General features: G+C 42.1%; 1 protein-coding gene across 1 annotated transcript; it reads left to right on the top strand.

Moving 5' to 3' along the window:
• Positions 1-13,179: 13,179 nt before the first annotated feature.
• Positions 13,180-68,799, top strand: LOC145353680 (protein-glutamine gamma-glutamyltransferase 2-like). The gene is made up of 13 exons (XM_080204452.1): positions 13,180-13,234; positions 13,561-13,740; positions 31,566-31,808; positions 33,432-33,550; positions 37,223-37,351; positions 42,766-42,943; positions 51,951-52,086; positions 56,939-57,042; positions 59,216-59,458; positions 61,015-61,287; positions 62,031-62,191; positions 64,252-64,388; positions 67,964-68,799. Exons 1-13 carry the CDS (start codon positions 13,225-13,227, stop codon positions 68,118-68,120), a joined length of 2,070 nt encoding a protein of 689 aa, XP_080060578.1. The 5' UTR covers positions 13,180-13,224; the 3' UTR covers positions 68,121-68,799.
• Positions 68,800-72,089: the final 3,290 nt, after the last annotated feature.

Below are 72,089 nucleotides of genomic sequence, written 5' to 3'. Positions count from 1 at the left end.
AATGTGGGTATTTGTGGTCAGATAAAAGTAGCGATACAGGAAATGACCATTTGTTTTATAACATATTACATTATTTACTTACTGAACACTTAGTGACATGCTTGATTTCACACAGTAAGTACTATTTTCCTGAAATCCTTCCAAATAGATTGCAAAACATGTCTCAGTACAATGTGTGATAACATTCATCAGGAGATTAGGGCATGGTTGAAAGGAAAATGTTTCTATGAAATGGCCATTAAGAAGATTAACACCAAATTTGGCTTTTAATTTCTTTGCCTGGAATCTCACCCATTGAAAAATTGCACTATAGACAATCCAACGAACATTGCTCAGACTGTTGAAAACAGGTTGCAAAACTATTGGTTGGACAGGCTTGAACTTCCATTTTGGGAGATACAACCATTGAAATGTCCACGTTGTAACATTTAAAAATTGATCCTATTTCTTCTTAAGGCTTGACTGAGTTTTAAAAGTAGAAGCAGATTTGTTTTAATTGGCTTAGGGTATCTGAAAGGGTAATAGAAGCAGTTCCTGCCACAACATTCGAAGAGGAGTTCCGTTTATACTTGCTAAAGGAAAAGAAAAGGTGAAGAACAAAGGGGAAAGGGCAGGGCAAAGGAATCATTTGGTTTGGATTTGGGTCAGGCAGGAAGCTTTCAAACTTGAACCTAAATCTTTTTGAGCACATCCACTGCTATTTTTAACATTAAGGAGTTGGGAAGCAGGTGATCAAACAGCTCTTTAGAAGCCTTTTAGAAGGTTGCGTATTTCAATTTTCACAAGACTTTTACTTCTAACTAATGTTGACCAGGTTTCCCAGACCTTGGGAAACCCAGCAGGTGAAAGGAAGTGACAAGGCCTGTACCAATCAGGTAAGAACCTTTACAGCACTTCTTGCAGATCAGATTGAGCAGCCGTGATTCCTCTAACTCCAACAAGCTACCCTGTAAGCTAATTCACCTCTCATCTCCCTGGTCCTTCCATCACCTGCCAGCACCAAGCTGCTCCAATATTCCTGTGATCACTGATCACTAGCCACCGTTACTCCCCCATGCTGTGTCCTAATCTACCTGTTGCAGCCTGGTGTCACAGGTTCTGCCAGACAGGGAGCCACCTTGTCAATTTGTTAAGAACCTTCCTGGTGTTACTTGTGAGAGTGTCTCAAAACCCTGGAGGATAACTTGAAACATTGGTTCTTGGTGGTGTATATTTGTTTGGAATAATGAGAAGAGCAATTTACAACCCAGTGAGGAACCAGCCCAGTCAAGTTAAAAAAACACACAAGGAAGACCAATACGCACTATGATTCTTAAGTATATGAATAACTGAACACACCTTGTTATTTAAAATTACTGCTTGTTCCCAAAATGTACCCACATTCTCTGAACCCACAAAGACACCCCTTTTTCACCAAAAACATCAATTTTCGTAACTCTATCAGCCAAATCCAGCCAACAGTTACCACACAATACAGTTTAGACTGACCAAGTTGGGGAAAATGTCTTTTTGTGGTTCAGCGAAGGCACAAAGCTACGGCGATGGATTTCCCAGCCTGTTGTGGGCCGGGAGACATAAGAGGAGGTTATGTAGCCGACTCCACGTGTCTCCAGCCGTCACATTTCCAGCATTGTCAGCTCGGCACTGGAAATCAGCGTGGAACTGATAAAAATATTAAAATCAGCATTTATATCTTATTAGTGGGCCCGGAACGGAAGCCTCTGCCCTCCCCCCTTCCCCCTGCCAACAGTGTTTCAGTTCAGCGGGGTTTAAAACAACTCCCCACGAACAGGGAGCTGGTGGCCCAACCCCGCTGGAGTAAAGAAAGGCCATGGAGGCTCCCCCCCCCACCCCAGGAGGTAAGGTTAAGCTGGGGTGCCCCTTGGGTATTACCAGCCTGGCAGTGCCAGCCTGGTTCCCTGGCACTGCTCAAGGGGAAAAGTGGCAATGCCCAGGAGGCACCTTGTCTCTGTTCAACAGGCACCGAGCATTGCCAAGGGGAAGTGGCCAGGGTGGGGGGCACGTGGGGGGAGGTGTGCAGGACCTTTTGGGGGCCGGTCCTCCAGGGGCAAATGGCGGGGATGGGTTTGCAGTTAACACTCTGCTCTCAGATCAGTGACAGAAAGAAAGCGGTCAGGATTGGCCATTGGGGTGGTGTGGTTCAGCCTGCTGGGAGGGCTCTGGTCTGTGGTGGGGGGGGCGGGGGGGTGACGGACTCCAGGAGCTGGGTTCAGCATTGTGGAATTGTTGAGGAAATCGGGACTGCTAGGGTGGGGGTGTGTGGGAGATCAAGGCAGGCTAGGTGGGGGGATTGAGGGGGGACAGGGATCGGAGCTGGCCTGGACACATCTGGGATGCCAGAGATCGGGGGATGGGGGTGTTGCATACCCAGTGATGCGGGGTCATGGAGCTGGCCAGCAATCAAACTGGCCAGCAACCGGGAGGCTGGCAGTACAGACTACTGACAGATCAGCGCGTGCGCAGTGGCCTACTCTACACTATGCTGCCAAGCTCTTCAGTGGAAATAAACCCCATCCCCAGTGTTTCAGTGTGATTTATGCTATGGCACACTGTGATGCACAAAGTGTGGGAGATTCATTTTGAAAATCCTGCTGAAAAAGCAGCGGGATTAACTCCAGTTTTTACTTGAATTCCGCACTTAGAATTTTTTTGGGAGATTTCTACCTGTGTCTTTTACAGGAGATTATCTACAATCTGTTGTGGCTCTAAAAGTTCAATGGAACAAGCCTCTGTGATTCTGATCATATATGGAACTGGCCTCCCTGCAGATTAGCTGGAGATGGCTTACCTGACTGTTGGATGGAAAACTATTCTGCTTCTCCAGTGAAGGTGCTACCAGTTATAACATTCCGTTTCTTTGATAATCCACCCTATGGATTAAGCTGTCTACAAATCTCAAATCCCTTGCCTTTAAAGTTATCATTTGCATAGCTCCACTGGTTTCCGGTAAGCAATCTTTCTGATATAGCAATTCACACCTCAATTTATCTGGACACCGGCTAATCTTGTTGCTTGTCTGTTATTTTGTTTTCCTCTTCATTAATTTACTTAACTTCCCAAACTTCCAACACAACTAAGTTGGTTGGTGGGTAGGAAACTGTATTTCTGGACCTACTGTTCTGAACTTCCATTTCCTGCTCCGAATGCACGGCTCAATATTCTTCGAGTTATTGTATAGTTCTTTGAAAGAACTGGAGCAGGAATGATGGGCTGAATGATCTCCTTCTGTGCTGCCGGATTCTATGACAACCCAAAATTGCATTGTTCTTTTTGTCCTGCAGATGATCTAATGCCCAAGAAATGCCCAGAACTGCCCAAGGAACGAAGTGCCCATGCACAGGGGGCGCATTTGCACTGCCCACCGGGTTTCGGGGAGACCCAAGGGGGTGGGGCCAAGGCACAGGGCTCGTGGAGCAAGGGGGTGGAGCTTAGGGGCCAAAAGGTGATTGGTCGGGATGGGGGCTTCAACTGTCACTCTGCATTGGAATCGTTGAGGGCTGGAGGGAGGCCGGCGATCGGAGCAGGCTGGGAGGAGGTACTCTGCTGGGGGGTGGGGGGGGCGGTCTGCCGCCCGGGGATGGTGGGGGGGGGGGGTGGGGGGCTGCCTCCTGTGGGTGGTTATCTGCCTCCCATGCAGAAGGGTCTCCCGGGGGTGACGGGTAGGGGGGGGCGGCGGGGGATTGCCACTGTGGGGATGGGGTGGGTGAGGTCGGAGATCGGAATGCTCCAAGATGGGGAAGGGGGGGGCGGGGGTTGGGTGGGGGGGGGGAGGTTGGGGTGGTCGGGGCTGGCCCGAGAATGCTTTTGCGGGCCGCTATGGAGCCAGAATGGTGCCATCGGGGTGGGGGGAGGTGGAGCGGCCGCAGTGCATATGTCCCAGTGATCAAGCTAGTCAGCAAACTGCGATCTGACAGATCGGGGCCCCTGTAAAATTCCAGCTGTAGTATCAGTTCAGACAGTAAATCCGATAGTTAACGTGTCCACAGGAAGAGATGAGAACTACTGAAAGAACATCCCACAACAAGAGGGAAAGATGAGGCAGTGGTCCTACAGAATGAGATATCAGGTGGGACGGGGAGTTGACAGATTCTCGAAATAGCGGTAAGACTGTGAAAGCTCCTAGGAAAAGATGATCATGAGATTTTGGAGGCTTCCAATAAATTAGATGAAGAAGTTATAAAATACATCAAACAGCAAGAACTGCATAGTTGGAATGAATTTGGGGTATACATGGAGGTACCAGATAGGAGACAAAGAACTCTTTCTCACAGATGGATTTGCACAGAAAAGGCCCTTCCTGAAAGAACTTATCAGGCAAAGGCCAGGCTTGTGACATAGAATTTGAAGACAATTTCGAAGACCAGGATTTCAGGGTGGATTCACCTAAAGCAGGAAAGGTTATTTTAAAGATCTCTTGTCTCTGTTAGCCTCAAGTGCAGGGGAATGCAAATCTATAGATATAAAAACTGCCTTTTGCAGGGGCATCACCTTCACTGAGACATTTTATTTTTGTGCTCCCGAAGAGATAGCTAACACAGAAGGGGTATTCTGGAGGTTAAATGTGTATGTGGACTAAATGATGCATCTAGAATTTGGTATTTTTCGCTAAGGTCGGTTTTGTTAAAGATAGGCTGTTGCCAGTTGAAAGCAAATTCTGCAATGTTTTAAGGAAGTCTTTCTGGTATCTTTATGGTGCACATCGGTGTTCTTTTTGTAGGGTGGTAGTAGTGATTTTGAAGCTATTGTAATCTCTGTGCTGAGGAAGGGATTCAGGGTTGGAAGTCAGGTTTCAGGCACTTTCAAATATGTTGGACTGGAAATTGGATAGACTGATTCAGGTATCATTTTACATCAGCAAACCTTATTTGGAGAGTATCAGCCCAACCTTAATTAGCCGTGGTAGGATTTCACAAAAGGGTGCGGTGGTTCCTAAGAAAGAAAAAGAGGAACTCCAAAGTTTGATTAGGCAACGGAAGTGGTTACTTTAGATGTACCAGACCAGACGCTAGTTTTGATGTCCTGGAGTTGAGTACAAAAGTGAATGATCCTATAGTGAGAGAATAATGAGAGCAAACAAAATGTTATCCAAACTAAATGCAGAAGTGCATTTTGAGGTTCCTGTTTTTGGGTGATCTGAGGCACCTGAAACTCTGAGTTTGTAGTGATGCATCCTATGCCAATTTGTGATGGGTTTTCAAGTACAGGAGGTTTTATAATATTTCTTTTGGGGGAAAATGGAAAAGTTGCCCCCTTGTGTTGGAAACAAAGGCCACGATTCTCCCAAAAGCATTGAATTGGCAGGAAAACTGTTTGAGATCCCGACTGTTTCCTCAGTTCAGTTTCTCACCCGAATCTCCCACTCTGTGCACTGCAGAGGTCACAATCATGAATATCGTTAAAAACCCGGGGGGAGCGGGACCTATTTGCACCAGAGTCTGACAGTTCTGGAACTCTGCGCATACGCAGTGGCTCTGATCTGTCAATCTCGATTGTTGGCCAGGCTGGGACTCCGCACAGCACTTCCCCTCCAGTACCCCCCACCCACGGCCTATCGCAGCCCCCACAACAATTCCTGGGCCAGCCCTGAAACCCCCTGTCCCGGAGCACCCTGATGTACAGCCCACCATCCACCCCCCCCCACATCAGTGGCAACCCCTCCACCCCGTCACCCTAGTAGAGCCCCCCCACCCCCACTGACCCCACGCAGGGTCAGACCCCCAGCAGGCAGACCAACCCCACCCCTCAGCCTGACTCAGTCGCTGCCCTCCCTCCAACCTAGGCCAATCCTGTCTGCAGAATGGCAGCGGGACCTCGCCAACCCCACTGATTGCCCCTAGGCCCCACCTACAGCAAGCCCTGCCCCCTTGGCACTGCCCAATGCCCAGTGGGTGGTGCCAGGTTACACACTGGGCATGGGCACTTTGCCCCTTGGGCAGTGCTGGAGGCACAGGCTGGCACTGCCAGAGTGCCCATGCCCACAGGGCACTAGCCCCCTGCCACCCTATCCCCTAGCGGGACCAGGTTGTCCTCTTTTCATTCAGGCAGGATCTCCTGCTAGTTCCCCGAACATGGAGATCTAGTCCAAACCCCACCAGAATTAAGTACTCCTGGCGGTGTGGGAGATTCAATTGGGACCGATAAGTTCCCAATAATTGGATTTAAATGACATATACCTATTTTAAAAAGATTCAAATGAGTTACCCGCCTTCCCACTAGTTTCCAGTGTGGCTCTGGGAGATGTGCATGTATTGCCGGCATATGCGCAAATCCTGGAACAAGGCCGGCAACGTGTATCTGTCACTGTGACCTGCCAGAAAAGTTGCATGTCATGATGGGAGAATCACAGCCAAAGAAAATAAGGAGAGTGGTAAAAAGCACATTGGTCACCGAGACGCTAAGCCTTGTAGATGCAGTGGATATGGCCTTTTCCCATATCCCAGATATTAACAGAGATTTTGGGGTTAGGGGATTTAGGTAAAATACACATTGACTATCACATTGACAATAAATTCCTTTGGGAAAATGTGCACTCCATAAAAACTATAAACGGGAAAAGGTTGAGGATTAACATAATCAGTTTAAAGCAAATGTTGAACAAAGAGGAAATATCAAAAATTAAATGGATCGATAGTAGCTATCAGTTATTGAATTGTTTAACTAAGAGGGGGCCAGTTTAAAGAAACTTTTGGACATTATTAAGGAAGGGCATATCTTTCTATGAATGGATATTTTTAGGGGAAATAGAGTGTATTTTGTGTTTTCTGTTTTCCTGTGGAAACAATATTCATCTATTTTTTTTTCTTCAAGGAAGGGGAGACTGTTAGGAATGGGTTAACAGGCCTTCCAATTAAATCCTAATTTGATGTCAATTGTTCAGTAGAAGTCACTGAAATATAAAAGGGCTACAAGTAGTACTGGGTGTTCGTGGGTAATTGCGTGTGGAGTTAGATCAAAGAAATAAGTTTGTGAAGAAGCAGAACTCGCGTCTCCTTTACTGAACTGCAACCAGGGAGTCAAACATCTGTCAGCATGCATTGTGGCCCCTGTCTGCCAGCCTCCCGATTGTTGGCCAGCTCAATTGCTGGCCAGCCCCGCGATCTCCACATTGCCGGCCATGTGGTCAATCCCCCGCCCAAAGCCCGATCACTGGCCCCCCTGAACATGCCAGGATCCAGCCCCTCACCCCCCCTTCCCGGCCCACCCCGATCTCCTGCACTCCCCCCTCTCCACCCATACCCACACAACTGGCAGTCCTGACTCCCCTCCCCCACAGTGCTGAACCCCCCCCCCCCCCCCCCCAACCCCCCGCAGCCCCCTAGGCATTGACACTTAATCCCTTGGGCAGTTCCAGGGGCCCAAGATGGCATTGCCAAGGTGGCAATGCCTAGGGGCATCCTCTGGTGCCTGACCTTCTGGAGGGGCCTCGATTGCCCCTCTTCACTTTCGTGTGGAGCTATACTAAACTCCACTGGAGTGAGCTACTATGGGGGAGGGAGGGTGGGGGGATGAGGGTGGGGGTTACCAGGGACAGGCAAGTGGGCCTGGCGATTTCAGTCCGGGGCCCATTAATAGCATTTAAATTAGATTCAATTGAACTGCTGAATACATTAGGCAGAATACCTTAACCAGAAATCCAGCTGCTGGACACTTACGGAGGATCTGGCATCCAGCGGGGAGCCCACAAAACTGCCTCTATTATTTATAGTCATTCATTAACTATTATAAATAACTGTGCTAGTAGTTTGCTGTAACTTCCCAGAACAACTTCAGTAATGATCAGGGAAGCTGCAAGATGTTTAATGTGGAGAACAATTTACAAGTGGTAGAATGACCTTTAGAATATATTAAAGTGCCACTGGATCCCAGTGTGTCCTGGTCTCTAACTCCTTGAGATCAGATAATTATCTGGGGAAGCGTAAATTTGAAGGCTCACCAATATTGTGATCTTTTAAGATTTTCTAGTGACTTACACTAAGGTTAAAAGTGTCTTTGTGCAAACTGTCACAGGAAAGTATTGCATTGCTTTGTGATAAACTTGCCATGCTATCAATACATTGATTGATCGATTGTGTCCATCCGTGGGATAGTGAGGCATTTCTGGCTATTATAGGAGACATATTAGAAGTTACGGTACCAGTCATAGAACATAGAACATTACAGCACAGTACAGGCCCTTCAGCCCTCAATGTTGCGCCGACCAGTGGAACCAATCTAATGACCCTCGAACCTAAACTATTCCAATGTTATCCATATGCCTATCCACTGACCATTTGAACGCCCTTAAAGTTGGCTAGTCCACAACTACTGCAGGCAGGGCATTCCACGCCCTTATTACCCTCTGAGTAAAGAACCTACCTCTGATATATAATTACCACCCCTTAATTTAAAGTTATGTCCCCTCAGTTGGCTCAGTTGGCTATGTCGGCTCAGTTGGCTAGGCAGCCACCGTGCCAACACTGTGGAGTTTGATCCCAGTTCCAGCTGAGGTAGGCTTGGGGCCTACCTCCAAGCCCAGCCCTGCCCTGAGTAAGTCTAATGGCATAAGCCAGATAGTTTGGTGACCCTCGAATAAGACAGTACTACCTGGGGAAAATTGATCGGAAGTTAACTAATGGCGTGTCACAGCTGAATTTAAACATGAGAATGATGGTTTTCACTTGGTGAGAGAGTGTAAAATGTTTGATAGCAAATGGATTTAAATGGAAATAAAAATCGGGAGAGTCATAAAATGGTCGATGATTCATCATTACCCATTTTACATTACCGCACAGTCAGAATTTGTATTCTGTGTACTCAATGGTTGTTCTAAAATAAAAATGTATTTTGGTAAATATTATCAGTTCACAAATATCAAAACCATGTTTGTGCATTTAATAACTCACTTCTTATAATTGGGTTTAATCATTAGTAATGAACTCCAATGTTTACATTTTCATTTAAACCAATAAAATCATTAAACAGCAGAAACTTTTATTAACACAGGCATATTTTATTGAACATCTGACACACTCTGCAGCACATTCAGAAAACCCTTTGAAACCTCATACACCATTCACACATAACCAGATGTGCTGAATGGTCTCTTTTTGATATATTTAATTCATTCACCAGTGAAACAGTAACGAAAAATTGAACAGTTGAAATTTCTGGTGTTGTGGGAAATTCACAACTTCAGAGTCAGAATTGGAGGTTCAATAAACAGTTTTATTCGGACAAAGCTTTGGGAGAAGCATTGGCACTCCACAGTACAGGCAGCCATCTTCTCAATTACACAATGGTAGTTGAGCATCTTTTATACTTCCTAGATAATAGACAGTACAGACATTAGCCGTTAGCACATTGTTACAAGTTGAGTAGTCAGTACGGACATCAACAGTTATACACGGACATTGATAGTTACCACATCATTGTACATAGAGTAGATACATTTTGCAGTTATGTCCTCTATCCATCTTATTATCTACATTTATGCAATAATGTCCCCATTGGTGGCTGATTTCATTATCAAACTCATTGTTCTGGGTCTGCTTTAATCTCAAGTTTAAAGTGCCTCAAGGTCTGACCTGTTTCCTGCAGTAATTTAAACAATACAGGTTTTAACTTTTTGTGTAATGTCTGTGCCCAAAGTCAGTGCCTCTTAATGTTCCTTCCTAGAGTCCACTTTGTGTGCCAGGTAACCATTTTGTGTTCTTTACTTTGATTTCACTCCAACAGTCCCTCTTTTGGTCAGAATTATTATTTAATAATCCACAGACCAACAACAGCAGCATTGTTCACAGCTTCATTTTCTCTCTCCTTCCTCATAGTTCTTGGTATCTTCAGTGATTTCCATCATATATTCTTCTTCGATGATTACACTAGCTCCTGGCACAATTCGAGTCATCATTATTTTGCAACAGACATTAAGGCACCCGACAATTAGGCACTAGACAATTACTGTTGCAATGAGAATGATCAGTCCATACATTAAATAGGATCCCCAGGATCCCCCCACTAGCCATTCAAGCCAGCTACTCCCTTTCTTGTGTCTTTGTCTAAAGTTGTCAAGCTGTTTTCTTATGTTGTTAATGACTTGGGTGATGTTACAGGATTTATCTGTGACATGTGTTACACATTTGTCTCCTTTTATTGTGCATGCTCCCCCTGCTGGGCCAACTGGTAGTCTACTGCATATCGGGTTTGCTGTGCATATAATCTTAATTCAGCCATTTCTTGGTTGACAGCCTCCAGTGCTTTTGATGCACTGTTTCCCAGGACTGTTAGTTCACAGATAACATGGTTCCTATTTTTGGCACTAATTACACCTGTTGCCCCCCCCTCTGCCCACCCTTAGAGATAGGGCTCCAAGGAACCCGTACCCCAGTGATGATCCCAGTGTGCCCGGGGTTTACCAATCAGCGCATAATTCTTTGCTGATGGCCCAGTTACTATCTTTCTCTGGATATGCCCCTTCTGAGGGCATGGAACAGTGAATGGTTCTATTGTTCCTACTGCAAAAACGATCGTGTGGGTTGGTGTTGCTGTCATGTAGGTGCTGTTGAAGAGGAATACAAATCCCTTTTTAGCTCGGTAGCATTTAGTGTCCTGATTATTGGTTTGCATATACCGCTAATTGCTTGGTTTACTTGACTCCCCCTTTGATCCCACCATTTGGTAAGTATCAAACAGGCATGTCCATTCGCCTGAGTTGACATGAGTCCCATTACGCTGTCGACAAACGGTTACATTCAGGCATCTCTGCTCGTTACAGGTACAAGTAAACTGACCGCTATTGACCTGATAGCGTTGACGGACACACTGCGTCAGTACCAGGGATCATTCTTTGGGACCAAGGTATATGCACATCCGCATCCCTGCCCCAAAAAACAAAGCAGATAGCTTGCATTATCTGAGCAAGTTCTTCCTCCTACCCCCTGGAACCCCTGCACACAGGATCTGTGGGATTTACAAGTTCCACGCATCTTCCCTGTATACCCCTTTTATATTTGCCAATTTGTCCTTCACAGGGTACGAATGAGGTATCTGCTGTATATAAGTCATGGGGGGCCACAAATAGGGCTTCTACAGATTGGGCTAACAGATAACATACAATTCGATTCCCATGCAAATGTATATGAGCTTGTAGAATAGGTTATTCTCTAGCCCAGTCAAGTTTACAGTTGCAACAACACAAAGTAATACTATTACATACGCAATCTTATACATGTGTGTAACAAGCAATTATCAAACTTATTACTTCAACTTAACTATTTTCTAAAAATTATATTGCCAACCTGAACACGTCAGTTACTCTTGCTTGTAGTCATCATTTGCTTTGGGGAAAGCACTCTGGTCACTTTTATTCATTCATTCTTTTTTTGTGTAATTTCAGCTCGGTCCAATGTTTCCATACATCTTTCCCTCTTATGTCTAGACAGGCACAAGTGTCTCCACTAATAATAACTTCATATGGCCCATTCCATTTTGGTGCAAACCCTGGTTTTTTGGATAATGTTTTTACTAGGACATGACTTCCTGCTGTTGGAATGTCAGGGAGCATTTCAAGCTCTCTCTGTGCATCTTTTTTCTCTTGATTATCTTTTACCAATTTGCACATCCCTTTTAGTTGGGCCATTACTTTATCATTTTGTCTCCAGTCGTTAACAGTCCCTTTGCTTGCTCCCTGTGCTTCTCAATTCCCCTTTTCCTCTTTCGAGGTATCCTCATGTAAGTCCCAAATATCTATTTTGTCTCCTGTCTGTCCCATTACTGCTATTGGCAGCTTGCCAACTGCCTCCTGCTCCAAGACTAATTGTGCTGCTCTATCTGTAGCTTGGTTCCCTTTGAAATTTAACCAATCTGGGTTATCTCTTCCTGGTTCTTTCTGCTGCGCTTTAATTTTTATTACTGCGGCTTCTCGGGGTTTCTCACTAGCTTTTAGCAATACCTTGATCCTTTGTTGGTGTTTAATAGGAGTTCTGGCCATGGTTACGAACCCCCTTCTATCCCATGCTGTCATATAGTCATGTATTACCCCGAATGCATACCTACTGTCTGTATATATGTTTACCTTTTTGCCTTCAGGTAACTCTAGCCCTTTGTGAGTGCCACTAGTTCTGCCACTTGTGCAGATAGATCTCCGTCAATTCTTTCTGATCTGTTTCTAATTTGTCATTTACTACTGCCCACCCTGTCCAGGGTGATTCTTCCACATATTTGTGTGAACCATCGACAAAAAGGCTCTCCTCAGCTGTTGTTAAAAGTATATCCTTTAAAATCCTACCCTCTTCTACGTCCATATCTATATCCCCACAATTGAGTGGCTCTCCTTTGCCTAAAATTCGTCCTACTGGGTTATCTCCTGTCTCCCTTATTGTTATGACTGATTTGCTTGGAGGTAGGGGGACAGCTTCCCATTTAGCCCTTCTCATGTTTGAAATGGACCTTAACTTTCCCGTGTTCAGCATTTCCACCAAGGTGTGTTTGGTGTGGAGGATTATATTCCCTGTCATTATTGGCTCGCTAACCTTTATAGCCCAAGCGACACAATCTAAGACGGCTATGCATCTTGGCAGTCCAGTGACTACTGGTCCTTCTGCTGTTGAATAGTAACCTATGGGTCTCCTTTTATCACCATGATCTTGTATTACCACTGCGGAATAGAACCCTCCTTCGTTACTACAACGTATGTGGAAGTCTTTATTGGGATCTGGTAATCCTAGTCCAGGGGCTGATATCAGTTCTGTTTTTAACTTGTTATAAGCCTCTTCCTGCTTGGGTCCCCATTCTATGGGATTTAAAGCTGGTTTTCCCCCTTTGACTAGTCTTTGTATAGGTTCTGCTTCATTCGATTAAAAAGAAACACTAAAATCTCTCTCCACCTGGTAGGGGAATGTTTGTTTCATTTTCTGGGGTGATTCAGCAACTTTGGGATTTTCAGCACAGGAATGGCTGGACTTGGCTCCCCTCGCATGACCTGTGCCCACAGAGGGAGCTCTGCTGTGTTTTCTTTTAAAGAAAAGCCCTGATGTACAGCTTCTGCCACCCTCCAATTTGCATATATCGGATGTCACACTCTGGGGCTTTGTTCTGCGTAGATTTGCGTGGAGCTTTGGCGTGACGCGTTTGGCGCGAGTATAAAAGTTTGCCAAGTGATCAGTGGATATGCAGAGTTGGAATAGAGGGGTGTGAGAAGAGCAGACAACTTTTCAGGGGAAAGAGAACATGGCACAAGGTCAGAGAGCTTCAGGAGCAGAGAAAAAGAAACCTGTTGGAGTGAATGAATGAATGAATGAATGAAGTTGTTGCAGTGAAAACAAGCGTGTGGGGAAGATATTACAACTTAAAATCTTACCGTTGAGAAAAAAAATCTGTTGAGAGTTTGATGTTTTAAAACGGTCTGTTACATTACATATTAGGCTACTAGAAATTGTTACTCTTCAGAAATTGAAGAAGGTGGAATGATTGATACGAGCGATTTTGTTAACACTAAAGTTAGGGATAATCATATCAGGTTTGCGGATTCCCCGTTATTGTAACCGTTTCCTTTTGCTTCTTCAGCTTTGGCAGTGGCTCGTACGGATTTTCAGTGTGAGGTCAACCACAGAGACCACAGGACAGCCGATTTCGGTTTCAGCCGACTCATCGTGAGACGGGGGGCTCCCTTCACCATCACCGTGAGTCTGTCCGGCAGGAGCTACCAACCCGACCAGGATCAGATCTCCGTTATTGTGGAAACAGGTAAGGGAGTCCTGTGTGTGTGTGTGTGTGTGTGAGAGAGGTGAAGGCGACAAGAAGCATTGGTCTCGTGTTTTGTGACCCCCTTTGTTCAGATATCATGGAAATTAAAAGGAATTCTCCCCCCCCGGGTATCACGAACGCTTTAAAGCCAAACCAAATGCTTGAAAGTGTTGTCAAGAAAGGGAATTTGGCAGCCAAATTTGCGCACAGCAAGCTCCAAAACACAGCACATGCGAAAGTATGATCTGATCAGCCCTATCAGTTGATTGAGGGATATGGGTCAGTTCACTGGGAGAATTCTCCTATAATAATAATAAAAGCAGAAAATGCTGGACAAACTACTGTTGGGTAGAATTTATATCTGAAAAGATTCTCAGGCCTCCTGTGGTGTGTTTCTCAGTGGAAGGAGGTGGCACGCCATTAGCTGGTGGTGGGATCTTCAGGTCCCACCACTATCATTGATATTTTTCATTGATTCCATCCCTCATTGCCAGGAAATCTGCAGCAGGGAGTGATATCGGTGGGACCAGAAGATCCTGCTGGCATGAAGAGCCAGAAGAACTCTGTCTCTGGTCACTGATGCCGTTAGACCTGCTGAGTTTACTCAGTATTTTCTGTATTTATTTCAGATTTTCAGCATCTGCAATATTTTGCTTAGGGAGAGCTCTCCTGCTCTTCTCCAAGATGGTGCCCATGGAGGCTTTGTGTACAATCGAGAGAGTAGACAAGGTTTTGGTCTCATAGAATCATAGGATCCCTACAGTGCAGAAGGAGGTCATTCAGCCCATTAAGTCTGCACTGTCAATTATCCCATCCAGGCCCCATCCATGTAACCCCATATATTTATCCTGCTAATCACCCTGATGCTAATGATAATTTATCATGGTCAAACGACCTAACCCGCACATCTTTGGACTGTGGAGGAAACCCACGCAGACATGGGGAGAACATGCAAACTCCGTGCAGACAATGATGAGCCGGGAATCAAACCCATGTACCTGGCACTGTGAGGCAGCAGTGCTAACCAGTGTGCCAGTGTGCTACCCTTTCTCATTTGAATGATAGGTTAATGTAGTTTATTACTCTACTGCCAGTGTAGGGTTAGAAGAGTTATAATTGTTTCAAATTCAAATTTGTTAAATCATCTGATAAAATAGCAGAGAGACATCTGATATGAGCATTTGTACTCTATCCTATCAAAGCAATTTCTACATACCAAATTCCTTCCATTCTGCTCACCTGGTTGTACTTTAGAAGGGTTCTGAGGGAAAGGTAAATACAAAGTTCTCATGTGCACAGAGCATAGTTCCCCCCACTTGCTCAACATGGCAGGGTAGAGAATCCAGGCTACATTATTCCAACCCTAGCTCAAATCCGTGCTCCTATTAGTCAAAGCTCATTGCTGGCACAGTTGAGGAAACATGTTGCTTGCAATGAAATTATAAAGTTATTGCTAAGGGAAAGGTTTGGGTTTACTGAAAACTCAGCACAAAGTAAAAATCTCTTGCCAGAATTAGCTTATACTGATTATTATGCCATTTTGAACAAAATTGCCAGTGTTCATATTGAAAGGGTGTTTACAATAGGTGGAGATTGAGATTGTGCCTTCCAATGCCTATGCACTTCCAACCTGTCCTAAATAAGTTCAAGGATTCTGAATGCATTAAAATTCCACAGGAAAATTGAGGATGTGCATCCACTAGAACTGCCGAGCAATTGGGTAATAGACAGAACATAGGGAAATGGAGATGAATGCTGTGAATTCATTGCTTCTCTGTGCTGAATAATATTGGCATATTTGTATCAATGTGAAGTAGCTTGCATGATTATATAACTTCAGTGCCAGAATGGAGTGGAGCAGAGTGCTAAAGACTAATGGAGCAAGTTTGTCTAAGTAGTTTGAGAGGACATCAAGAATGATTCCAAGACTTGGACAGAGAGGATTATACCTCATGTCCAAAGAAATGAATAAGGGGCATACACGTATTCCCTTCTCCCAGCAGTTACTCTAAAGCTGCATTTTTCACTTAGACTTGAACATTGTGCTGAGTATAAGCTCCTAGACCTATAGTTAGAGTTTTAGATTATGAGAGAAAATCATAGACACTTAATCCCTTACAGTAACTGAGAAACCAAAATATATGGTCCCTGTCGATTATTGTGAGGCAGCTGGTTTCAGATATGGTTTGAGATAATTGGAAAGATTGACCAGAAGGGTAAGACAGTTCAAACAATCAAACAAACAATTAGTTGTTTTGTTACCCTTGTGAGCACCAGTAAATTCCTGTACTAATAGGAAATTGGGTGTCTTATCCTGACCAACTGGAGAAGCAAGTGTCAGAGCAATGGTTTAGCCCATGCAATGTGAATCCATGTAATTTGCAATTCAGCAGGAGGCAGAGGACAAGGCAGAGAGATTTTTTTTTGCATGACAAAGTGGGTCACAAAACCAGCAAGTGTTTTTCTCAAAAGCTTGTAAAATGAGCAATATTCAAAGTTGTCAATTATACCTTCCACATAATTTTCCTCTTTATGGAATGAAGACCTTGTGAACCTTCCCAGGTGTTCAGTAACACCCATTTTCTGCCTTGCCGATGTTGAGTGTTCTCTCAGCTTCTTCGGTTCCTCCAGTCTAACCTGGAGTAAAAAGTGTGCCTACGCAGCATAATTCTGCCCAAACCTTTCATCGTTCCTACAGAGTGTCCCAAACATTTGTGAAGAATGTCTGTTCATCTGCCATGCAGTCTTGCATATAATCAAGTAGCCTGTTGGAACTTTTTGGTCCCATTCTCTTCCCTTTTATTTACACAAACGTTTGTTATGCTATCAAAACAATCTAGGCGCCAAGCCCCTCAATGCCTGTTGAAGTAGTCATATGAAAAGTGGTATAGATGAGATGCAATTTTAATGCCTGCATCAAATGCAATTTTTTTCCATTATAAAGACTGAAATACAAAGCACAAGTCAAAAATCAATGTTTCATGTCAAATTCTACAGAAAGCGCCCAAATGATTTCTGTGCTGTTAATCCTGTCTGTTGTTTTAATTAACTTAGCTTGTCTGGACATGTTGTCCTTTCAATGTGAGGAATGCAGTGATTGTGTTCTGCATAGTCAGTTTTGATTTTATTTTTAACCATACTTCCTAGTGGGGCTAAAAAGAATTCAGTTATCATGAGCAAAGAAAAATGTGTTCAGAACTCTTCTGTCAAAGGTTGAAAATTAACTCGGAAAACTTGCTGGTTGCCCATTGGAAAATTTCAGACCTTGCTTGGGACTGGCTGCGGTTGGGGTGAAGCCAAATATATGTAAGGCCATTGTTAGTTCTGACAATTTTTCAATGGGAAACCCACCTTGTCAGTACAAAATATGTTCAGAACTAAATTAGAAATAGAAAACACAAGAGCATTGAGCTTAAATCACAGTGTGATATTAGGAACAAATATATAAGCACATTGTCTGTAATTCCTTTGTTAGCCATCTTAATGGGAAGCATATAGAGGAATTTTAGGTAAATACATGCAAGCTTTTATTTGTACTATCATACCTAGTTTTAAAATTTTGGGCTGAATTTTTGTGATCCTGTGATGTTGGGCTTGAAGGAGGGGGAAGCTGGGGAGCCACATTGCCACAGCTGCCCGATGCATTTGCACCACTGGGCATGTTTCCTTGGGTGACATGAGAACCAGTTTGCCTGCTCACTGCAGAGAGCAAGACAACCAATTCATACACTGCAGACCACAACTGGGGAAATTTTGTGGCTCTGGCCTTTTACCAGTGGTGGAACAGTACCCCAGCCATGTGCAAAGATGGCCAGCTTCATGAAGGTGGCATTTCTGTGGCAAGCTGGGGGATTATTGGGGACAAGAAACTCCATGCCCTAAAGAGGCAACCACCTGAGACCCAGATGCTTCTGCCAGATGGTTTTCTTTTGCTCCGAGGGGCCTGCTGGTGTGGCCCCTCTAAAATTTTTATTTAGATTTATGCTTCCAAAACCCCCATTTGAGAGTCCATTGAGTTCCCTCATAGGGAGCCACCCAACTCTCCTTAATAGGATGGCAAGAATGGAAGAGTCTAATCAGGAGTTTGGCCAATCTCCCTCCATGCAAATGTGGGCAAGAGATCTTTGATTTGTCTTGACAATGGGGTCCCAAAGCCTGTGGGGAAAATTCTGTCCTTTCAGTAAATTAAATGAAAATGATACATTGTGTGTTGAAATTTACTCTTTTGCCATTCCAGTGTCAGTCCATCTTATTATTTTGCATCATCATTTTAACATGTTTACAATAACACTATACTTAGAGGGGAAGTTATACAATTGAAAATTTGTGTTGCAAATGGCTTTTGTACTAATAATTCCTCATTTAAAATAAATTGGAATTAATCTTCTATTCATTTTCATCCCAAAGATTTACAGATTACATGTTAACTAATGGTTCTGTAAGGATAGTGCTTTGAAGTCGGACAAGGACAGGCAAAGCCTAATATTAGAACAGATATTAACAATATTAACACTGTTACAAAATTACTGGGCAGAATGTCCATCACTGTACCTTAAAACGGTAGATTAGTTGCAAACTGCTCTGGTATATCCAAATATTGTGACAATGTCTAAAATGCATGTTTCATGCCAGCTCCACCTTGGCACTGCTGCAGGGCAGAATTGGTACGTTTCTTAAAAGCAAGATAGATTAAGCTTAATACTCAACAAGTAGCAGCAATCTACAAACACAATAGTTTGGGGGCAATATTTCAGATTCACCTGAGTCATGTTGGTAATATTCCAGACTTGGCTCATTGTTGATATCTCTCCAGCAATAAAAATTGAATATGTGACAAAGGAGTAGATTTCGATATTTTACAATAGCGTAAAACATGTCAGAACAAATCAACAGACTGTCTCACCTCTCACATGATTTTTTAAAATTTCTATTAACGTCAGTGGAATATAGGCAAACAGCACACAAAGTCAAGATCTACTGTAGCATATCCATCTTAAAATGTCGATGAAGTTCAAAATAAATGATCTAAAAATAGGTGAAGTGTTTAAAGCTGTTGATTCAATTTATCCTCAGTGGTTAATTCTTTCTAATGTGCATTGCCAATTCTGTATTTAGGAAACATTTGAAGCTTCAGAGTAGAAAAAAAGAATCAAGATTGTAAATAGTTGCATTCCTCAGAAAATGGAGTAAATGCACAGCAGATCCTTTTAGTGCATGCAAGTAGAAAGGTCAAGGTGACATTTTGGAGATAAACATTTGGCAGAACTGAAAAATGTAAGAGAAATGTGCCTCTTGATATGATAATCCGCTCCCTTGCTTTTTTTCCCCATATCCCAGCAATTTATTTCTCCATTGAAAATCTAATCACTTCTCTTTTGAAAGTTACTATTGAACTCCAGCAGAAAGTGTATTCCAAATCCAAATCAGTCATTGTGCCAACTATTTATTCCTCCAGTCGCTCCTGCTTTTTTTGCCTAACGATCTGTAACTTGTAGTTATTGTCCCTTCGACCATTGGAGACAATTTATCTTTTTTTACTCTCTCTAAACTTTACTGTGTACTTCTATCAAACTTCTTCTTTGTCTTCTCTTCTCAAAGGAGATCAATTCCATTTTCTGGTACATCACATAACTATAATCCCACTACCCTGGAACCAGTTTTGCAAATCTCTTCCTGTATTGGACAGATGATGCTAAAGTGTGCATCTGCTATTTTGGGCAGTTGCAGCAGCTGTTCACACCTCATTAAAGTGTGATTCCTCCACTATCCAGGTTATTTGCCATTGCAAAGTTTCGGCTGCACTTTACAATCGAGTTTAAGCTTGGTTCTTCACACACTATGAACCCTTGCTGTTGCCAGAATCAGTTCTGGCAAAGAAATCTCACATCAATATCTCAAAAGAGTCACTAAATTGTGGAAGTCTGAAGAATATTGCTGACTGCCACAAGAGAATTTGTATCTTTTTTTGTGAAAAGTTGAAAACTAAAGGATGATCTGTAATGATCATCACCTAAAGAAACAGTTAAAGCAACTCAAAGAACAAAATGGTGCGAAAATAACGAAAGGCAAGATACATTTACTGTAAAAAGTCACATAAAAATTACGTGTATGAAATCAAAGGAAAATGTCATTCATAAATCTGCCACTTCTTCCTTTTTCTTCTCTTATTTTACAGTTACTAATGTGAGTAAAATTTACACTTAGTGTTAGTCTGTTTTATTTGGGTACAGATGCTGACTAGTTTACTGCATTGTTCCAACATTCTCTGTTTCTATTTCCAATTTGTGGCATTTGTTAGTTTTCATTTGTTTTACCTGCACCCTCATTGAGAGTGTTCCCAGTGTGCCTTTTAAAAGCAATAAAAAGCAGGATTCAGCTTCAGGTTCTTCTCTCAATTTTGTGGTAATTTTTCAAAGAATGTGTGAAATGGAGTGCTGAGAATCATTGAATTCAATAGTCAGCACAAGATGACGGAATCAACAATAGTGCATTCGCCTAGTTAATCCTAGAAATGAGTCATTTCAGTTGTACGTTAATTCACGCAATCTTGTCCCCTCAAGTTCAGTGAAAAATCATCAATTTAAAGTATAAATCAGCTTAAATCATCCAAATAGCAAACACAATCATGAATAGAATGCCTTTCATCTTATAATCATTGTGAAGTGCTCAATTTATGAAACATATTTGATTTATAATATTATTTACACTGAGTTGAAGTGAATCTTAAATGTTTCACTGCTTTTGGTAGAATTTGACATGTATGGTGATCTCATACAAAACTATCTCAACCTGCTGATGAATGATTAAAACATTTGTCCTAATACTCAATTTCTTTTTATTATGACTGTTAGAAATTTATAGCCAAGAGGTATTAGAAAACAATGAAAAAGATTTACAAGAACAAAACTAAAACTGAAGGGTTATAACTCTCTGATTCAACAGGCTTGGACTCTTCTGAAACAAGACTCAGGGGCGATCTATCAGGTGTATGAAGGAATTGTTAACCAAAACCTTTGCTCCAGTTAAATAATGGAACAAATCTTTTCAAGCAAATCATGTCTTCATCAGGAAAATGCAACAAAATTGTGAAATATTTATGACAGCTACAAGACTGACTCTTTTATGCTATATCACAAATTAATACTTCTATTCCCCTATAAATCTACTATAAAAAGAATACAAGCATAGATTTTAATTATTTATATTTAGCCAATGGATCTGCAGGGGTGTTTTTTAGCCATTCATGCTGGACAGACATGGAGAGGGATCAGAGCTTAAAGCTTGAAGTTCCTTTCTACTGTTATGTGGTTCTTTCTTCTCCTCTTCAAGAGTTCCATAATTTTTTCCTTGGCTCAAAGACATGCAATTTTGCACTGACTGTAGACATATCACCCAGATTGGTTTATTGCAGCTGCCTGACCTTACGGCAGAGTCCTAAGCCCATGTAACATTTAAAATTGGACTTCTGGCTCACTTTGTATTTGATTTCTGTCCATTTGATCAATTAGGATGACTTTATTATCGTGAATGTGTTGGTACAGCTTCCTCCTTGAAAACAATCACCATACTGTATCCTGCTCACTTTATCACCCATCGTAAACCAAAGCCTTTGTCACAAGTAAACAGAGAAATCCACATACTCAGCCAGGAGCTTAAAAACCTTATTTTCAGAAGTTAGTCATATTTCCCATCAGGTCATAGTGGTCTTTTTGATGTTTGGCCATTTTTATATTAGATAATAGCTCGTTGGAGACAGAATTCATTTGGATAGCTGTTGAAAGGACATTTCTGTTCATGGAGGAATCTAAGGCTATTGACTATGAAGTCAACTAATAAATCCAATGAATAAAATAGTTTAGCAGGATCCTTTTTACCCAAAATAAAGTTAGAATATGGAGGTCTTTTTTATTCACTCATGGGATGTGGGTGTCATTAGCTGGGCCTGCATTTATTTGCCCATTCCTAATTGTCAACCGCATTGCTGTGGATCTAGAGTCACATGTAGGCCGGACCAGGTAGGGATGGCAGATTTCCTCCTTTCAAGGACTTTAGTGAACCAAATAGGTTTTTGGAATAATCAACAATGGTTTCATGGTCATTATTAGACTTTGAATTCCAGTTTTGTTTTTTCATGAATTCAAATTTGAACATCTGCCTTTGTGGGATTCGAGCCCTGGTCCCCAGAGCGTAACCTTGGTTTCTGGATTACTAGTCCAATGACAATACCACTATGCCACCAGAGGAGTGGCAAATAATATAAGTGCCTTTAGATAAGTAGTTAAGGGAGGAAGGAATAGAAAGAATATGCAGATGAGGTTTGATGAAATAGAATGAGAAAAGGCTGATGTGGAGCATTGATGATGTGGATATGCCGGCGTTGGACTGGGGTAAACACAGTAAAAAGTCTGACAACACCAGGTTTCAGTCCAACCGGTTTATTTGATAGTAAATTCACTAGCTTTCGGGTTAGCCCCTTTGTCAGGTGAATGGAGAGTTCTGGCCTCAGACAGAGCATATAAAGCACAGACAGTACAGATTACTGATTAGACTGTGAATCTTTACACCTAACCTTCTGTTCAAGTCTTAAAGTGGCTAACAATGTGTGTGGAAGGAGCACTGATCACTGTCTGGAGACAATACACATCTCTTTAACCTATGATCAGTGCTCCTTCCACACACATTGTCGGCCACTTTAAGGCTTGAACAGCAGGTTAGGTGTAAAGATTCACATTCCAATCAGTAATCTGTAAACTGTCTGTACTTTATATGCTCTGTCTGAGGCCAGAACTCTCCATTCACCTGACGAAGGGGCTAACCCGAAAGCTAGTGAATTTACTATCAAATAAATCGGTTGGACTGAAACCTGGTGTTGTCAGACTTTTTACTGTGGAGCATTGATACAAGTAAAAGCCAGTTGGATAATATGGGCTGTTTCCGTGCTGTAGATTTTTTGCTTATTATTAACATAAATATGTCAAGTAACTAACAGCATAAAAAAGTTAAATGCTTCCTGATTTAACAGTTTGAAAATAAATTATTTTAGTTGTGGTTGAGCGGAGACATTAAACTGACACATCTCAGCCACTGGTGTAAACAGAACATATTACATAAACAGAGAACAGTCAATCGATTCCTAGTGGGAGTCCCTGCAGTGAAATGTCCTCATTAACTAAATATATGGTTTTAATCTTCTAGTTTGTTGTTTGTTCCTTTGAAAACAAGCCCATTACATTTAAATAAATGTTGCTAACACTCACTAGTACTTGTTTCTACTTGGGTGCCCATTTAGAACTTTAGGCTGCAGTATGAAATAAGCAACACATCATGCGCAAGTCAAAAGCAAATCTCGATAATGTGTATATAACAGAGAATCCAAGATTGCCAGATCAAAGTTCACCCAGTGTTTCATGTGCCCAATATCTCCATTAAAATAGACAGACCAATATGTACTAAAAGTACTATACACTTATAATGCAAACAATATTCAGACTCTCATGTTTCTCAGCACTTGGATTAGACAGTGGGCTAACTGCACAACACATCTCGAAACCAACTCTTGTAACATACTGGTGTCAGTATGTTTGAAAACATCAGCAGCAAAAAGGTAAACTCACCATATTAGTAAATCCAAACCCTTAAGAAGACTCATATCATTGATGATGCCACAGATTGCATATCAGATACTGGCATTGTAGCTACAGATCACCAGATCTCAATTCATTGACCATTCACTGTCCCTAGTCCAGAGAGACAACCCTGTCTGAGAGGAAAATGTTGATGTGATGCAGCAATTTGACATTGACTTAGACAATGGGTTTGTCAACAGATCTGTACATGATCATTCAGTGTTGCTTTGTTTATGGAAATTATTCAATATTTTGATTAAGCAATTTAAATAACACAAAAAGCAAAATGTTATTGTTCACCGAATTACTGAATTCTTCTGCACAGAAGGAGGCCGTTTGGCCTATTACGTTTGTGCTGGCTCTTTGAATGAGCAATGCACCCAGTGCCACTCCTCTGGCTTCTCCCTGTAATTTTGCACATTGTTCCTTTTGAGATAATAATCAATTCCTTAGTGAATATCTTGATTGAACCTGCTTCCACCACAGTGTCAGGCAGTGCATTGCAGATCTTAACCGCCTGCTAGTGACTAATATCTTTTCTTTTAATATCTCCATTACTTCCTTTGCCAATTACTTTAAATCTCTGCCCTGGCATTCTCAGTCCTTTCACCAGTGGAAACTATTTCTTTTGATCTACTCCATCCGGACCTGTCATGACTTTGAATACGTTTATGAAATGTCCTCTAAATCTTCTCTCCACCAAGGAAAACAGACCCAACTTCTCCAATTTGTCTACATAACTGAAATTCCTCATTCCTGAGACCTGAGAAAATACTCAAGCTTCTTTTTTGTAATGTCTCCACAATGTCTTCACATCTGTCCTAAAGTGTGGCGCTCAGAACTGGATGCAACTCAGTCATCCAGTTGAGGTTGAATCACTGTTTTCTTGTACCCTATAACCTTATTAAAGTCAGTGATACAATATGCTTTATTAATCACCCTCTTAACCCTGCTCTGCGATCTTCAATGCCTCATGCATATGTACACCCATTTCCTTCTGTTCCTGCATTCTCCAGCTGATTAAAATATTAATTTATAAGTCCATTTATATTACAAGACATTTAATTCAGAAACTCAGATTGTCATGAACTATCATGGTAGTTTAACTGAGTCCTACTTTCACACTGAAAAGTTTGCAAGCCCAGCCTAGTTTACAAATTGGGCATTTTATTCAGATTTACTGTACAAAGAAATAAAATAAAAGAGAAAAATAAAGTCCAATCATTGTTCAACCAATTCAGCAGTAAATCCAGAAACAATTTTGACCGGAGAACAGGGGAAATTTAAAATTCCTATCCCCAGAGGTTGTGGATTTTCTTATATTCATTCTTGAGATGTGGATGTCATTGATTAGGGTAGCATTTGTTGCCCATCCCTAATTTCCCTTAAGAAGGTGAGGTGAACTGCTACAGTCCATGTGACATGGGTCCAACCACAGTACTGTTAGGGAGGGAGTTCCAGGATTTTGATCCAGCGACAGTGAAGGAATGACAATATATTTTCAAGTCAAATGGTGAGTGACTTGGAGAATGTCCCCATATGTCTCCTGCACTTGTCTTTCTAGATGGTAGTTGTCTGGAAGGCACTGCCTATGGAGCCTGGTGAGCTCTTGTGTCTAGTGGATGGTACATGTGGCTGCCACTGTGCGAGAGCGGTGGAGGGGGTGAATGTTCCTGGATCCTCAATCAAGAGTTAGAACATAAGAACATAAGAAATAGGAGCAGGAGTAGGCCATCTAGCCCTTCGAGCCTCCCCCGCCATTCAATAAGATCATGGCTGATCTGTTGTAGCTCAGTTCCACTTTCCCGCCCTCTCCCCATAACCCTTAATCCCCTCTCTTATCAAGAACCCATCAACCCGCTTCTTAAAAATATTTAGCGAGGCAGCCTCCACCACTTCAACGGGCAGAGAATTCCAGAGATTCACCACCCTTTGAGTGAAGAAGTTCCTCCTCAACTCCGTTCTAAACCGCCTCCCCTTTATCTTGAGGCTGTGCCCCCTAGTCCTACTGTCTTTTTTGAGCGGGAAGAGTCTCTCCACCTCTATCCTATCCATCCCATTCATCATCTTATACGTCTCAATGAGATCTCCCCTCATTCTTCTAAACTCTAACGAGTACAAGCCTAGTTTATTCAGCCTCTCCTCATAGCTCAATCCCCTCAACTCCGGTATCAGCCTAGTAAACCTCCTCTGCACTCCCTCCAGGGCCAAAATATCCTTGCGCAGGTGCGGCGCCCAAAACTGCACACAGTACTCCAGCTGCGGCCTCACCAATGCCCTATACAGCTGCAGCAAGACCTCCCTACTTTTATATTCAATCCCCCTCGCTATGAAGGCCAGCATCCCATTCGCCTTCCTGACCACCTGCTGCACCTGCAAGCTGGGTTTTTGCGACTCATGCACAAGGACCCCGAGGTCCCTCTGCACCGAATCAAGAGTTACTTAGTCCTGTTTGATATTGAGCTTCTTGAGTGTTGTTGGAGCTGGACTCATCAAGGCAATCATAGATAATTCCATCACATTACTAACTTGTGTCATGCAGAAAATGATTTATAGGCTTTGGAGTGTCAGGAGATGAGCTACACACTACAAGATTCCTGGCTTCTGACATGCTCTTTTATTATATGCCTAGTCCAGTTTAGTATCTGGTAAATGGCAACCCCAGGATGCACATATAATGGGGGATTCAGTGATGGTAATGTCACTGAATGTCAAGGGGTGATGGCGGGCGATTTGAAATTCAAGATTGAGATTTTCAGATTTATTTCAGTGGGAAGGGACCAGAAGTAAAAGCATGTAAATAGGACTGAGACACAGATCAGCCGTGACTCAATTCAGTGACAGAATAGGCTTAAGGGGCTGAATTGTCAATGTTCCTAAACATTTATAGATCAGCTCTTCAATTTCAGAATGAAAACTGAAAGTACTGGAAATACTCAGCAAGTTGCAATAGATGAGGAACTTGTTCCAGGAATTGCCAGCTATGAAAACAGACAAAAGTATGCCTTAGTGCACCACTAGGTGCAGGAAGAGAATTGGAACTCAGCATTTAGGTAGCATTTGTGTAGAGTGAAGGAGGTTAATGATATTAAATCACAACTATTCGTGAAAGAAGAGATGCCTCTACCCATCAATTGTTCAAACCTGCAATCCTTCACATAAGAAAGGAAGACAAAGTTTTGTTAAAGCCTTGAATAAGATGAAGTTGAGTGAAACTGCAGACCAGGAATAATTTTGTGATAGAGTGAGTCAGTGCTGCTGAAAAGGCAGGTAGAGTATGTTCAAGTGATGGCACATATTACTGAATGTGGACCTCAGGAAGTAACAAGAAAAGACATTCAAGGAACTTTGAATGTCAGGAAATACCAGTAAACCTTGGTGGAGTTACAACCCCAAGGGTGGAATTTCACTGGGATCCAAGTGGAGTAATTTGGAACTGGAGATAATTTCTGAAGAAGGAGGTGTGACTGTGAAATGAGTTGTGAGAGATCAAGTGAAAGGAAAGAAATGGAAAGGTGAACAAGATAAAAGAGACAAAACATAAATCCTGTCTCAGAGAGAAGCAGAACTTTCTCAAGGTGGAATTATGTGGAAGAGAAGTGGCAGTGAATTAAACACGAACAGAAAAAACAAATGTTGCAGATGCTGAAACTCCAATAGAAAATGTTAGAAATTTTCAGTCGGTCAGCATATGTGGAGAGGAACAGAGTTAATGTTTCAGGTCAATGATGACATGCACTTCCACACACACACGCCTAACCTCCCTTTTCCAAGGACTTTACTCTGCATATGTATTAACTTCCCCAATCCTTTGGTTTTTTTTAAATCATCACCAGTGTCTATGCTTGCCTCACCATGATGCTGCTACATTTGGTGCATATTTTGATTATTCATTTCTATATGCAACTTTTCCAAGTCCGCCCAGGTCACTCTTTCCTCATTTTTTTTCCATTTTTTCTCCCGAGTATAAATGCCTATATTTATCCCTGACATCAACAAATTGGCCCAGGTTCCACTGTAAACATTAACCTTCAATGTCTGCAGTCAGTGTTTGAGGTCTGCTGCATCAGAATGACTCAAGCAGACATTTTAAACAAACAGATATGAAACTTGAATCAACATTAAATCTAATTTTTGTCATGATTTGGCATTGTGCCAATGCTTCATCTGTGGAGGCAAAATTTGATTGCTGTTCATCCATTCTGAGTCCAGATCAAAACCTACACCAAAACATGGACAACCCCCCAGAAAATTAAGTACCTACATCAGAATATTGAAAAGCTCACGCCAGAACATGGGAAGTTCATACCATGACATGAATATCAAAGCAGAATATGGAAAATCCACAACAGGACCTTTCAAATCTACAACAGAACACATCAAGTCCACACCAAAACATACCAAACCCACACAAGAACATGCCAAATCCACACCAGAACATATCAAATTCACACCCTGAACATGGAATGCCCACAAACGCAAGGGCAAATTGCACAAAAATTCTTTCTGAAATAAATATCTTTTTAAAGAGACATCAAAAAAGGCAAAGAAAGTAATTTCGGGCATTTTTTTTCAATATCCAATTTGTTTAACTTGGACTACCTGCCTTTCTTTGATCAATAAAAGCTGTGGTCAATGTTTTGTGTGTCAGTAGCTGGAATTAAAATAGCTGCAAGCAACCTGCTAACTGAAGTTTGCCTGTATCACACAATTGCTTAATTTGTCATCCACACTTGAGATTTTACATTAATTTGATATTTTAAAAGGGATCAAGGCAATAACAGCAAAATGAAATCTGAAAGTGAGATTTTCTTTAAGGAAGTATTTGGGGATTATTGGGTGATGAACAGGCCATTGGGTGGTTTGGGACTGAAATCTTGTCATTCCTATTTAAGATTAGTTTGTTTGAAGCATCGCATGGACAACTTGCTCTACCCTGAATATTGTTATATTTAAAATGACAGCCTGACTAACTGGAAACTTTCTCAACATGCTACATAGGGATTAGGTTAAATTGTATCTATATTCTGTTCAGAATCGAGGTAATTTGAAGAAGCCAGGAAGGATGAGGAACAAAAAAACAACAGGTCTGATCTGTGAAAGATGTCTATGACTGTTGCACGCACAATGAATTGCTTTGTGCTTTTGAGAATGTTTGTTATTAAGCAAAAACAGCTGCCATTTTGCACACAAAAACTTCTACAAACAGCAATAACAAACAATAACCATAGAATCCATACAGAGGAAAAGGAGGCTATTTGATCCATCAAGTCTGCAGTGATCACAATCCCACCCAGGCCCTTATCCCCATAACCCCATCTATTTACCCTCCTAGTCGTCCTAAAACTAAGGGACAATTTAGCATGGCTAGTCAACCTAATGTGTACATCTTTGCAATGCATCCACTATTACTGATGTTACTAGGCAGCAGATTTTGCCATGCCACTGGGAAGGCTACTTGCTTTATTTCAATAGTGCGATGAAAATTCTCCAGAACCACTAGGCGTTGCCAACATGGATGCTTCTAGGGTTTAAGGTCTTATTTGAGGGATGGTAATGCAAGGAGGATGTATATAATCAAGAGAAAGGCTTGTAGGAAGATGTAAAGTAAAGGGTTAACATGAAAAGTGCATGATGCTAGGGGTGCTGCCTTATTCAGAAAATGATTATTAATCAGGATGGTATGGGGGCACAGTGGTTAGCACTGCTGCCTCAGTGTCAGGGACCTGGGTTTGATTCCAGCCTCGGATGACTGTGTGTAATTTGCATATTATTTCTGTGGCTGCAAGGGGAAAATATGTGGCGTTATGGTTGGGGGCGGGGGTGGGGGGGGTGGGACTGAGTAAGATGCTCCAACAGAGCAGACTCAATGGGCTGAATGGCCTCCTTCTGCACTGTAGGGATTCTATGAATTCTAATCTGATACCGTTTGCTGATCCAGAAGTTAGCCTTTAAAGACTCATTTGCTGAGGTCCTTCCGCAGGTCTGTTCATACATTCTCCAGGTCAATCTGGATGTTTGCCATTGAGCAAAGGACAATCCGCTTGTAAGATCATGCCTTTTCCTTCGTGGTTTCAGTAAGTCTGCCTTGTAAACACACTGATTACTCCTAGTGGCTAGAACCACAACCTCAGTTTTTGGTGGGGAAAGGCCTAGTCACTGAATTGAATAAAGCACTAACTATGACCTTGTAACTGTAGGCGGTGTGGTCTCATAGCTCCCTGGTGAAAGAGGCAAAGTGCATATGAATTTCTATTTAACATCCAAAAGATGTTTTGCTTCCAAACATTTTATTCTAAATGTCTGATTATTCCTGAGCAAAAACAACAGTCGATAACACTCCTATGAAGCCCCTGGGGATATTTTGCCATTATAGGTGCTTTATGAAGCATTTAGTTGTTGTATTACAGGCTCTGTCAAGCATTGCAAATGTGTTGATGGTTTCCATCATTTAAATCCCAAGATCTTATACTGCTTTGGAGCATTTCCCAAAGTGGGTTGTTTAGCACAGAATTCAGAAATATATAGAACTTATTTTAGTTGAATTTATCATTGCTCAATTCCGGCCACTTTGGCCTCTTTGCTGCTGATGTTGTCACAGTGGATGTTCAGCTCATGCCTATCCACCTTGTGATCTACTACATCCACCTGAGAGGGAGCAAAGAGAGCCTTAGTTCTAAATCAGAGAGGTAATTACTGGAATTCTCCAGTCTGCATTCCTCATGAGCACTTTGAGCGAGAATGGAGAATTTGGCGCTCAGTCAAATCTCCATTCACTGCATCAGGGCTGGAGAATCCCAGCCACAGATGAGGTTGGAGAATTTCACACAATGTCTCTGAAAGTGCAGCAGATTTTATGCTGAAGTGCCTGAAGTCAGGAACATCTAGCTCAAAGGTAGGACATAGTCACTGAGCCAAATTCAACGGGTCTGCCAGCTGTATGTTTCCTGCCGGCGGGGGATAGCACATTGTTTGCTAGCAGCAGGATACTCTGGTCCCGCCACTGTCAATAGGAATTCCCAGTGACATCACCTCACGCCGCCGGGAAACCTACGGGCAGGGATGTGCTGCCAGCGGGAACGGAGAATCCCGCCGGCATGAACAGCCGTGGAATTCCAGCCAACATGTTTTATAAGTGCCTGGCTGGACCAAAAAACACCATCAGGTTGTGAGAGAGAGAAGGGAGAGTGAAATCAGCTGATTGGTACTACATTAGGAATAGTCTTAAAGGGTGACATCAGTAATAGTCTTTCCATCTTCTCTGGTAATTGAGATCGCAAGATGGTCAGTAGCTGCTAGTAGACAAAATATGAGAATGGGGAAAGAAATTTGGGGTGACTCATGTGACATGCTGGCACAGTGGTTAGGGTGGCATAGTGTCACAGTGGTTAGCACTCACGGCGCCAGGTGTTGAGTGAATGCCTGTGTGGAGGTTGTACATTCTCTCCGTGTCTGTGTGGGTTTTGTCCAGGTGCTCTGGTTTCCTCCCACAGTTCAAAGATGTATAGGTTAAGTGAATTGGCCATATTATATTACCCCGTAGTGTTTCAAGATGTGTAGATTAGTGGGGTAAATATGTGGGGTCATGGGAATAGCGCCTGCATAAGATGCTCTGTCAAGGTGTCAGTGCAGACTTGACGGGCTGAATGGCCTCCTTCTGTACTATAGGAGTTCTATGATTTCATGAATCTATGACTCAGCGTATGTAATCATGTAATAGACGCATGGTCATGAATTCTCACTCAATAAACCACTGAGCTTTGCCAAGGTACTGCAAGAGATGTCAATTAGAAGTGAAATGTTTTCTCACATTGAGGGAAGGGAGTTGGTAAGTGAATTATGTTGCAGCAATTCACTTGTATTCACCTCTCAGTTGCAATAGGCCTGAGATAATAATCTGCCTACCCTCTGTCTGGGGAACAATTAACACATGGGAAGAAAATCCAAAGGAAATGCGGGACGGGAGGGGAAATAACTGTTATTGGAAAGAGAAAATAGAAGCAAGATTTAAGTGAAATTGCTGGACAATAATTTATTTGCAAGGCAATAGTTATCTTTAATAAAAGCTGACAATCATTAGCTGGTGAAAGTGTATATCACAATCCTTTTGAGCAGTTACATAGTAAGCTCCTAATAGTATCATTTGTGCTAAAAGTGGAATTCATTGAACTCAATAAAATTCTGTCTTTTACCTTTCAGGTTTGGCACCTTCAGAAAGATCTGGGACTAAGGTTCAGTTTCCACTGTCAAGTTCACTAGTTGAAAGTAAATGGAATGCTGCCTTCATAAGAAACGTTGGGAAGGAACTCTCATTGTCCATATGCTCACCTGCCAATGCCAAGATCGGGCACTATACATTAAAACTGCTGTGTACAACACAAGGTCAATCTGCTTCACTTGACCTCGGAAAATTCATCTTGCTCTTCAATCCATGGTGCTCAGGTATAATACTTTTAAATGGATTCTGTTGCAGGCTTTGATGTCAGCCTTCTCTATGATCATAATTTTACTCTTCAAGTAACCAGACCAAGTCACAGAGTTCTTTTAAACAACTGTTTTAATCAGGCTATATCGCTCGGACCCTGAAAAGTCACAGCTCACATTCTGTAGCTAACCAGAGTGCAGTATTCCGAGATACACAAGTGGTCATAGTTCAAATTCGATTGCAAGTAATAAGCATATACCAATTGCAACCACTTTACGCTTGCTTCATTTTAGGCTGGAATTCTCTGGCTGTTCATTCTGGCAGAATTCTCCGGTCCTGCCGGCAGCACACCACTGCCCAAGGGTTTCCTACTAGTGTGGGGTGACAACAATGGAAATTCCCATTGACAGCAGGGTTCCAGAGAGCTGGGAAGCCGGAGAATCCCACCCCACCATATCCAATCTTTGTGAAGGGTTAATACGTCATTGTTTTTACAGGTTATCATAGTCCAGCTTGTTCCTGTGTCAGTGGATTACTCCCTTTTTCCTAATTCCAGATGTCTGATTTAATGAGTTTTGCTCAGGCTAATGGCCTTGGTGCATTTCTGTGAAGGCTCTTATAAGAGGACTTTTTTTTTCATAGCAGCTTGTGTGATTATTAACCCTTTCAGATTCCATTGTGAAATCATAACTGCATGATAATAAAACAGCCCAGGAGATATGTGCAGCAAATGTGGCCTTACTTACATCCTAAGATCAAATAAAAATCGACTGTTAATTCTTAGGTGTCATATTATAATGGGAACGAGTATCACGGTTAAACATTCTTAGTTCAACAATTTTGAACAATAGTATTATTAATCAATCATTAGTCATCTGCATTCAATTGCTCACATTTCAGAGTTCATTTGTAATGTTTATTGAGGTTAAAAGTGGGCTCATGGGGAATAGAATATTTTTCTTTCTTCGTTAATTATCTTGGGCTGGTACAAAATACATGTAGAATCAGCAGTGTCATTCTGATTCCACCTACTCTGCCTCAGTAGCATTCAAGTGCAAGCTCAGGGCAGGGATCCCTTTCATCTCTCAAGGCCAAATATCTTTCAAGTCTCTTTCATTAGAGGTTCTTAATTTGAGCAGAATTATGAACAGTTCTGAGATTAGGACTGGATTTCACAACCAACATCCCAATTTACATTCTACCTGTCTCTGCTGGCTTCAAATCAAGACCATCGAGAGAGAGAGAGAGCAGTGTTTAAAAACCACAAATACCTGAACTCAGCAGTATCGTCCGAGTGTGAAGATATTTGGTTAACATCAGTAGGTGCTGGTTGTTAAGTTAACAATATAAGCAATATTGGCAGTTGTTATAATGTTGGTAGGCTATTGATACCTTGCCAACTGCTTGGTAATATTGTACATGCAAATCCTCTAGGTCAGTTTCCCCAGGGTACCCCTCACATGTACTATTTATAATGGATATTTGAGACATATTGAATTGAATTGACTGCCATACAATACTGGCATCTACATGGCACTCAGAAAGTGACTCATCCTCCTGCCAGCTTCATATTGTGGTCTACAGACACAATTTACTGTAACTGTAGGGTAGTAATCACTGACATTTTTTTAAAATTTCAGATGATACCGTCTTCTTAGACGCTGAGAATCAACGCAGGGAATATGTACTCAATGATCAGGGCATGATCTACGTGGGTTCAAGGACACACATTTCAGACATGGCTTGGAATTTTGGGCAGGTACTGAAAAATGTAAACTTTCTTTGTTAGTGAAAGAAAAGTAACCGATAAGCATAAAGAATGGATGTGCACACATACAAAATGTAGTCATTTCAGTTTTGCTGTTCTTGTGGACTTCTATTAACCTCACTTTATTTTCAGAGCAACCTGCTGCTGAGAAGGTTAAGAGGAGATTTATTAGAGGTGTTCGAAATCATTAACGGTTTTGATAGAGTAGCTACAACAGTTTGCAGTGAAGGAAGTGGCAGTAACCAGAAGATACAGGTTTAAGATAGACTCAGATATCAGACTAGGAGTTTTGTCCAAGTGCAGCGAGCTTTTATGTTTTGGAATGAGCTGCCCAAAGGATGGTGAAATCAACTTTCAAAGAGGAATTGAATATACGTTTGATGGGTAGAAGATTTCAGCTATAGGGAAAGAAAAAAGGAGTGGAACTAATTGGATAGTTGAATGGTTTCCTTTTATTCTGCGATTATGAGTGACACAGTGGTTAACACTGCTGTCTCACAGTGCCAGGGATCCGAGTTTGATTCGTGGCGTAGGTCACTATCTGTGCGGAATTTGCACATTCTACCCATACTTGTGTGGGCTTCCAATGGGTGCTCCGGTTTCCTTCCATAGTCTGAAAGACTTGCTAGTTAGGTGCTTTGGCCATGCTAAATTTCCCCCTCAGTGTACCCGAACAGACGCCAGAACGTGGCAACTAAGGGATTTTCATGGTAACTCCACTGCAATGTTAATCTAAACCCTACTTTGTGACACTAATAAATAAACTTTAAACTAAACTTTGTGTAATTCTGAGCTAATGTTTACTAGTGATTCCTCATAAATCATGTACATCTAGCCATTATTCTTTGTTTTGCCCGGACCTCTTCACAAAGTCTTGGTGAAGTCCTGTATTGTTGATTTCAACTGCAACATATTTGAAAGAAGATGCACCTAAATTGCTCAGATCTGAGATTTTGGTTGGATAAGAGATATGGAGCAAAGAGAAGAAAATGGAATTGAGATTTTGAGCAGCGAGCATCTCGTTGAACGGCAGAGTAAGCATTCCACTCACCAATCTACTTATGCTCCAGTAGTCCTAGTTGGAGAAACTTGGTTTGCTGTCACTGGAACTATGGAGGTTGAGGGGTGACCTGATAGAAATCTACAGGATTATGAGAGACATGGATAGTCAGAAGCTTTGTCCCAGCATGGAAGAGTCAGCTACTAGGTGGCACAGGTTTAAGGTGCAAGGGGCAATGTTTAAAGGAGATGTATGAGACTATTTTTTACACAGAGTGTGGTGGGTGCCTGGAACCCACTGCTGGGGGAGGTAGTGGAAGCTGATACGGAAGTAACTTTTAAGGGACGTTTTGACAAGTACATGAATAGGATAAGAATAGGTAGGTAGCGGGTTTTAGTTAAGTTGGGCAGCATGGTCGGTGCAGGCTTGGAGGGCTGAAGGGCCTGTTCCTGTGCTGTAATTTTCTTTGTTTTTTGATATGTTTTCCTTGGATAGAGATTTGTGTAAATTGTACAAGGAAGATCAAGGGACCAATTCTGAGCTTCAAGTAAAAGTTGGTTGGAATTTGCTTTGTATTGATTTAAGATGTACCAGAGTGTGAAGTGCAAGTCGCATTTGATTTCCCCCGTCCAAGCTTATTTGTATAAAGGTTCACAATTAGAGGGAAAGTATCTCAAATGAGTCTAGGGGCTTATACCATTGTTGAAGGAGAATGTTTTGTGCAAGTGAAATTAAAGGGATAGCAGTGAACAAGGACCATACCGAGAGGAACAACGGTTTGGAAAACTTTTGAGAGGTCGCTAAAAGGCACCCAACCTGTTATCAGTTGTTGTTGCCTGCTGGCAAGTGAAAGAGCAGCCCCAGTGCCTGATATCCCTCTCTCAAAGTTGCTAAAATGAAAGAAAAATAGCATGAAATGCTTAAAACAAGAGTTTTCTGCCATGCCATACTACAGCAACACCACCATAGAATAATTTCATACTATGTCAGAATGTGGGTATGACTAAATTGTGGGCCTCAGCTAGCATTTACATTGCTGGGCACATGCTGACCCCATGCTGCACGAGAGTTGCAGCTCCCCTTAACAACAGATCATGCGCGTGGCCTCTGCCTGTCTCCTACACAGACCAGGAGAAGGCAGTCTTCACTGTTATTATCAAGTAGGCTTGATTGACCTTGGAAGGAATAGTTTTGTCACATCTTGTGAACACAGACAACACTGCTTCCGGAGGCCAAGTCACTGAATGTATTAAAGAAAGAAATTCCTAGATGCATAGGATGTGAAGGACTATGGGGAGAGAGTGGGAGTGTGGCGTTAAGATAAAGAAGGGCCTTCACAACACAGGACGCACGATAGCGCAGAGTTGCTGAGCAGAGACTGACAGCCAAGTTCTGCACACATGAGGACGGCCTCAACTGGGATCTTGTGTTCATGTCACACTATCTGTAACCCCATGACTTGCCTGAACTTGCTGTCCTGTCTGGAGACAATACACATCTCTTTAACCTATGCTTAGTGCTATCTCCACTCACATTGTCTGCACTTTTAAGACTTGAATAGCAGGTTAGCTGTAAAGACTCGCATTCTAATCAGTATTCTGTAAACTGTGAGTGGCATTATATGCCCTTCTCTGATCAGAACTCTCCACACACTTGACGAAGGAACAGCATTTCTGAAAGCTTGTGGGTTTACTATCAAATAAGCCTGTTGGACTTTAACCTGGTGTTGTGAGACTTCTTACTGTGGTTACCCCAATCCAATGCTGGCATCTCCACATTGTTAAGATAGAGAATCAGCTATGGTCGCATTAAATGGGGGAACAGGCTCAATTGGCCGAATAGCCTATCCTGCTCCTATTTTCTCTGTTTCTATATTTTCTTCACTCTCCCATTACTTCCTTCACACAATGCTTTTCAAACTTTAACAAAAGAAAGAAGTTTATATAGCATCCCTCACAGCCTAGGGATGCCCATAAGCACTTCAGAATCAATGAAGTGCTGTCACTTTTGCAATGTAAGGATCACACTGTAGTTAGGTTGCTTCTAAAGAACACTGCAGCATCAATGGTGAATCAAGCATTCAGATCTCAACAGCCCCCAAAACAAAAGGGGAGTGCTGGTCAAACAACATCTACTAAAGTGAGCTATGTTACTATTCTCAGTAAATACATGGGGTTGGATGTAGTCTGGAGACCACTTGAGCAGTCAGACCCACTGGCATCTCTCTGCAGTTCCTACTCTTTTCTCCAGCTATGTTGGCCGTAATTCTCCAGTCTCACATGCCCCACTGCCACTGCCAGTGAGAGTGGAGAATTGGGCACTCAGACAAATCTCCTTTCACCGCAGCAGTCTGGGGAATCCCAGCTGCGGGCGATGTTGGAGAATTCTGGTCAACTTCAATGTTTCTATTGACAAATCTGATGGTGCCAGTTAAGATTGGGGCTACAACAAAAATAAAGATAATTGGGACAAAGGCTTATTAAAGAAAAGCCCCAAAATCAGGTGCTTTCTGCTCCCTCAGTATGATAAACCAAGGTTTCACGCAGTGGGATCAAAGTTTAAACTGGGCGTTTATCTAACAGTTACTGACATTAAGCATTCACAAATTTCACTGCTTAAAATAGATGGATGCTAAACATTTTATTATTGCTTCTTGCTTTCAGTTTGAACATGGTATTGTGGAAATTTGTTTGAAACTGCTGGATAACAGCTCAAACTGCCTGGAAAATCAAGACATAGATTGTTCTCAAAGGCATGATCCAGTTTATGTCGGCAGGATTGTGACAGCTATGGTAGGAACTGAAACTGAATGCCTTCTGCTTCTATTAATAGTTTAATTATCTCCGCAGGGAGGAAATTAGCTGTTCTCTATAAATTTATCCATTGTTATCATAGTAATAAATGACCATTGGATGGATTTGATTGTTTCTTTTAGTTATCCTAATTTGGTAAGATATTCAAAACTTCATTACTATAATGACATTTTAGGTTAAAGACAACAGTGAAAAGATTGAACCTGTGGATTTATTCTGAGTGTTACAGCTGAAAGTTGGAAGCAGCTGCACATTATCCCTGTATAAGGGCTGATGGTATTATAAGTGACTTAGTAAACAAGTATTCATTATTGATATCCAAATAGGATGAAACCTTCTTCAAAGCTTCACGATAACTGAGTTGGGTGTGCTGATGCCGTTCCTTGAAAAGAGAGTCTTAAGTTCATGCTCTTCCCAAATTCGGCTGGCATGTGATAGGCAAGTGCACGTCCCAAGGGAATAGAACAAGAGAACATCAACTTAGGTTGTTCTCGGCACTCCTTCTTACCAGGCTTGAGCAGAACAGCTGGAGTCTGAAAATAACTTAAATTGCCAGCCTACCAGAGTTAACTGAAAATATTGAAATGATTAAAGAAAGTGCAGAAACAATTCAGTCTTACAGATTATCTTAACCATAATGGTAATCAACAAAACCAATGTGAGTGAATCTGCACGTGCTGGTTTGATTGATGCATATGGCCTATTTTGAAATAACTCTCTGCAAGTGGCAGTGCATTAAAAATCCCTTTTATCATAGAATCTCTACCGTGCAAAAGAGGCCATTTGGTCCATTGGATCTGCATCAACTCTCTGAAAGGGCACCTTATTCCTTTCCCTATCACTGTAACCCCATACATGTTCCATGGCTAGTCCACCTAACCTACACATTTTTGCACACTAAGGACCCTATTTTACCATTTTGATTCTAAGTTCTGTGCAGATTTGAAACTGGAATTGTTTCAGATCCGACTTTTAGACCTGTTTTGAGGTGCTCCCATACGCACTCTGCCTGCAAAAATATCAGCGATTCCGAATCGTGCTTCAGAAACCTGTGGGCAAGGCTTAATGTGTTCGAAATGCTGCAGCTCCAAGAGGAGCCTCAAAATGATAGAATGTTGCTCCCCTGCCATATCCCTCCTGGGCCTGATAATGCCTCCACTTGGCCCCCACAGACGTGCCCCACCCCCACAACATTATCCCTTCACCCTCACGCCACCCAGACTGATCACAGGCCCCTCCTTCCCCCCACCACTTTCAAGCAGATTGATTCCCCCTTCCGCACCCCCCCAGCCAATCTCATGCAGAATGGCATCAGGCACCCTTCTGTTGCACTGATCTCAGGCATAGTGGCAGCGCACCACCCCTTTCCCTCCACAGATCTCAGAAAAAGTGGCATTGCACCAACCCCCACCCCAAAAATCCCAAGCAGAGAGCCTTCGGGTGCTAGGCACCTACCTTCCCACTAACTGGAGCGCCTGAATCGGACTTCTATGGAGCATGTCAGTTTCAAGCCAGTTCTGGATGGCCGAACGCAGTGGTAAAGGGGGAAGTGCCCAATAAAGTTGGACGTGCAGCCCATTAAGTCAATTTAAATGCATGCAAATGCATTTAAATGACCATTGCGCCCATTTCGGGCATAGTCCCGATCGCGGCCATTTTCAGGCCTTGGTAAAGGGGGAACCAGCACGGGGGCAGGCAGGGATAGTGCTACTCGTCTCATGCCTGACTTTACCAAGTTTTCATGCCCAAAAACTTGATGGTAAAATTGGGCCTTAAGGGTGGAATTTTCCCATCCTGCCTGCCACGGGAAATGTAGCCAGAGGAAATCCACTCAGACACAGAGAAAATGCGTCAACTACACACAGGCAGTCTCCCAAGGTCAGAATTGAACCCGGGTCCATGGAGCTGAGAGGCAGCAGCACTAAGCACAGTGCCACTGTGCTGCCCAGTGTGATCTAGTATCCTTCACAAGTATCTAAAACTGATTACTAACTCTTCTCTTATTCTGTTGGGGTCGTGGCTGCCACTTGCAATTGAAACCACGTTTGTCTGTTTTATTTTAGAATGAAGCAAAACAAACTTGTGAAGCCCGTTGATTGATTGTCAGTAACAACTGCTAAGATGTACATGTAATTAGCATTTTGATTAGATGAGTTATTGCAGCAGAATTCTGCTTTGCCTCCTGCCAATACAAATCCACGTGTAGCAAAACAACACTTTGTAATATTCTTATATTTAATTTATTTTCCTTATTACATGATTTATTGTTTTTCCTTATTCAAGCCCATCAAGTCTGCACCAACTCCAATCCCACCCAGGCTCTATTCCTGTAACCCCCCACATTTACCCTGCTAACTCCCTGACACAAGGGTCAATTTAGCATGGCCAGTCAACCTAACCTGCATACCTTTGGGCTGTGGGAGGAAACTGGAGCACCTGGAGGAAACCCACGCAGACATGGGGAGAATGTGCAAAATCCGCACAGACAGTGAACCGTTGCTGGAATTGAAACTGGGTCCCTGGCACTATGAGGAAGCAGTGTTAACCATTGCGCCACTGTGCCATTGGCTTGGTAATAAAAAATTGGCAACAAATGAGATAATGGGCACAATTCTCCAACCTCGCCCATGGCTGGGACTCTCCGGTCCCACAGCAGTGAAAGGTGACTTGGCAGAGCACTAAATTCTCTGTTCTCACTGGCAGCGGTAGCAGGGAATGCAACACTGGAGAATGCCAGTCGATGCATATAAATTGAAGCCAAATTTGGTTCCGTCATCCCACACGGGTAGTTTTATGATGGAAGTCTTTGGATTTATCCCTGCCATATTTAGGGCTGCTTGCTGTCAGCCACCGTTTTGTAGCAGCCAGCAGGTGAGTGGGACCCTGCTCCACCCCTACCACCCAGGACCACCACCCCCCCCCCCCGCCCCACCACACACACACTCCCACGCACACACCATGGTGTGTTGGAGGTGGCCCATCATCTGGCAACAGGAGGATCCTCCAGTCTGGTCAACAGGTTTTCCAGCTGTTGGCACCCCCCACTGCCAGGGAACCCGCATCAGGAGGCTGTTGTTGGTGGGACCAGAATATCCCGCCGGAGGGAATGGCAGCAAATATTAAAACAAAACTATGCTAACATAACCCACCTCAACCACTTTGTTGAATACTTAGTCTAAGGTTTACAGGAAAGTGATAAGGACTGAAAGAAAATAAGATAAAAGGCACGGGATCACATTCACATTCTTATTGCTTGGCATTAAGCACTGCTTGGATGTAACAGAGTAAAATCTGGCAAGGAGCAATCCATGCCTTTTATAGATCGTGTCAGATTTTCCTTTCATTAAATTACTTGCTGGTGCTTAATGGACCATGGGAGCAAATCTCCACAACACCACAAAAACAGACTTCATAAAGTTTCTAACTAATGATATTTCATAGGGATTCATGTCAAAAATCACTTGCTTCCAAATACCTTGAAGAATAATTGAAAATGCATTATGTTAGGATGAAGCCATTGATTTTTTTCTGGCAATATCTGGAAACAAAGTTTGGAAGAAATTTAGAAATGTTTATTTCCTTAAAGAATAGAGTGGGTAATGTTAAATTGGATCAGATTCACAAGCAAGGCAGCCCCAAGTGTTTTATTTCTTCTATTCATTGAAAACTAATTACAACAAACATAATTGGTTTTGAAGGAGCCTCAAGAGACTGAAGAATTTAATAGTAAAGAGTTGTCACATCTTCTCAAATGAAAGGCTCAATCAAGAGTCATATTGAATGAGTTCTGCTGAAGCAATAGCTACTAATGGCTTGCTGCAATGCAAAGGTTTATTAAAATGAATTGGACGTAACTGGGTGGCATGGTAGCACAGTGGTTAGCACTGCTGTTTCACAGCTCCAGAGACCTGGGTTCAATTCTTGGCTTGGGTTGCTGTCTGTGTGGAGTTTGTACGTTCTCCGTATGTCTGTGTGGGTTTCCTCCGGGTGCTCGGGTTTCCTCCCACAGTCCAAAAATGTGTTAGGCTAATTGGCCATGCTAAAATTGCCCCTTAGCATCCTGAGATGCATAGGTTAGCGGGTAAATGTGTAGGGATATGGGGGAAGGGCCTGGGTGGGATTGTGGTCGGTGCAGACTCGATGGGCCAAATGGCCTCTTTCTGCACTGTAGGGTTTCTGTGATTCTGTAACACTTCAAAAAAATTAGTAAGTTATTAATTGTTATGTGAAATGATCAGGCTCATATTGGAAAGGGAAAAATATACATGTGTAAAGTTGAGGGGGGGGGACAGAATTTAATGCCCCCAGAGATTACTTTGGAGGAGGGGGAGCGGGAGGGGGGAGCGGTTACCTTCCTGTCCCCCCACCTCCGCCCGATTTGAGTCCAAGGCCGTCTGACAGTAAATAAGAGTCTGAAGTAGGCAATTAATGTCCACTTAAGGCCGTTATGCTGTCACTACTGGCATTCTACCCATGGCGAATGTGGACTCACGATATGGAGGGATTGACAAGCAAACGTGTTTGCTTGCAGCCTCATGGGGTGCTGAGATTTCCCATTCAAAGCTACCTAATGCCCCAGCAAGTGTGGCCCCCTGATACCTGCTGACATTTCAACCCCCGTTCTCCATATCTTTCTAGTGAATCCCATCCTGTGATCCCCCCGTCCAAACATAAATGGTTATTCTCAAGAGATAATGACCACCTTAGTCTGAAAATATTACGGAAAACAGCGGAAATATTCAATAGGACAGGCAGCATATGTTGAGAGAAACAAGAATTGACATTTCAGGTTGATGACTCTTCATCGGAAAAACAAAAAACAATTCTATTTTGCTTAATTCTGTTGCAATTAACCAGAGCTGTAGTACATCATTGAAATACTATTTTATATCAAGCTTTTTGGCTACCTCATATAGCTAGCTCCCACATGTTGCTCTATGGGGTGATGATGGCTTAATGGCATTGCCACTGAACTAGTAAGCAGGTGCTCAGCCAACGCTCTGGGGATTTATGTTCAAATCCCACCATAGCTGCTGGTGGGATTTAAATTCAATGAATAAATACTGAGCTAGTCTCAGTAATAGTGGCCTCAAAACTATCAACAACTTTGTAAAAATCCATCTAGTTCATGAATGCCTTTTTAGGAAGGAAATCTGCCACTCTTATAGTCTGGCCTACGTCTGACTCCACAGCAATGTGACTGACCCTTAACTGCCCTCTGAAATGCCCTAACAAGCCGCTCAGTTCAGGGACAAATAGGTAAGGGCAGCAGATGCTGGCCTTGTCAGCAATGCCCACCTCCCATGAAAGAACGAAGAAAGATAAAGTCTCTAAAGTCGCATCTAATTTTTCCGCAGTTCTGTTTCTTTAATCTGTTTCTTTCTTCTTAACAGGTGAATTGCAATGATGATAGGGGGATACTACGAGGAAACTGGAACGGTGATTATGCAAATGGAGTAATTCCAACATCGTGGAATGGAAGCATCACTATCCTCCGTCGTTGGAACAAATCGAACTGTCAACCTGTTCGTTATGGCCAATGTTGGGTCTTTGCGGCAGTGGCCTGTACAGGTATGAAGCAGACTGGGAAATGGGAATTTCTAAAGATATGCATGGCACTAACATGAACATCTAAATGGAACGCTATGGCTAAAGTTGGAAAAAGAATTGAGGTTCCGAGCTACTGAGAACTGAAGATGTATTCACAGATCTCTATAACCTACTCCAGTATCCCACATTTCAACATCTGAAACTCCAATACCTTTGTTAAAAAGTTCAAACCTCAATTACATGAATTCCTTATGAGTTCATACCAAAACATTGAATGTAGTCGAGAGGCGGCTAGATATAGCCTTTCAGGTAAATGGGATCAGAGATTATGGGGAGAAAGCAGGATTAGGCTATTGAGTGGAACGATCAGCCATGATTGTAATGAATGGGAGAGCAGACTCGAAGGGCCAAGTAGCCTCCTCCTGCTCCTATCTTCTATGTTTCTATGAATTATTCTATTAGCATCTACCAGCTTGTAAGCAATGAGGTCTCACTGGAGGAGCATAATCAGAACTAGTTCACTTGCAGCAACTGGGTGTAAGTAAATGCCTGAATATTGAATGAGCCTTATTTTGACCAGCGCAGATGTAAATCTATTTCAGTTTTTTGTGGCAACTAATGCTCATGAGATGAAGAACAGTAGTGGCGTTGTTCCTTGCTTTTTAAAATATAATTGAATTGATTTCAGTGAGAAGTTATGTCAGTATAAAAATATTAGTTAGCAAATAGTGCTCTTGAAAAAAAACTCGATAAAAATATGGATGGGAGCTATGAAGTAAAATGAGACGGGGAGGTAGAACTGATAACTTCTCCTGGTTTCAACAATTTAGTCTTATGAGTTAAATGGTCCCAATTGGCTGGTATTGATGTGATTTCTAATTTAATGTCCCACTGGTGTGGTCTGAACAATGCATTTAAATTATAGCCCAAAGCTCACTTTCTTTCAGACATTATTGGTATTTCGGAGTAATGGAAAAGGAATCTGCAGTTTAACAGAGTATAGATATTTCATTAATTGAATGGTTTGACTGCTTATGTATTTATGTTTTCATGAAGCACTTGCAGTTTAGATGGGAATCACTATTTGTCATGCAATCACATAATAAAGATTTGGTCATTTACTTTGCCAATTAACAGGGGCAGTGGGCCTTTCAGTGTGCAGTATATTGTATAAATAATATACTGCTAATGTCATTTCAAGTCAGCTCTAGATAATTGAAAGCCATTTCTTGGAGTAAAGATAGCAAATTATTTTAATTAAGCAACCTAAATAACAGCAAAGTGGAAATTTGGTGCATTATGTAAATTTGAATTGTCAGATAACTGGAGCTAAGCATAGACTGGATTTAGTTTTCATCCCTTTTCTGTGCGTAATTTTGGTGATTTATACATTACTGTCCTCAGGCAAAGAGGTTTTCTCGTCCTTTAGGCAACTGAACATTCTTTCCTACATTTTGTGGAGAGAAAGTTCTCAGGTTAAGTATCATTAGCACAGGTTGGATATGATGCTCAGTTGAACCATAGAACCAAAGAACCCCTACAGTGCAGAAAGAGGCCATCTGGTCCATTGAGTCTACACCAACTCCCCAAAAGAACATCCTACCGACATCCTCCCTCTGCCCTATCCCCATAACCTTTTACAATGGCTAATCTACCCAACCTACACATCTTGGGACACAAAAGGGAAATTTAGCATTACCAAACGACCTAACGAGTACCTGGAGAAACTCACACAGACATGGGGCAAAGGCCGCATTGATCATAACAAAAGAGGACATGAGCTCTTTTGAGAAGGTGCTGTACAGCACAAGCAGCAAGGTCCTTTATATGTAGAGTATTCTAATCGGAACATTGGGGCCCAGCTGTAATACAGACCTGAGTATTATGTGGAGAATCTCTCCTGACTTTTTTCCTGAGTCAGGAAGAGGAGCCAGTAAAGGCAAGTGCACACCTTTGAAGTTTTCTTGAGAAGTATGTCAAAAAGGAAAATGGCAAGTAACTGTGGATACTTTTTGTAGAATACGTAAAGACTTGTAACTCTGTCGCACAATGCAAGGCTATGGAAAACCCTGAGTGGATTTGGAGCCTGGCTCATTCAGGAACTTTACAAATAGATTTAAGTTGTACTGCATGTATTTGGGGGCAAAGCAGAGTTTTGGAAAAGCAGTTAGCTAAGGATGTCTTCTTCCATCACTATCTGTGAGAGAAAGGGTCATGAGAGATCCATTTGCGGAGGAGTAATTATATCTCCCCTATTCCACCACTCCAGGTCTGACTATAACAAGCTTCTTGTTTTGTGAATTTAGAGACAGTATGCTTTGGTAATATTGCCAGAGTCCCACCAAGTGCATTTTTAGATTAGAAGAAATTAGTCAGCCAGTTTGTCTGAATTTAAACAAAGAGCAAGGCGAGTTAATTGAAACTATTTCCTGAATTTAAAAATAGCTAGATAAATGGCAACCACATATATCACATACATTCTCTGGGCACACATACCAGTGCAGATGGTGGAATAAGACGGTAGGCTTAAACGTATTTTCTAGTTCACTGATCTCAAGATGGCGATTCCAATGCAGCCATTTTGTTCCATGGTGTAATCGTATGGAACAGACTTCCACATTTTACTCCCAAAAAGTTTTGGTTTGCAGTCCATTGCTCTTCTCAGGATAGTTACTTTGCAAATCTGGGTTCAATACTTTCGAGAGGGAAAGAGAGAACACAGACACAGATTCTTTTCAGTCTTTCAATAGAGCACTTGGGTTTTTGATCTCTGAACCTCCTGGTTTAGTGAAGAATAAAAGCACTGCTGGCTGTATATCCTAATGGAATTTGATGATGCCATTGTTTTTAGAATGGGCAATTGAATTTTGATGTCTTATCTCAGAAACTTTTGAAAATATTCAGGATAGTATAAAAACCAACAGCAGATGGTTTTTCACATTCCCCTGGGAGTTTGAGTACCTGTTCCTTTTCATTTTCCTGGGTGGAAGGCAAGTTTGTACGTTGAAGTTGGTTGGCAGCCCCCATTGTCTTAATAGGTTGTGTTTCTTTTAAATCCAAGGGGAAAAAATTAGAAATTGTATCCCTACTTTACACAAAAAAGCATGTCCTTGTAACATCTCCCAGAAAATCTTAGAGGCAATATTGATGATCACAACATGTGGAACATCAGATATGTTAACAAAATTACCCTAATGACTGAAGACAAACAAGAACTATCCATGATGGATGAAGGGTTGAGAAGGTCAAGTCTGAAGTTTGGGTTGAGCATCAACAATAACAAGGCAAACTCAATGACCAGTCATGGTGACAAATGTATGACGAGTCAGCTCTCAATCACTGTGAATGTATTTCAATGTTGCGATTGAAAATTACCACAAACAGGGATAGCAAGACTGAAATGAGGACAAGGTGAGCAATTTCCTATTCTACAACTCATAAGCTGAATGAAGTATGGAGGGCATCTATCTGATAATTGGTACTTCTGAATCCTGCCACTGGCAGGAGAGCACCCGGCGTGAATTTAATGCACTCTCCTGAGACAAGTTTGGTGCCAACATCCCAACGTTGTTCCAATTAACTCCAGGCTGCTACACTATGGATCACCTTCCTATCCTGCTGCATAGTGAGGCCCTTAACTGGACAATTAATATCTTGCTATCCCATTGGTATTTACCCATTAGCGGGCACGGCACTCCCCATGTGGGAACATCAGGCTGTACATGAAACATCAACTTGTAAAATCCCCGGTATCTGGGTGTGGGAGTTGGAGCCTCCAAAAGGCTGACCAGAAGAAGATTACGGTTCTTGACATAGAATTCTGGTAAAGAGTCGTTCGGGTCAGCTGGACAAAGCAACAGAGTGTATCTACCTGCAGACAAATTTGAGTTCCAGCATTTCTAGTTGAAGTGAAGAAGCAGAAATTGAGAGAGTAAAACCACTGAAAAAGGTGAGATGAGAGTCTAGTGTTGGTGATAATGTAAAGTGAAACATCAGCAGGAACAGGCCAGGTAGAGAAGGACTGGATGGATCAGAAACTGGACAGAGGGAGGAATGACTCATGCAGAGAATTGCAGTCAACAGAGAGAGATGTCAACACCTAATTGTGGACGATGTCTAATTCTGAATAAGTGAAAGTTTCTTGTAGGCCAGGAGGAGCGTGAGTACACCATGTGATCTCACTAAGAAACATTGGGCCTTTCTGTATTTGAGATTTCCAGCACCTACAGTATTCTGTAAACTTTGGGATGCATTGTGCTTCCCTCCTCAGCTATTCAAATCATGCACTTTAATGCAGGGATCACTCTTTCAGGGACCCTGTCAAAGGAGTCCTGTTGACTGAAATTCTGCTTTGGCCCAACAAGCCAATTTTCCCTTCCTGCTTTGAACAGGGGTCTGATGGTAAGTCAGCAGATGGAGCTTGGGAACCAAATATTCCATTGGCCTCATGCTGCAAAGGTTGTGTTGATTTTCATCTCCCTGAATCCCACCTGTCACATTGCATCAAACCACACCATTAAAATCACCTTGTCTGCCTGATATTTGGTACCTCTGATCCAAGAGACTAGCAGAAGAGCACCCCTGGGTGAATTTGATGCACTTTCCTCAGACAAGTTTGATGCCAACTTCCCATCATTGTCCCAGTTAATTCCAGACCACAACACTCATGGAGAACCTTCCGACCTGCTGCCTTTTGATGACTATTAATGTCCACTTAAGGACCTTACCTCGCTGCCATTGGAATTCACCTATTGGCAGGAGGGGTACTCCCCACGTGGGAAACTCAAAAAACAAACCCTGTCAGGCTTGCAGACTTCTGGGGGAATGGGGTGGGGGCTGGGTGGGTGGGAATTTGGTGGGGATGAGGGGAGTGGGAGGCAGGGATGGAGGGACAGTGGTGAACCCAACACAGTGCCTGTTTGAGGCACTCAGCATTGGAAAAGAGAAGTCCACTGAGATTTACAGCCTTGTCTTTGCTACCGAACCCCTTCACCCCACAAATAATAGTACCACCCCAGCACCACCCTCCCAGCACCATCACTCACATGTGGCCTGGGCACCTTAGGAATCCTGTGCCGGTGCTTACCTGCAATGATAGCTGTTAACTTCTGATTGGCCTGCAGCTCCTGGAGGAGTGAGATTTCTGGCTTTGATCCCAGACAGGCCTGAGGCTGCCCAGTTAAGTGCCTAATTGGTACTCAGTTTGGTGGGCCTTCCCAAATGGAGACAACACGGGACTCTCGCCATCTCTCCAGCCATTGGGCAAAATCCCTACGACTTTGATTAAATACTGCCCGTAACTGAACAAGGCAGGTGAAATCAAATGCAATTCAGGGTTGGAATTGAAACAAATATTCCTCTCAGTTAAGGACAGCGTTGGCAAAATCTCTGAAGCTAAATCTATCACCAGAGATTAGGTAAAGGAAGTTCCAATAGGACTGCTTCGAGTGCTTTTTACGCATAGCAGCAATGCAAACAAAGGCAGGAAGATTTCATTGTGTCAGTATTTCCACTGATCTTATGAACTCTTCTTTTTGAACCAGAAGTAGGGTTAAATAAAACATTTGTGTCATTGTTCGCAGGATCCAGAGGAAAGATTCCCAGTGCCAAGATATTCAGTAGTCAAGAAGAATTGTAAAATTGGCTTCACTATATGCGAGAATAGGAAGTGCAACAAAATATATCCTCCTGTGTGAAGATATGATAAAGCCAAGATGCAGCACATGAAGAATTCAACTTTAGATCACTGTGTTGTCAGAGGAAATAATGCTCTGTCGTGTTGCAAAGCTAGATTTCATGATAATCAGTGTCACTTTTTTGTCAGTTTTATTCCTTGTTCCTCTGTGGCTGGCCTTTACCTTGCATTCATGAATAGCAGTCACTTTGGCATTTGGAGTTTCACGGCCAAGCCTAATGCAGTTTTCATCGTACTACACCAAGGCTTTGGCTGATGTCACTGGGTAACAATCAGGTGCAGGACTGAGTTAGGGAAACTGTTGAATTTTGATTGAAGAACCAGAATTGACTTGCACCATTAAGAAAAAGAGCTTATTCGAAGGTTATCTTTAGCACCTTGGCACAACACAGGAAGAAAGAACTGGGAGTGAGGAGAATCGCGTACTCAGATCAAAGCCAACTTTTTTATTTCTGCTTTGCAAGGCACCTAAGTGTCACAGGGAATGATGGCCCAATGTTTTATAAAGCCGGAGGGATCCACACATTTGCCAAAGTGGTCCCTGAGCTCACCACCATCTCCTTAAGAACAGTTAGAGATGCGCAATAAATGCTCGCTGCAGGATGCTTATAATCCCACAAACAAATACAAAAACAAGACTGGGATTTTTCAGTCGCCTTCGCCCCAAAACCAGAAAATCTCGCTCGAGGTCAACAGACGTCTGCTACAATTCCCGTGGCTGGCAGATGGGAAAATTTCCCACAAGATTTCTCTCAGATATGAGAAATATTATTCGACATATCTGGCCCCAGAGCGGGTTACTGTGAGGATTTAAAATGATCCTTTGTTTATTTAAAAATTTTAAAATGTTTTTACTAAAGTCATTATTCGAGTCCATCTTCATTGTTTGTACTTCAAAGAATGTGATGCAGCCATCCTGGAGTCCCCAAGGAGAGTTGAGCTTCCTAGTAATAACAGCCATCTGTGGGAAGTTGTTGGTAATTTATTTTAAGGCTTGTGAGTTGTTGCATTTATGAAATATTCTTTAATTCTTCCTCGCAACCCATTCCAATTAAGTCAAAGAATCATGTCGAACATACCCGGAGAGAATGACTGAATATTTAAGTGGTAGCCACCCCAGCCTTTGTTCATGCGAGCTTTACTTGTGGTTCACAAAATTGGCATGAAAATTGGCAGTTGCAGAAAAGAGCAAAATTGTTTCTTCATTAGTCATTGGATGGACTGCAAATGCACATTTGTTGCCTCAATTCTGCGTATTTTCAGGAGTTACTCTACATCAGTTTTAAGTTTTGGAGCACACCCATTTCACTGCTGTCTTGAGAGAAAGAGGCTTTTGGATGTATATGCAAAGTAGCCGGATATGCTTTGTAGGAATGCAAGTACAGCACTGATGTTAACACAGCACCTGATAAATGATAGATCTTAGGAAAAGTAAGTCACATTAACCTGTTGCTGGTGACTACAAGTTATTTATTCACCAGATGACAATGTCTGATTTGGCCTCCAGAAAGAGAATCCTAATTAAACTGTCACACAAGTAAAAGGATTGCTAGGCTTTTGTACTTAGCGATCATTTAGAAATATGTCATTCTGGCACCAGACATTTCCTAGTAGATATGATCTCTTCCACACTATTCATTTCTCATTCTAGCTTTGTTTCTGTGCATTCCCCTCCCACCAATGAGAATTAAGACATGGGATATTCCCAAGTTTGGAAAAGATAGGGGTCTGATCTCCCCATAGCAGGCGCAAGTGAATTTTCAGAACTTCCTTACATCATTTGGACTTTCTGGGCGTTATTTGCAATAATTCTCAGGCTGTTCACACTATGCCGCCACTGTCAGCGAGAATGGAGAATTTGGCACTCAGCCAAATCTCCATTCACTGCAGAGGGACTGCTGAATCCCAGCTGCGGGTGAGGTCAGAGAATCCGGCCCCTATGTGTTGCATTTGAGTGTCTCCTTATTTAAAAAAAATGATAGTCACTGTAATATCAGGTTTGGTCCAGCATTGTTTGTTGGTTACTCCAATCTGCATTTTTCGATGCTCACATTAAACCATGCAGTTAGCAACCATGATACTGTTTCATTTCCCAGAGGAGGAACCAGCAAGACAACAGCCCTCAAAAATTGGTTTAAGTTTTTAAAACAAAATATCTCCTTCTGAATGATAAAATATTGAGCAATGAGAGAAAATCACATCAAATTTAACTGCTGGATTCTTCAACCATGTGAGTATTAATCCACATAAAGACTGATTATTTTTACATCAGTTTATAACTGAACTTTAGGATGAGCAGGAGATGTCTTGGATTTTGAGCCATGGCGAGACAATCAGCACAGGATCACATTCTGCCAGCTGTATAAGCTCAGTGGAAAGCCTTTTGATCCTACACACAACAAAATCAACAATTTTACCTCAGCTCTTCAAGGCAGACATGACTCGAGGCTTTTATTGTATGTAGCTGATGCACTCGCACAACACCCTTCTCTTTGCCATAATGATCCAGGAATTAAACCCTTTAAAATAATTTCCACTCTTTCCTGTTTTCACGCTCTTTTTCTCATAGGTCTGTTTTAACCCTTATTTATAGTGATGTATTCACTGAAAGGTATCGCTATACTGGCGAACCAGATTTCCTGCCAATCATCCATGTTTGGAGAGCGCTTGTGGATCTTCCAGCCTTAACACTTACATTTTAACTTCTATTTTTAATATTTCTCTGAATCTTCAGCAACCCTTTCTGAACATTCTTATTCCCACGTTTGATGTTTTAAAGCAACAAGTATTTTCACCATGGGAGACTCTTCCTGATATAATGAACAGGGGCAAACTTTGAAGAGCTCAGCAGTTAAAATTACTGTGATTTCCTCTTCTCTCTCAATATTTTATCATTCAGAATGGGATGTTCTTGTTTTAATTTCAATCAGTTTTTTGAGGGTCCTTGCCTCACTATTTTCTCTTCTGGGAAATTAAACAGTGTTTAAAATCTGTCACTTTCGTATCATTAACTGCGTGGTTCGATGTAAGTATTTCAAAGCACAAATTGGAATCATCAACAAATGATGTTTGCCCAAATCTGGTACTAAAATGGCTATATTTCCATTACAAATTATGGCCAATGGCATCCACTTGTGATGTAATGTGGGCGCATCTTAACAGGTGGCCCACTCCTGAGCTATTTTGAACCAAGTGTGCAGTTATCTTCCTCTCAGTCACTTAGCAACAAGTGATGAAGTGGATAATTAGTGTTGAGTGCAGCCTGACTTGATTATTCCAATCCCAAACTCCATCTGTATGGGACCCATAGTAACATTTCTCGCTTTGTTCTAGTCTTGAGGTGTCTGGGAATTCCCACTCGACTCATTACAAATTTCAACTCTGCGCATGACACGGAGCAAAATCTGAGAATTGACAGCTTCATCGATGAGGACGGGAAGAAGGTGAAAAAGTCAAACGATTCCATCTGGTGAGTTCCAATATTGTATTGTATCAGTTCATTCGGAAAGTGTGATAGAAATTGAAAAACCTGGCACAATCTTTACAGAGAAACAGTCAATGGACCAGAATTTATAAAGATGAGGTTGGGGGGCGTTATTTAACAGCTTCTGCACTCCATGACCTGATAGTTACCTTAATTACTGTCTCAAACAATAAAAAAAACCTCTTCATGCAACACCTTTCAAAGAATGTGACACAATGCTACCATCAAAACGTTCCTGTACTTTAGAATATATATTTATATTTTCATGGTGTTTTTGTTTCATGTCTTCATTTTTGTGCAACGGGACCTAAACGCGCCAGTAAAGCTGGTGAAACAGAGATCAGGGTGCCCTTTTATAAAGGGTGCCCCAATTTGTCCAAGAATAGCCTCGCCAGCCCCACTGCACCACAGAGGACTCAGGGGCTCCCCAGCCCCAATCAATGCTGGCATCTTCCCCCTCCCCACCCTCTTTCCCATCAACACTGGTACCTCCCACTCTCCATGGCAGTCATCACCAGCATTTCTTCTCCCCTTCATTGAACGCCCTCTCCCTCCCCACAACACATATATGTTCCCCCCATGAAGCTCCTAGTAGTGTCCACCCCATCATTACCCTCTGACACAGGTGGTCCTGCCAGGTTGACACAGTGCCAACTTGAGTGCCAGCATGAGCCGGGAGCAGTTCCAGGGCACTGCCTAGCCATGTCCCTCTTCTGACATAGGAAAATTCAGTGAAGGGGGAGAATCTGGCGAGGTGGGTCTTTAAATACATTCAAATGTATTTAAATAAATTTAAATCAGGTTTGTACTCCAGTGAGGGGCAGCAAAAATCAGAAATAGCTATCTTGCTGTCAAGATTTACAACTTCCAGTTTCACTGTATCATGAGCTCCCACCGCCAATACTACGGATGGAATAGTCTAATTTTTCAATTCAATAGGCAGCATTGGTATAGTTAGTGTTACAGGGCAGTCATCTTCTGGTTTCACTATCCCAACAGTGCATTTCTGCCCCAAAGTATTGGGCAAGTATCTGAGACATAGGATCGGATTTTCACAGAGTCAGCAGGAAACCAAAAACCATTTCTGATTCCAGGATTCCTGCCTCCATCCCTGGTATCCCCAGTTTTCATTGCTGGTTTCACCTAAGGATGTGGATTCTAGTGGTCAATTGACTGGAGCTGACCACCCTGATCACCTCCTTCCAGTCCCTTCTGAGGGTTGTCCTTGAAGGTCTTCAGGCCTCACGTGACTCCATGGCATCACCCCCCCTTTCCACCGCTAATGAATAAAATTGCTCCACTCTGTAGTTGGCCCTCAGTTTATTATATATCATCCAGGCTGGTCTCTTTCTTCTGCTTTTTCCATCCATTTTAGTGGGAAATTCAGTAATCTGCAATCAGTGCCTTATTCCTTGGAACAGTTCTTATCAGGAATGGGAGCACAATGGATATTGAACCTTGGTTTTGTGCCTGCAAATTCCTCCTCCCTGTTTTTATTTCTCCTTGAATGTGTTTCCACAAAAAAAAAGTTCTATACCATTTATAAAAATGAATTTAAAATACTTGCCGTGGTGTTATTAGCCTTCCAATTGTAAGCAATGTCTAAATTGTATTTGTGAAGCTAGTTGGGGTACCTTTACCTGGCAGTGGCTAGCACTGGAAAAGCAGAAACTGAAAAGTGTTGAAGAAACCAAGCAGAAAGTGTTCCGATAGCCTGAACTAAAATTGATCTTTATGCTCTATTTCATTACTGGTTTAAAAATCAGTGGCTCAGATCTTTCAGTCAGCATTAATGCTTTTTGTATTGTATTGATGCTGCCCGTGAAGTGGGTGAGCGGGTGAGTAGGTGAATGGATGAGTGAGTGGATGAATGGATGAGTCAGTGGGTGGGTAAGTAAGTGAATGGATGAGTGGGTGGGTGAATGGATGAGTGAGTGAATGGGTGGGAAGTAGGTGAATGGATGAGTGGGTGGGCAAGTAGGTGAATGGATTATTGGTGAGTGAAATAATTGAGTGAGTGGATAGTTGAGTCAGATTGGGGTAGTTGGATAGTCGATGGGGATGGTGGTTGGTTCAGTTGGATGGTTGTTGTGTTGGATCGGGGCAGTCAAGTAGGAAGGAGGTAGTCAAGTCGTCAGGGGGATGTTGATCTGGGGAAGGGTTGATGTGTGGAGCAACGTTTGGTTGTGGTGCCCAGTTCGGTTATACTGGCTAATCACAGAGTTAGACCAGATGTTAACCAGTGTAACATTTCCAGTGTAAGTATCCAAATATGTTCCAAATATCTGGTCCAATACTCTTAACACTGAGCTCAGTGTCAGAGAATTTGTGGAGAGGCACAGACAGTGGCTATCAACTAATCTGAAATTTAAACTTCCCGGGCACTTTCACACTTGTGTGTCAGTACTTCAGGAAAATAACAAGCTCTTGTTTAAAACAGTCAAATACAGTAAGTTTTACATATATAACTGTTCATCTTGCTAGTTTTGTATTTAGTCCAGGATGAGGAAAATCATGTGTCTCATGTATCAGTGGGAAGTTGCTTTGCTGTCAATGGATTCAGACATTCCAACTGACATATGTGTTTTATTATTTAGCAGCTGAATTCCTCTGCTCAATATGTGCTGCACGTATGATATGAAATCACACTTATTTCACCCTGTTGCCACCACAAAAACAGACATTGACATGAATTTTTGGTTAATAAGCTCAAACGGCAAGATGGGGTTGACCGAGTGTTATACATCTTACCTGATTTTCATTTCCAGCGATATCAATGAAATAAAACATTGGGAGTTACGTGAAACAAGTAGTTGTTCCCGAAATCACATCATCCTCATCATATCTTTCTTCACTATTCCCAATACAACTGGCCACTGAACAGTTCATTTCCATCAAACAGTTCTACTCAGTAAAGTTCTAAACATGTAGGGTAAAGGTTTCCCCTGTACTGTGCTTTGAGACTGTAGGTCTCCAATCACATTACACACTGTGGAGAGGGGAAAGCTTCCTCTCAGAGCTGATTCTAATTAAAAATGGTGCTTGTAAAAATTGCTTTGTTTTTGGAAATGATTATATTTCTGGTGCAGTAGTTTCCTGAGATTAGGACTCATGAAATAGAAACACTAACTTAACTTTGAGTGTTGGAGCTCTCTTGGGAGTCCGCCAGCTGACCCAGAAAATGAGGCCTAGAACCTGGTTAGCTGGCTCCCTTGGCGCATGGAATTGTTGCAGGTATTTGTAAACATTAGAGCCCCATTTGAATATTATAGAGTGAGTGCTGCAGATAGAGCAGAGACTGCCTCAGTAGGTCTTCTCCCTAACCTAGGCTTTATAGAGTACTGTGATGTGGTTTTATTTCAAATGCTGCATGTGGAGACTACTTTTGAGTTGCAAGCCATGGAGATGGTTTAAATCCTGTAGGATTTATTGCAAGTGCAGGGTGTTACCAGCACCACCTGTGCCCCCCACGCCCATCCCTGTGCCTGTCCCCAGGAGCAGCCTAGGCAAGGTGAGGAGGGGCCTTCCAATAGGAAAACTCTGTTTGAACTAGTATTCTTATTTCCTTGTTTTTATTTGTCTTCCATTTTAATGTGAACAAGACCAGATTGGACTAGCATTCTGATTTTCTCATTTTTACTGTTTTCCTTCTGGGCTCAGGGCTGGGGATGGCGGGCAGCGGGTGTGCAGGCTGACTACAGGGAGGTGTTGACAGGTAGAATAATGAAGATCTGCATTGGGACAGCTCCCAGACATTGTCCTGACTCCAGGAATAGAAGAGACAGGAAAGCCTGTTGTATGATGCAGGTTCCCACCAGACTCCCCACACCCTTGTGCCCAGAAGGGGGAAAAAAAACACTAAAAATGGGGAAATAGGAATACTGATCAGAAATGTTCTTAAAATGGAACACTAGCAAAAACTGTGAAATAAGAACACTGGTCTGAACCATTTTTTCCTATTGGGTGGAGAAGACCTAAATCTGATTTGATTTGATTTATTAGTGTCATGTTAGTATACAGTGAAAAGTATTGTTTCTTGCACGCTGTACAGACAAAACATACTGTACGTAGAGAAGGAAAGGAGGGAGTGCAGAAGGTAGTGTTACAGTCATAGCAAGGGTGTAGAGAAAGATCAACTTAATGTGAGGCAGATCCATTCAAAAGTCTGATAGCAGCAGGGAAGAAGCTGTTCTTGAGTCAGTTGGTACATGACCTCAGATCAACAACAACAACTTAAAATAATAAATTAGTTTATTTTCAAAAATGTGTATGTGCTATGTTGAAGACAGCAAGTCAGGATTAAGTACCGGAGCTTTGGAATGTATGAATATTCTGATGTTTATTTGGGGATCTTCATGAAACTTTCCTTCAGAAAAATTGTTAAAAATTCTTTCATGGAATATGGGCATGGCTGGATAGGCCAGGATTAGTAGTCCATCCCGAAATTCCCTTGAGAAGGTGAAAATAAATGGATGGGGGAAAGTCTGTGATGGGTTGCATAGCATGTTGCCTTTAGGTGGACCAAATGGCTTTTAAAAAAATTGATGCAGTTTTAAGGACGTGGTGGGAGGGACATAATTTTGTCTAAGTAGAGAAGCTCCTTAAAAGCAAAGCAGTTCTTAAGTTCATTGTTGAAGCTTTTCACAAACTCATACTCTGAAGAGGAAGCATCTTTTCACAAGCCCATACTCGATGAGGAAGAACCTTTTCACAAACTCATACTCTGAAGAGGAAGAATGCATGCCTGTAAAATTAGTTTTAAAACTAACTATAAAAATCCAATTCAAAAGGCTACAGTAAGAGTTATTAACTGTAATTATTCTCTGTAACATTGAAGGAATTTCCACTGCTGGGTAGAGTCCTGGATGACCCGCCCTGATCTGAAGCCTGGCTATGATGGTTGGCAAGTCCTAGATCCCACACCACAGGAGAAGAGTGACGGTAAGGGTAGATATCATGGTATGTACAGTATTTTGTGTAGTAAGTGCCTTTTACGGTAAAACGCTTAGTTTGAAACTTTCCTTTGGCAAACAAAAATGTTGGTGCCCTGAGGGTGAAGTTCATAGTTCGTCAAAGGGAATATTCACAAGGCTGCGTAATGAATTGCAGATTGTCATCCAATGAACCGGGAATAATTCATCCTTCAACTAAATAGCATGTTTAGTCTATTTGTATCTGCTACAAATTCCTCACCTGCCAAAAGTACTGACAAAAAATGTCCCTAACTAATCCTATGTGCCTCACTCTTTATCTCGGGTACAAAGCATTCCTTTGGAAAAAGGCCAATTTTTTAAAATTGAGCATTCTGACCTGAAGCTAAAGATTTGCAAGCAAATGCCCTCTGATTGACTTTCAAGCTTTTAGTCGTCTTTCATTATCTGGACTTGCTAATTTAGATTTGTTCTTTTGGGAACACTTGAGCATGTCCTTATAAGGTACAGATGATGTTAGCAGCACAACAACTACGTTGAAAATCTCAGTTTAAAAAGACAGAGGGGATGAATTTTATACTTCTGACCAAGTACTCCATCGCTAGTATCTTTAACAGCAGAGGCAACATAAAATAAAATAAAATGGGAGGCTGGGCCATGTAAAATAAAACGGATGGCCGGCCCACTGCTTTATCACCCGTTTCTGAGCTGTCCCTCATTTTACAGTAAGCACGTCATAGGTCAGGCAGCCGACACGTCCTTAGGCCTAATGAGGCCCTTAAGTTCCCAATTAAAGCTCAGTTAAGGGTCTCTTTCCACCTCCTGGCACTATAGTACAGTGGTACATGCCCATTGGTCATTGTAGGATTGACCCTCTTAATCTCATCACTGCTTTATTGACCTTGTTAATCACATCTTGGTTTGAAGTCCGATGTTTCCCTTGTGTTTGGCTTTTTTGTTTAATGCGGTGTCCCTTTAAGTGGATGCCCCTTTTGTTTAAGTTGGTTTAATTGGTTAACACAAAGTAGGAGGACAGTGGATCCCAATAATTTTTTATTCATTCATGAGACATGGGCATCACTGGGTGGCCAGCATTTATTGCCTATCCCTAGTTGCCTAAGGGCAGCTGAGAGTCAACCACATTGCTGTGGCTCTAGAGTCACATGTAGGCCAGACCAGGTAAGGACAGCAGATTTCCTCCCTAAAGGATATTAGTGAACCAGATGGGTTTTTCCAACGATCGACAATGGTTTCATGATCATCGGTAGTTTCTTAATTCTAGATTTTTTTTTATTGAATTCAAATTTCACCATCTGTCATGGCGGGATTTGAACCTGGGCCCCCAGAACATTAGCTGAGTTTCTGAATTAATAGTCTATCCATAATGCAACTAAGCCATTGCCTAGGAGAAAGGTGGCCAGCTGACTATTTTTCCTATTCAGGGTAAAGGGCAGGAAGGAGGAGGATAACTTCTTTGGTCCCCTGTGCAATTAAAGGGCACCACCACAAAATGGTACCCATCCTTTGTGCTTCATCTCAGGCCTTCAGTGCCCTTTACCCTAGCCCCTTGTCTTGAATCCCTCTCCGACCAAAAGCGCCAGACTTAACTAAGCCTGTTAGGCTTATTGTTTTCTTGTTGGGACTCCCTTGTAGCGACATTACTGCATTCTGATGCTGTTGGGACAACTCAGCCGCCAGCAGTCAGAATGGCTGAGAGTCCTCGAGGGCGGGATTTCCTTTCCCTGAGGGGGTGCAAGTCCTGAAGGTTGCCTCTGGCATATTGCTAACCTGGGGATGCCATTTTTAAAATTGTTGTGCTGCTGACTAACCTCTCTATTGGGCAGATGTACGATCGTGTGCCCTCTCCAGCCCATTTAGTTCACCCAAAGAGGTTTCCAGGAGATAACTATGAGATTTAGATGGTGTCATTCAGATTTGAAAGCCTAATTCTTACAGTCTATGGCACCCCAACCCAAGATGAGATTCTGTCATGTGATCATTTCTGAACAGCCAATACTTGGCAACATGATTAATGAATGGTGAATTGAAATTGATTATATATTTAAGCTACAGAATGCTATAAAAGCTTTGACAATTGCAGGTTTTGCACATGTTAAAATATTATTCAAAAGAACAGAATTTGTAATCTACATGGTGGTGATGTTTAGCTTTGTTGTTTGCAGGAGTCTATTGCTGTGGACCGGCTCCAGTCAAAGCAATTAAACATGGAGATGTCGATCAGAAATTTGATTGCCCATTTGTCTTTGCTGAAGTCAACGCAGATCACGTGTCGTGGCTAATCCGCAAAGATGGAACAAAAAAGGAGATCACGGTTAACCACCGAGTAGTTGGTCAGAAAATCAGTACAAAGGCTATTGGCACTGATGAGCGTGAAGATATCACATACAATTACAAACATGTGGAGGGTAAGCAGTGATCAGACTGGCATCATAATTGGCATCAACATCAAAGTTTATGGGAAATACTTAAACAAGACTAGCAAGCTATATTTAATCATTGTTAAGTAGATAATTGAGTGACTGGACGATCCTTGGATACAGATATGTTACAACAGACTCAAGCGCAGTTTATCAGGAGGGTAAGAGGTGGTGAATAAAAAGTATTTGTCGTACAGTTGAAACCATACTAGAAAGCAGATCACTAGCATATCAAAACAGTTAAAGTGTAATTGGGTGTTAATACTGGTGGGTGGCATGGTGGCACAGTCATTGTATGGCAGAATCTCAACTTGGGTTCAGATGCCATAAACTGTAAGAGTTAGGTTTTTAAAACAGAATGCCACCATCTAAATCTCACTGCACCAGGGCCCTTGTTTCGATTCCCAGCTTGAGTCACTGTCTGCGTGGAGTCTGCACATTTTCCTGAGTCTGCGTGGGTTTCCTCCAGGTGCTCCAGTTTCTGAAAGACGTGTTGGCCATGCTAAATTCTCCCTCGCTGTACCCGAACAGGCACCAGAGTGTGGTGACTGGGGGATTTTCATTGTGCTGCTAATGTAAGCCTACTTGTGACACTAATAAATAAACTTTAAAACCTTGGAAAACTGGGATTGAGGAAGGCTGTTTGCCAATTGCTAACTTCAGGATCATCCTTTAATATGCATACCCTTTAGAGTTGATTATACACAAGAGTGTCTTTATCAGAAGTGCTTTCCAAGATCAAACAGCTTCAAAAAAAACTGAAATTTTTAACTTTATTTGTTTTTGTCAAGGAGAAAGAGAAATGACCCTAGGCTAAGGCCGCCATTTAGGAGAAAGTGCTGTTTGATCTGCTGAATGTTTCCATTTCAGTGGAGGGATTAGAGGAGCTGAAGTCATTCTACTTTATAGTAAAGGAAGTCAAGGAGAGATTTAATAGAGTTGATCAAAAATCAATGGTTTTAATAGAGTAAATAAGGAAAAACTATCTTTGTTGCAGGAGGTTTGAATGAACATCAGGTTAACAATTGTTTCTAAATTTGTGCATAACCACAACATAATACCCTTGAAAATTAAAATCATAGCATCCTTAACGTGCAGAAGGAAGTCATTCAGCCCATCGAGTCTGCACACACTCTTATCTAGGCTTACCCCGTAACACCACATATTTACCCTATTAAACTCCCTAACCTATATATCTTGGGACTGTGGGGGGAAACTGGAGCAACGGAAGAAACTCATGCAGGCATGGAGAGAATGTGTAAACTCCGCACAGTGATTTGAGCTGGAATTGAACCCGAAGGCTGTGAGGCAGCCGTGCTAACCATGGTGTCACTGTTGTGCCCAAACATTTAAAAATAGGAATGTTTTATACTTATGTGGGAGGACCAAATCTTTAAATAGGGAAGAACATTTTGAATTTCTATTAGGTTTCTGTTTTGGACAGAAACTGATCAATTCTGTAGGTATGAGTTAAAAGTTGGGAAATTTTGCTAAAAAAAAAGTTTTCTGTCCTAATGTATCCACAATTAATCAATTTTACAAAGGTTCCAAGGAAGAAAGGGAGTCTTTCACAAGAGCAGACATGAAGAACAAACTGCTTCAAGAGCCAGAGAAGAAATTAGCAATAAAATTGAAAACGGAGAAAATCAACATGAATGGAACCAACTTTGATGTCTCTGCTGTTCTCATGAATCACAACTCAGTGGAGAAGAACTACAGGTTGATCCTTTCTGCCCAAACAATTATGTACAATGGGAAATCAATTCAGGAATGTGGCTGGAAAGATCTTTCCAGTGTCACAGTTGGACCGCGTGGAGGTAACGCCAGTTATGCATCTCAGTATATTTTGACTTTGAGAAAGGGACAAATAATGATTAAAATACATTATTGTGAAGCCAAATCATTACAAGGCCCAGGGAAAGGAAATGGTGCCAACTTCATCTCTAACTCTAAACTGTCATTGAATATGGATGATTAGGCGCCACTCTGATGAAACACCACCAGGAGAGTGGAGAGAGGCTGCAGGTGATTGAAGAGGTTTTTGGGAAGGTAAACAGTGGCTCCCAGGGGAAGTTGGTGAGAGTGGTTGCAGAGGTGAGAGGGGTTTCAGGGAGGTTGTGAGGAAGGGAGATCGGTTTTAAACCTGTCAACAAAGGAAACACTCAGCAAACTGGGAGCCGGAAAACTTGGAAGTCACTGAGTTAATTAATTCCTTGCAAGTCAGTGTGGAGTCTGCAGCTTCAGGCTACATAAGTTCACAAACTATAATATATGGAATAAAAATAGAGGATGATATTGTAATGAATACTGTGGTAATAGGATAATTTAATACAGCACAGTTTTATTTCGTGAGAGAAAGACTTGCATTTATGTGTTGTCATATCTGCAAGCTTTTCGCGCTATGAAATTCATGCTGTGAATTACTCAGTGTACTGATTTTGTTAGACAATGGGCTGAATTTTATGCACTGGACTACAGAACTGACAGTAAATCAGAGAACAAAGATATCACATGTATTTTTGCATGTATTTAGTAATGTACCACTATTTTTCTTCTACAGAGAAAACTGAGACTCTGCAGATACTTTACTCAAACTATGGACAATCCCTATCAGAACACAATCAGATTCTCATTGTGGCCCTTGCAATGGACTATGAGGCGGATGAATTCGCGGTTTATAGGAAAGTGATTACTCTCCAGAATCCAACTTTACACATTAAGGTGATGATAACTGAGAAATATGGTGGTTATAACATCCCACTGAAACAGTGTTCCATGCATGCGATACCTTATGAAGTAAATAGTGTTTGTAAATTTCTAGATCTTATGCCATCAGTTGGCATACTTTTGTGGCTCAACTCTGGCACTGGTGAAATCTGGGCACAAAACCAGCAGAATGCTTAAGGGAAATCATGAACAGGCCATTTTGTCTGTTTTACAGATCAGCCATGATCTTATTGAATGGCGGGGCAGGCTCGAAGGGCCAGATGGCCTACTCCTGCTCCTATTTCTTATGTTCTTATGTTCTGTTGAAATAGGGCTGTAGTTGTTAACATTATAACTTTGCCTTCCACACAAGGCTGGGGTAGTTGGATACGGTGCTGAGCCCCACACTTCCTTTCTATTAACTTCTAGTACCAAAGAACCTGGCCCCAAATCCATTAGGCCACGGTGATGTCAATACAGAGAAAATCCTCTGATTAAGCAGCGAAATGTTGTTCCTTGTTATCAGAAGACATTTGTGATGTGTTATATATGGTTACACACTCCAAAATAAAGAGAGGAAAGATGTGACTTCTGAGAATCTAATCTACATTCACACACCTTGGTCCACATTTAATGATGGACCTCAGCCTAAAACAGGATTGAGGACATTGCATCTGAGAGCTTTGTTCAAATATATTATTGAGTTTACCTGAGCTAACCTTCAGCAAAGAAATGTGTTCAAGCATACAAATGAGGAAGCCTGCAGTGTCTCTCACAACACATTTTCAACAGTTGCTCATGCATTTGCACCAATTACCATCTATACTTTCTCTAACCTTACCTTTTCTTTCTCATTTACTTTCATATCCAGTCATATAAAAATCTGCATTTTGTCAATTTCTACCGCACAACTCTAACACAAGTAGGATAGTGTTCAATTTTACACTGCCGTTTTACCTTCCTTTTCCAATTATGAACATGCACATTTCCTACCAATGACTTCCACACTCACTAGTCAGTGACCCCAAAGCTGCCTTTATAACTTTATTCCTGCTCTTCAAAATGCTATTGATCTATCCCTGCTCCAATCATAGTAAGCATAATTACGTGCTACTTACCTTCCATCAATTATTGGCCCCAATACCCAATAGTTATCTACGTAATACTCACATACTCTTAATTATTTGATCCACTACACTGATTCCAAACATGCAGAGAAGTTTAAATATTTGTGAAAGACAAAATTAGTTTTACTGAAAATTTTGCCAAATGCATCATTGAAAATGTGCTTTCTTGCAGTCCCCCAGCTTAAATCCTGCCAGAGGGGCTTGGGGCTTAAGATTTGCTCCATTGCTAGTATCCTGGGAAAACTGAGCTCCCACTCCCCATTCTGCTGCAACCTTTTGTGTTCCCTCTCTCATATTGTCACAACCAAATGGCCCACCTTACCCTCCCCTGGTATAGCCTAACAATTCCACTTTTCATTCCTATCATGCCTAACCTTCCTTCCACACTGACATCCCACATCTGTGCTGAATGGCAAATATTACCCAGATCGCCCTCAATCAGGTGTCATAGTGGATCTTATAAGGGACTGCTTTAAAATAGAAACATGACATATTGTTCAACAGAATAGGAATTAAGATTAAAGGAGCTAAAATTTAAACATTTTGAGCACATAAACCATTGCCAGGGCAGCACCTGGTGTGCAGTTTGTTCTTGTATGCAAAAAGAAATAGGTGTTAGCTGGAATTTTTCAGTGCTCTCACCTCCCCTGTGGTGGGTTTTCCTGTGACAGAAGCATTGGCCAATGGTAGGATCTTCCAGCCCCGCCAAAGTCAATGGCCATTTGCATGGCTTGCCCATTCCACCAAAAGGGAACCCACGGCAGGGGTTGGCTTTGGCAGGACCAGAAAGGTCCTACTGGCTGAAAGAGCGGGAAAATCCTACGTATTATTTTATTAATTGAAGCAGTTTCTAATAGTTTCATTTCAACATTGTTTATCTTCATGGACAGAGCAAAATATGTCCCCTATTTGCTTCATCAAAAGTAAAAAGAAATTATGCTTTTTCAGATCCTAGGAGAGCCGTTGCAGTACCGAGATCTAATAGCAGAAATTAGCTTTACCAATCCGTTGCCAGAGAGTTTGTGCGATGGTATATTGCTGGTGGAGGGAGCTGGCCTCACTGATGAACAGATGATTCCATGTCCGTAAGTTGAGCTGGTAGTTTTGACCATCTGGGTAAAACTGATTTGCAAGATTTTCTGCTTCTGTCCAAATTCAGTGACTTGACACATAATCAAGGCCAACACTTCAGGGCAAAGGGAATAAATAGTCCACTGTTGAAGGTGCTGTCTTGTGGGTTAGAAATTAGACTGGTTCCCACACTGTCCTCTCATGGGTACAACACAAATTTAAAGAGGAGCAAGGAATTTTTCCCCAGAGTTTCCTCAGCCAACTTAATCTAAAGCAGATTGTTTGATCAATGTAACGTTGTAGTTTGTGAGAACATGCTTTGCACTAATATGGTGCATTTTCCGGTTTGCAGTGCTGACTGCATTTCATTTTACTCCATTGGCTGTGAAGTATTTTGGGAGACTTTAAAGTTATGAAACGAGTTCCTTTTTCTCCTTTGTCTACCAGCCAATTCTTCAACGTTTAGTCAATTAAAAAAAACACAATTAACTCCACAAAGTGGCTCAGTGAATAAAACACTGTCCAGTATCGAACTCAGTCATGCACTGCCCAGTATGGAACTCACGCTCCATGCTATTCTCTTGGCTGATCTGTCATATAATGCTACAAATCACAGTTAATGTTCTTGGAGAATGAATACTTAAGATATGACATCCTTACATTCCTGATTATAGCAGAGGTGTTAACCCATTCAAATTAATTTAGTTAGCATATACGATCATTTCTGAGCTAAATTTTCCATTATTAATGACACATCTCAGAATTGTGAGCAACAGAAATAATTTTCCAATTACTGTAATGTCTTCCCTGCTCACATTTTTTAAGATTATTTCTTCATATGGGTATCATCTCCTCAGATTGAGCTATCCAGTCAAATTTAATTTCCCTTCCTTTCAATGATTCTTTCTTTAATTGTTCCTTCTCTAACATTTATCCAAATCCCTTTTAAGTAATGTGATAGCCTCTGCTGCCTAGGACAATCGTGATAAAGCATTGCAAACTCTTAATGAGCCTTTTCATGCAAAAAATTATTTTAACTTCCTCTTTTTTTTTGCTACTGATTGACCAATCACTGAAAACAAACTTTCACAACCTGAAAAGGGCAATGGAAGCAGATTCAGTGGTAACTTTCAGAGGAGAATTGGATCAATATATGAAAAAAGAATTGCTGTGCTATGGAGAAAGAGCAGGGAAGTTGAATTATAGGAGAGGCTAGATAGACAGGGACTTTTTCCCTGGAGCATAGAAGGCTTAGGGGTGATCTTATCCATCTTAGAACCATAGAACCCTACAGTTCAGAAAGAGGCCCTTCGGCCCATTGAATCTGCACCGAACACAATCCCACCCAGGCCTTACCCCATATCCCTACGTATTATACCCACTAATCCCTCTAACCTACGCTTCCCTGGACACTAAGGGGCAATTTCTTAGCACGGCCAATCAACTTAACCCACACAGCTTTGGACTTATGAAGGGCATAGATTGGTTAGATAATTAATATCCTTTCCCAAAGGTAGGAGGGTCTAAAACTAAAGGGCGTAGGTGTCAGGTGAAAGGGGAGAGAAACAAAAGGGTCCAGAAAGACAATTTTTTCACACAGAGTGTTGAGTGTCTGGAACAAGCTGCCAGAGGTAGTAGTAGTAGAAGTGGTTACAATTTTGTCTTTTAAAAAGCATTTAGACAGTTAAATGGCCCAAACGTGGGCAATTGCAACTAGCTGACTGGTTTAAAAAAAAGGGCTGAAAAGCCTGTTTCCGTGTTGTAAACCTTTATGACTCTGTGTGCTCTATTTTTCCATTTTGATACTATATGCTGGGCGGACATGAAACTGGTCCAACTTTTGGACCAGTTCTCAGGCACCCCTGTACACACTATGCCTGCAAAAATATCAGCAAGTCCGAATCAAGCTCCATAAGCCTGTAGGCGGGGCTTAAAGAGCCCGAAATCCTGCAGCTCCGTCTCTAACTGTGGATGCGCAGAAAACAAAATGATAGAACGCTACTCCCCTGCCACATTCTCCTGGGCCGGATAATGCCTCTTCCTGGCCTCCACAGATATTGCCCCATCCCCACAACATTATTGACTCCCTTATCCCCTCCGTCCCTGCCACACAGACTAATCGTGGGCCCCTTCTCTCCCCTACTCAAGCAGAGTGGCAGCAGGCCCCCTTCACCTTCCCTTGATCTCAAGCAGTGTGATCCACCCTCCCTGCACCCCTCTCCCCGATCTCGGGCAGAATAATCCACTTTCCTCCTTCCCTGATCTCAGTCAGAACGGCAGCAGGCCCACCTCGTGCCTCCCCCCCCCTGTCACACAGAGAGCAGAGAGCCAGCAGATGCTAGACACTTACCCTCCTCACTGACCCTCACTAACTGGAGCACCTAAATCGGACTTATATGGAGCATGTCTGTTTCACACCGATTACGCAGTAGTAAGGGGGGAAGTGCTGGTAAAGTTGGGCGTCAGCTCATTATGTCAATTTAAATGTATGCAAATGCATTTAAATGGCCATCATGCCCGTTTCAGACGCGGCCCTGATCACGACCATTTTCACACCTTGGTAAAGGGCAAACCAGCATGGAGGCGGGCACAGAATGTGCCACTCACATGCCCAACTTTACCAAGTTTTTGTGCCCGAAAACAGATGCAACGTGATGATAAAATCAGTCCCTATGATTCTAAGTGGGTCTAATTTGTTTGTCCTTTTAAAGAGCCAGCACTGGTCTAAACTGCCTTACATTAATCCATATTTTCCCTCTTAAGATTGCAAATCAGAGTGGGGACTTTACTTCTTTGGCACTCTGTGACAGCAGTAATGGGTTTAGAATAAAGTAGGTGGAGCTTTCAGGGTACAAATGTCACTCTGTAGAAACAGTTCTGCCAGTGCTTAAACACCAGGTAAGAAAAGGAAAATCCAGATTCCCAAACTCCTGGCACTTGGTTTCCCTGCGCTGTTCTTTTCTCCCCACAAAGAAAATAGAAGAATGTTGTCACATATTGAGACAAAATCCATACAAAGATAAGGGTAACAGTGTGGTAGTGCTAAATTTTCTATTGGCTTTTATTTAAAAATACGCTCCCAGGATGCCTCAGAACTGTCAAGGTCACAGTTAATTCTCACCCCTAGTTGGCCTGAGGATGTAGTTGGATGACTGCAGCTCTTGTGTTGCTAGTATATCCCCTGGGATATTAAGCAGAATATTAATGTAATAAGTCTCCTGAGGCAGAAGTCCCTTCACCAAAATCCCTTTATTTATAATTCCAACAGCAGTACACAGAATGCTATCAGTCAGCAAATCTACCTTTGGGGAGGGTTGGAGGAACTCACACAGCCAGTTAAATACAAGGAAAATGCTTCCTGATTGGGCCATCGATTGACTCCTTAATCAGAGAGTTCATACTCCAGTAGGCCAACCTCAATGGCCTGATTGAAGTCATTACAATTCAGCACACCAAAATGTTTGACTGGTGGATTGTCTATTTGTCTGGGTTCAGCTGAAGTTGAACGATTACCAACTCAATAATGGATGCCGCATACTTAAGTCACTAAATAAAAATACCTGCTGACTTCCCACTTTGTTTGTTTCAGGATACATACAATTGCACCAGGGCAGGAAGTGAAAGTGAGGATTATATGTAACCCTCAGAAATCAGGCCTGAGGAAATTGACCTTGGATTTTGACTGCAACAAACTGAAGGACCTGAAGGGTTTCAAAAATGTTATTGTCAGACCAATGGACAAATAACGGATCTGTCAGTCATCCTCAATAAATGTTGTACTGGAGACAGTGCCTTTAAAAAGAGAAGGGGAAATTGCACAGATTTATCAACAGAGATTTAAGTTTTGCATTCCTCTCCCTGTTCCTTAAAATATTTCAACAACAGATTAAGCATTTAACTGATAAAATATTTAACTGCTTCTAAGGGCATAAATGTTCCTTACAATGGCTGCATTTGTCCTTGCTCCGTTTTGACTTATTTCAATTGCATTTACTCAACACACACATGATCTGAAATTATGTTATCTCTTAATGGTTCACCACAACTCAATAGATACAAGATTCCTCCTTGATGGTATGACACAGGTAACAGATGGTATTTGACTCATACATTTATATGTGTATTGTAGCTTATAGCAGGTTAGAAAGTAACCAGAGATTGGATCAAACCATTTCACCTATCACATCAAATGCATTAACCAACCTCCCATCCATTGACTTTGCCTACACTTCCTGCTGCCTCAGCAAAGCAGCCAGCATAATTAAGGACTCCGTGCACTCTGGACATTCTCTCTTCCACTTTCTCCCATTCGGAAAGATACAAAAGTCTGAGATCATGTACGAATTGACTGAAGAACAGCTTCTTCCCTGCTGCTGTCAGACTTTTGAATGGACTTACCTTGTATTAAGTTGATCATTCTTTACACCTGAGCTATGACTGTAATACTACGTTCATATCTTTTGTTTCCTTCTCTATGAATGGTATGCTTTGTATAGAGCACAAGAAACAATACTTTTCACTATTTTAATACATGAGACAATAACAAATCAAAATCAAAAACTGACCAACAGTGGCATCGCTGAGTCAAGGTTCTGGACTTAGCCCAGTGGTAGTACTCTTACCTCTGAGTTGCAAGTGAAGGGTTTAAGGCCCATTTCAGCAACCTGAGTAATAAAGTATAGCACATGGGGAGTGTGGTACTGTTGAAGATGCTTTATATTTGGATGAGACATTAAACTGAAGTCCTTTCTACCTCTTCAGAATGACTTTAAAGATCCCATAGCATTATTATTTTCATGATGTGGAGGTGCTGGTGTTGGACTGTGGTGGCACAATAAGAAGTCTCACAACTCCAGGTTAAAGTCCAACAGATTCATTTAGTATCACAAGCTTTTGGAACACTGCTCCTTCATCAGGTGAGTCACCTGATGAAGGAGTAGCACTCTGAAAGCTTGTGATACCAAATAAACCTGTTGGATTTTAACCTGGTATTGTGAGACTCCTTATTATTTTCAAAGAAGTAGCTTATAAATGTGGACTCTTTCTTTACTTTCATCTGAGTCAGCTTCAGGAACTTTGGTTTGTTGGGAGTGGATCACAGTTAAAGATTTTTCATGCGAATATATTTGTCATTTTAATGGCAATAGTACTTTTTCTAATTGACAGCGTGCGCGGCTGCTAATGGCTCTTTATAATCAAATTGCTCGACTTATCAGATTTTCCTTTGCCTTCATCAACATCAGTCTTTTATAGAGGGCTATAATATGTTGTACTGTTTAGACTGGAGTACCGTGGTTTTCTTCAAACTGTTCCGTGATGTGTTTCCCTAACTTTAAATAGATATCTCTTCCTTTTCCATTTGTAAATACTTTCCTGCTAATCCTCAAGCCCACATCTCATGAAGAGTGAAGGTAGCAGTTCTATTTAAAGACCTCTGACACTCGTAAACTTACCCTGAAGAGACTGGAGCCAATTGCCTGGTCATGTAAGTCCCCAATTTCCCCTCTTAATCTGTGAGGCCCTGGAATTTTTAAGAGCATTTTACTCTTCTCTGTAACTTTGGGTACAGGCTGGCATAGTTGCAAAGGCTCTTCCTGGGTTAACTATATTGCCGATCCTGTTAGCAAACTCCAGTGGAAGCAAATTCCAACAATTGTTCTGACAACATGCTCTGAGTCACAAGAAGTACCACAAAAGTGGTTCAAAAATCAGAACTAGATGAACAAGCCAAAGATCTGCTCGATTATTTCTCTACCTCACAATCAAGTATCTCTACGCTCTTTTTATGAGGGAGGAGGGAGTCACTGTAATAACTGTGAGAAACTGACAACCGACAAAGCAGATAAACGAATAGGGGTTTATTTGGGGGAAAGTAACTATATACTAGACAGAAATAACAATGCTTCCTAACTTCGAGACTCCCACTGCCAGAAGGCTCACGTTCCTGCTCTCAATTTGCACCTCTCGTCACAATTAGCCCCATGGGTCACATGACCCCCAATCACTCATCCCCTTAAAGATGGATGCTACCATACTACCTTTTAAGTCCTTGATTAGTATTTTACACTGAGAACAAAACTATTTACAAATATAATGCAGCAAAGGAGAAAAAATTAACATAGGCTTGCATAAAGTACATCAGTCTGGAGACACTGGGGGGGCAATCCTATGAAAAAAATTCTAAGTCCAGGATGAGCGTGAAGACAGGAGAGTTTCTGATCTGTTTTTTGGGTCAGTCTTATGCACTGAATGCATGAAAGAACAGCAAAAACTGTTTCTCGTAGGGGGAGGGGCAGGGCTTAAATTGCCCAAACACTGGCTGAAAGCAGCAAAGGGCACCATTGTGCATCCATAGGTCCCTCTGCTTTGCGAGCGGAAAGACCTATCTGTCAGCCTCTGCTGCTCTTATGGCCTAAAGCAGGCCTCCCCCTCCCTTTCCCCAACCCCCAGCTGCTGCGGGGCTGTGACCTAGAGTGGACCCCATCCCCCACCCCCCACTGGACTGATTGAACCCCCCCCAGCCCTCGCTCAGAACGATCTACCCCCATGACCCACCGACCACCCAGATCGATCTACACCTGTGCCCCCCGCCCGCCCCCCCCTCCCCACCCCCTGCATAGACTGATTTCCCCCTCCATCCCCGACTGACTGCAGTGCAGAACGGCAGCAGTTCCCCACCCACCACCACCGATCGGCCCACCCTGATCTGGCCCTGTTCCCCAGAAAGCTGCATCCCTGCAGCCCCTCCCTCTTGGCACTGCCTGGTGAATTCCCATCTTACACTCTTTAAGGCTATCAGGAAAACCTCTGTCAATTCCAAATAATGCCAAACATTGAGATGATTGCTGCAGTACTGTTGGACTGAGTTTTTGATTTGATTTATTATTGTCACAGTATTGGCATACAGTGAAAAATATTGTTTTTTGTTTGCTATACAGATAAAGCATACCATTGATAGAGAAGGAAACGAGAGAGGGCAGAATGTACTGTTCCAGTCATAGCTAAGGTGTAGAGAAGATCAACATAATGCAAGCTAATTTCATTCAAAAGTCTGACAGCAGCAGGGAAGAAGCTGTTCTTGAGTCCGACTTCAGACTTTTGTATCTTTTTCCCGATGGGAGAAAGTGGAAGAGAGAATGTCTGGGGTACATGGGGTCTTTCATTATGCTGGCTGCTTTGCCAAGGCAGTGGGAAATGTAGATAGGATTAATGGATGGGAGGCTGGTTTGAGTGAGGGATTGGGCTGCATTCATGATCTTTTGTAGTTTCTTGTGGCCTTGGGCAGAGCAAGAGCCATACCAAGCTATGATACAACCAGAAAGAATGCTTTCTATGGTGCATCTGTAAAAGCTGTTGTAAAAGCTCTCGACCCTTTCTACTTTGTCCCTATTGATGTAGATAGGGGCATGTTTTCCTTTATGCTTCCTGAAGTCAATGACTATCTCCTTCATTTTGTTGACTTTGGGGGAGAGATTATTGTTGCCGCACCGGTTCACCAGATTCTCTATCTCATTCCTGCACTCTGTCTCGTCATTGTTTGAGATTCCGACCCACTATGGTGGTGTCGTCAGCAAACTTGAAAATCGAATTGGAGGGGAGTTTGGCCATACAGTCATAGGTGTATAACGAGTATAGTAGAGGGCTGAGAACACAACCTTGTAGGGCACCGGTGTGAAGGATGATTGTGGAGGAGGTGTTATTGCTCATCCTTACTC

This window comes from Carcharhinus amblyrhynchos, chromosome 16 (assembly GCF_965287045.1).
Source record: "Carcharhinus amblyrhynchos chromosome 16, sCarAmb.v2.hapA, whole genome shotgun sequence".
NCBI classification, from domain to species: Eukaryota; Metazoa; Chordata; class Chondrichthyes; order Carcharhiniformes; family Carcharhinidae; genus Carcharhinus; species Carcharhinus amblyrhynchos.
This window is presented reverse-complemented; position numbering and strand designations above follow the sequence as displayed.

Bases quoted from the DNA above. Each gene is read 5' to 3' on its own strand.
- LOC145353680 (XM_080204452.1), top strand. The intron at 42,944-51,950 runs GTATGAAGCAGA...GCTTTGTTCTAG, and splicing joins TGCGGCAGTGGCCTGTACAG to TCTTGAGGTGTCTGGGAATT. The intron at 64,389-67,963 runs GTAAGTTGAGCT...TGTTTGTTTCAG, and splicing joins GAACAGATGATTCCATGTCC to GATACATACAATTGCACCAG.